Here is a 52,184-nt window from a genome sequence, read left to right on the forward strand (position 1 = left end):
ACCAGCCCCCACTGCCCTCCCAGCGCCGGGGAGAGAACCCAGGAGTCCTGGCTCCCACCCCCTGCTCTAACCACCAGCCCCCACTGCCCTCCCAGCGCCGGGGAGGGAACCCAGGAGTCCTGGCTCCCACCCCCTGCTCTAACCACCAGCCCCCACTGCCCTCCAGCGCCGGGGAGAGAACCCAGGAGTCCTGGCTCCCACCCCTGCTCTAACCACCAGCCCCCACTGCCCTCCCAGCACCGGGGAGAGAACCCAGGAGTCCTGGCTCCCACCCCCTGCTCTAATCACCAGCCCCCACTGCCCTCCCAGCGCCGGGGAGGGAACCCAGGAGTCCTGGCTCCCACCCCCTGCTCTAACCACCAGCCCCCACTGCCCTCCCAGCGCCGGGGAGGGAACCCAGGAGTCCTGGCTCCCACCCCCTGCTCTAATCACCAGCCCCCACTGCCCTCCCAGCGCCGGGGAGGGAACCCAGGAGTCCTGGCTCCCACCCCCCTGCTCTAACCACCAGCCCCCACTGCCCTCCCAGCGCCAGGGAGAGAACCCAGGAGTCCTGGCTCCCAGCCCCTGCTCTAACCACCAGCCCCCACTGCCCTCCCAGTGCCAGGTAACAGTCCCCTCTTCTACTGCAGTCTGACCCCTGTGCCCCCCACCCCTTTGGGGCAGGATTCTCTCACCCATAGCGGGTGGTACCCTTGACTCAGGTCTCCTATGATGTGCGCTCCCCCTGCCCCGTACCAGGCTGGGACTGCAAGGGTTAAGCTGACCCACCCCCACCCCTCCCCGGCCAGCCCCTGAAGACACAGCAGCACCCGTGTGACTACAGGTGGTCCCCGTTCCAGCCTGCCCCGGCGCGCCGAGAAAAATTTATTCCCCACCGGTGTTCCCTGTATGCGGAGCGCTGGGCCGGTTGGCCCCCAGGGGTTCGGCGGGGGCTCCGACCGCCTTCGGGAGGAGACGACCGGGCTGGGCTGGGCTCTTTTCACCGCGTTCTCCGGAGCGTGGCCGCCGCTGGAGAAAGGGAAACTGAGTCACGGTGGCGCAAGGCTGTGGGGTTGGGGAGCCCTGTTTATCCGATCGGTGGGTGGGAGCTGTGCAGCTCACAGCAGCCTCTGCGAGCCTTTTGGTGGGGGGGGGTCTGTCCTGCCGCTCCCCCCAACGTGGGGGAAAGGGGGGGGCTGTTTTCTGGTTTACCCGGCTTGGGGGAGGGGTAACCTGGGGTCTGATCCCCCTCCCCTTGCAAACTACAGCTGGCACCCTGGCCACACCCTGGAGCACCTGGGAGGAGGTAAACTGAGTCACAGAAAGCCTTGTGGGCAAGCCAATGGGGCTGGTTGGCGGGTGGGGCAGAGACCCACCTCTCAGAGCCTTCCCCTGCTGTGGCGAAGGGTTCCCCAGGGAGGACCGGGTCCCCTGCCCCAGCCCAGCCTCTCACCCCAACATCGGGGTGGCGCAGGCTCTTGGGTGGTTTTCCCAGCACCCTTGTAGGCACCCCTGGGGAAACTGAGGCACGGTGCTAAGCCCCAGAGAGGGGGGCCTTGAACTGGGGTATCCATCTCCGCCGCCCCTCGGCCCAGCCCCCCGGAGAGGTCAGAGGGGTTCTAGGACACATGCTCAAGGAGCCTGGCACAAGGAGGACCCCCCGGGAAGTGGGGTGCACTGTCAAAGCCTTGGGACAGGCTGAACCCCTCTAATCCGGCACTCCCCCCACCAGCAGCCCCTGTAATCCGGCGTGATGTCGCCCAACGCTCGCTGCGCCCGGGTGCGGCTGCGTTTCCCCCCAGCCCACGAACTTTGTTCCCAGCCCCCAGGCCTGGCTCCCCGCCTCCTGGGCTGTTTCGCTGCAACTTACCCCGAAACGTCTCCGAGCCCCGGCGGCAGTGGAAGGCTCGGCAATGGGCCGGCCCAGGGCTCGGCAACGTGCAGCTCCGAGCGCGGCCGGTGGCCGAGTCAACCAAACAGCCCTCGATTCAGTTAAAGCAACTGCGTTAAACCGAAGGGGGGCTGGTTTGTGGCTGAAAGAAGGTCTCAAGGAACAGGGAGAAAAATGGTTTTCCTGGGCCTCTGAGGACAGGTCAGAGTAATGGGTTTAAGCTGCAGCGAGGGAGGTTGAGGTTGGACGTGGGGGGGGGTTAAACACTGGAATAAATTGCCTGGGGAGGTGGTGGGATCTCCATCGCTGGAGCTATCGAAGAGCAGGTTGGACGGGCGTCTACCAGGGATGATCTTGGCCCTGCCATGGGGGCCGGGAATTGGACTCGACGTAAGGTCCCTTCCTCTCCTGGGTCCGCAGAGCTCCCAGGGAGAGGCTGCTGCCTTGAGGACCGGCTCTGCTCCTGCTATTGGTTGTGTTTCCCGACCAATGGGAGCCGTGGGGGCGGGCCTTCCCCACACCTAGGGGGCCGCAGGGCTGGCGCAGCCACTGCTGGGCAGCAAGGGTTAAAACCCCCCCCAGGCTGGAGTCCCGCCTGTCCCCCGGCCCCAGCCTGCATCTCTCTGAGCTTCGGCCCCCCCAGAAGAAAATTTATCGTGGACGTAAACGGGTGGGGGGAAAAAAATCCAGGCTGGTCGGCGGCCTGTGAGTTCGGGGGGGCTGAGACCTGGCGCATTCGGCGCTGGTGGTTTCAGGAGGGGGTTTCGTCCCGCCCTCCTGGGGGAGAGAGGTGGGCCCCTAGCCCCGCTGGGCTAGATGGGAAGATGGTGGCACTAGAAGTCCAGGAGGGTTTCTCCGTGAAGGGGTCAAATCTTGCTTGTGGCAGCTGTGGCTTTCGCTGAGCGAGGGGAAGGGCTCAGTGTTTCGGGGGACAGGCAGGGGTTGTGGGGGTGCCCCCGGTGTTGCAAGTGACTCGCCCACAGGTTCCTGAGAAGGTCCAGGTGGCCTCTCTTCATGGAGACCTCAGAAGGTCATCGAACTCAAAGCAGGACCGACCCGACTCCATCGGCCCAGCCAGGGCTTGGGCCAGCTCCACCCCTAGGGCTGGAGATCCCCCCACTGCTCTGGGGAACCCGTCCCAGTGCCTCACCGCCCTCCTGGGGGGAGAGTTTTTCCTCATCTCCGACCCCCACCTCCCCCACCGCCACGTGAGCCCATCGCTCCTCGTCCTGCCCCCCCGGCACCCCCGAGAACAGCCTCCCCCCGGCCTCGTCAGAGCCCCTGCAGGGAGGTGAAGGCGGCCAGCAAACCCCCCTCGCTCTTCTCTTCTGCCAACTCACCACGCCCCAGTCCCTCGGCCTCTCCTCACCGGCCACCTGCTCCAGCCCCCGGCGCATTTTGGTTGCCCTCCGCCGGCCCCTCTCCAACGCCCCCACGTCCCTTCCGCACTGGGGTCATCGTAGGCCTGGAAGGGACCTTGGGAGGTGATTGAGCCTTTCTGCTTTCACTTGGCTGCATTTTTTTTTTCATTTAATGGGGCAATCATAGGAAACTAGAACTGGGCAGGAATCTCTGGAGGTCATCAAATCCAGATGGTTTTCCCTTCATTCCCCCCCCCGCCCCCGAGAGCTCCTCAGTTTCAGCTGTCTTGTAACCCTGACACGCTCGGCCAGAGCTGAGAGGGAGAAGCTGGAGCCCAGCAAGGTGTTGAATGCTGCCTAAAAGTCAGCCCCAAAGGGCTCGGCACTGTTGGTGCCAGAAGTGGGATTCACCGTCTGCCTCCAGCCATTGTTGGTGCATTGTGGGAGCGGGTTAAAAGCACACACAGAGTGGCACCCCCCCCGCTCAACGACGGGGAGAGAAACGCAACACTCATATTTCGAGACACAGCTAGATAGAAAGACCCCACAACACACACACACACACACACACACACACACACGCAGAAATCGGATAGATTCCAACCTCCTAGAAAACGAGCGAATGCCTCAAAAATCCCAGCACGTCCCTTTGGAGGACTTTTGCCTTCAAACATTTAACCGAAAGGTGAAATGTCCATCAGTCGAGCGCGTGCCCAGCCGTATTAATTCCCCCACCTCCCCTGCAATCATGGAGCGACGAGAGAGAATTCAAGATTATCGGTTGCAAAACACAAGAGGTTTTTAATAGCACAATAGAAAAAAACGCCCTTCCTGACATGGAGTGCCCAAAACCTAAGCCTAGAAGAGCCCGTTTCCTGGCCCGCCTTCTAAAATGTGAACCAGCCCTTCAAAGGTTGGGCGGGGGGGTTGATTTTTTTTTGGGGGGTACTTACCTGCGAAAACGAATCGAGATACTTAAAGAAAACTTGCAAGGCGGTAAGGATACCCGGCTAAATGCGGCGTTGCGTGGCCGGTGGGAGCTGGACTTCACGCAAGCTAGACAGCTCGAGCGAGGCTAAGCTGTCGGGCACCAGGGCAATGGTGAGCCGGGGGCGGGTGGGGGTGGGCGTCCAAACCATTTCATTGGGCCGGGCTCCGCGTAGGCCTGGAAGGGACCTCAAGAGGTCATCTTTGAGTCTTTCAGTCGGCTGCCTTTATTTTTAATCCATTCGTGGACTGGGCAACTCAAGATTATTATTACTTTTAATGGAACACGTGTAGGAAACTAGAAGTGGAAGGGAATCTCAAGAGGTCCTCAAGGCCAATCCTCAACAAGTACCATCCAGACTGTGCCTGACAGGTGTCTCATCTAACCTCCTCTGAAATCCCTCCGAACGCACGTTCTTGCTTGGCGGTTTATTCTGGTGTTTTAAGCCCAGCCTCACCCCCAACGCCGACCCTGGGGGAGTTTCTCCTGATGGCCAATCTCAACCGCCTGCCGTGAGTCGCAGCCTGGTGAGGAAATGCCTCCTGAAAAGCTGCTCTGGTTATGGTGGCCTGGGAGCGCCACTCACTGTTGCAAAGTTTGCCTGGGTCGCTAAACTCGTAGATTCGTAGAATCAGTATCGTAGGGCTGGTGGGACCTCAGGAGGTCGTCTAGTCCAGCTTCCTGCTTCAAGCAGGATCAACCCCAGCTCAGTCATCCCAGCCAGGGCCTTGTCCAGCCGGGGCTTTCCATGGAGAAGCAACCGGGGTAAAGGGCTTTGAAAACGTCTGTTCGATTTTCGGGTCTGCTCACCATCCCTTGGTGAAGCTGGACCATGGGGTGGGGGTGTCATGTGGTCTACCAGCCATGGTCCCTTGTCTTTCCAGCGTGTCGTGGTTGCATTGACCTGCCATTGAAGGATAGACCATTTCTCCAGTGTACAGGCCTTCTTGTCTATTTAGGGCAGCTGGACGGGCAGCTGGACTCGATGACCTCCCTTGGTCCCTTCCAGCCTAGAAGGCTATGAGCTTCTGATTCATTTCAAATCTATTTAACACGCGGGGGGGGGGGGGGGGGGGGGCTTATTTCCAGAAAATAATAGCTAAGAAAATTTCCAACCCAAAGAGGTTCTCACTCAAGAACCAAATCGTTTTATTGCTGAGCAAAACACGTTCCTATTTTCAGATTTCTGACCGTATTTTAACACTATTGCAGATTTTTTTTTACCTTATTTTCAGAATTTAGCCATATTTTAGCCCTATTTCAAATTGTTCTTACCTTATTTTAACCTATTTTCAGAATTTGATTTTATTGTAGCCCTATTTTCAGAGTTTTGACCTCATTTTAGCCCTGCTTCCAGAACCGGACCTCATTTAAACCTATTTTCAGATTTTTTTATGTTAGGTCCACCTCTATTTTCACCCCATTTCCAGATTTTTAAAATTAATTTTCACCCTATTTTCAGATTTTTTTATTGTTTAAACCCTATTTTCAGATGTTTAAATTTAATTGTAGCCCTATTTTCAGATTTTTTTATTGTTTTAACCCAATTTTCAGATGTTTAAATTTAATTGTAGCCCTATTTTCAGATTTTTTTATTGTGTTTTAACCCTATTTTCAGATTTTTTATTGTGTTTTTAACCCTATTTTCAGATTTTTTGCTTTACTTTAATCCAATTTTCAGTATTTTTAAATTTTATTTTAACCCTATTTTTAGACTTTTTAATTTAATTGTAACCCTATTTTCAGGGTGTTTTTAAATTGTTTTAACCCTATTTTCAGATTTTTGTTGCTTTATTTTAACCCTATTTTCAGATTTTTATTGTATTTTAACCTATTTTCAGATGTCAGGGAGGCTGTTTTAATATACTCAGAGGAAATGCCCAGTATGAAATTACTCTGCTTCAGGAAATGGATGTGTTATAGTTTTCAAAGTTCAAGCCTATTTAAACACCAGAGGAAGAAATCGTTTTTAATAAAATCAAAAGCTGTTTCAAAAGGCAACAACCCAAAAATCAAAATGTTTTGTTTAAAAAAAAAACAAAACCTCAAAATGAAACACTTCTTAGCATTTTATGCCCCTTTTCAATTTTTGGCGGGGAATGTGTCACATGAGGCTAAATGAAAGTCGCTTTTTTCCCTGAAAAAAACCAAAAGGTTGCATTTTTAAAATATCAGGGAATTGTATTTGTAATTTTTAACTCTTTTTTGCACACGTGGGGGATAATTTGGGGAAAAAAAAACCCCTATGTTTTCCGAAGAAAAAGTCAGTTCTCACGGGAAAAAAAAAAAGAAAGATTTGCAGTTTTTCAGAATCTCAACACTTTCGAAAGAGCAGGAGAGGATGTTTTTTACCACATAACATCAAGGAAATTTTACAAACAAAAAGTAGGGTCTCCCTGAAAGAAAGAAAAAAAATCAAAGCCTCTTGTTTCCAGAGCAGCTTCACCCGCCGCAAACTCATCCCCTCTTGGGGCATCCACCAAATCTGCATTTTTCCACTGGGGGGTGGGAAAAAATGTGGACAGCATTCTCGGTAAGCGGGAGAGAGGTCACATGCTGCCCAGTGGGTGATCGGAGCTTGCGTTTCTATGGGTGGTGCACAGGAAAAAAATTCATTCCACGCACAAATCGTAAAATGAGAGGCAACGCACGTTGTGGATGAAAAAAAGAGGGCCCTAGCTCTATCGAACAGATGTCTTCCAGGCTCAGGCTAGGAAAAAGGGCCTGCGGGAAGGAAAGGGGGCAGACGATTGGTACTGGGGGCTGGCAATATAGATAAACTTTATATTATTTTACACGGCCGGAAGGGAAGATGTCAGGGCTATACACACAGGAATGTACAGTGTCTCCGTTGCTAACTCTACGGCCACGGCCTCCACATGGCCGGCTGCGGGGGCTCCCCTTTCGACGCGGCTGCCCGGTCCGTGTGTCTCTGGGAGGTCTCCGGCGCCTCGGCGTGGTTCAAGGCCGGCTGACGATACCCCGGTGCTGTGGGAGGCCTGGGTGAGACCGGGCAGGCAGGCGGCAGGAGGCCGGGTGGAGCCGGCAGGCAGGCTCGGGTGGGTCGGGCTCCTGGGGGCACTGGCGGCCAGGTAAAGCTGCAGGGTGTCCAGGAGTTGCCCTGCACGCAGGGTTGGGTGTCACGGACAAAGGCGGAGAGGCGGAGCAAGCACTCCCGGAAGCCCAGCAGATAGCAGCGTTGCAGGGGATCGGTGTCCCCCGCTGGGTCGACTCCTGGGGGGGGCAGTGGGGAGACGGGGGTGGGTCAATGCCAGGGGATGGGACATGCATAGACTCCCAGGGCGGGACGGGACCTCAGGAGGTCGTCGGGTCCAGCCCCCTGCCCAGAGCAGGACCAGCCCAACTCCGTCGTCCCAGCCAGGGCTTGGGCCAGCTCCACCTCTAGGGCTGGAGATGCCCCCCACCGCTCTGGGGAACCCGTCCCAGTGCCTCACCGCCCTCCTGGGGGGAGAGTTTTTCCTCCTCTCCGACCCCCACCCCTCCCCCCCCCCGCGACGTGAGCCCATCGCTCCTCGTCCTGCCGCCCGGCACCCCCGAGAACAGCCTCCCCCGCCTCGTCAGGGCCCCTGCAGGGAGGTGAAGGCTGCCAGCAAACCCCCCTCGCTCTTCTCTTCTGCCAACTCACCACACCCCAGTCCCTCGGCCTCTCCTCGCCGGCCACCTGCTCCAGCCCCCGGCGCATTTTGGTGCCCTCCGCCGGCCCCTCTCCAACGCCCCCCACGTCCCGTCTGCACTGGGGGGCCCAGAACCGGACACAACCCTCCAGCTGGGGCCTCCCAGCGCCGAGGAGAGGGACCAATCACTTCTCTAGCGCTGCTGTAAATGCTCCTCTGGACGCAGCCCCATGCGCCCGTCGCCTTCTCGGCTACAAGGCCCACTGGGGGCTCCTCTCCAGCCCCTCACCTGCCGCGACCCCCAGGTCCTTTTCTGCAGGACCGTAGGCTGCACATCACAGACATGATGGGACCATGTGGGTGTGCGGGGATCTGATTTCCCTCCCCAGTTCAGCTGCATGTTTCCAACTGTCCTGCTGAGGCAGCTGCCTCAGTTTCCCTAGCCACAGCATCAGTGCAGGGACGGGACGAAGAAGGGCCTGGTAGGATGGAACTGGAAGTGGGCTGTAGAGTGGGGGGTGGTCTGGTCTGGCTGGGGAGGGAGAAGGGGGACCAGAGCCCAGCTCGGGGACCCCCCCCCCAAGATGGATTGTCCTGACAGCTTATGGCTCCTACCCTGGCCAGTCTGCTGACTGCAGACGGGGGGGGACGGGGCCTGGGGACCCCCCCACACCGTCTGTGGGCACCCCCATGATGTGCCCCCTGACCCCCCCCAGGGCCCTACCCCGCCCGATGGGGGTGGGCCACTCTCGCAGGTAACGCACGGCCACTTCCAGGATCTCCGCTTTCTCCACCTTGCGGCTTCGCAGGCTCTGCAAGAGAAGAGGCCACAGGCGGGGGGCTGAGGTGACCGAGGAGGGGGGGGGGGGGCTCTGGGGGTGGGAGCCTGGGGGGGAGGGGCTGGGTGGAGGGAAGGGGGTGGGGCTGGGGAGGGGGGCTCGAGCCAAGTGGGATGGGGTTTGGGGTTGGGCTGTGTGGGGAGGGTGGAAGCCTGGGCGGGGGCTGTGTGGGGTGGGGCTGTGTGGGGCAGGCGTTTCGGGGGCTTGGCAGAGCCCAGGGGGAGCCAGACATGTCTAGGGGAGGAGGTTTTGGTGATATGAGGCTGCGGGGTGGGGGTGGGGCAGGGGCCAGGGGGCTGCTCTGTTTGGGGGGGGGGGGCTCTGGGTGGGAGGAGGCTGGGCAGACCTTTGGGGGGGGGGCAGTCTGGTGGCTATGGGGAGGTTGGGTGAGACGGGGGTCTCTGCAGGCAGTGGGGGACTCTGGGTGCAGGGGGTCTGATGGGCACATGGGGCAGGGTTTTTTTGGGGGACAGGGCCCTGGGGAGTTCAGGGGGCTGGGGGGGCACCCCAAAGGCAAGGATCGGGGTGGCAGGGTGAGGTTCTGGGGGGTCAGGGACCCACAGCTGTTGTTTGGGGAGGGCATAAAGTTGGGGGGGGGCAGACGGTGTCCCCAGCGTGGGGTTCAGGGGGTGGCAGGATTGGGGGGGATCTGGGGGTCCAGTGTGGGTTTGGGGGTTCAGGGCTGTGTGCAGGGGACAGGACAGGGTTGGATTGGGGGCTGGCAGCGCATGGCCGGGGTTTGGGGCTCATGGATGAGGGTTTGGGGGGTGGAGCAGTGTTTGGGGGGGGGTCCGCAGATGGCTTTTGGAGTTCAGAGTGGGCTTGGGGTGCACAGATGGAGTTTGGGGGTTCAGAGTGAGGTATGGGGTCTACAGCCAGAGCTTGGGGGTTTGGAGTGGGGTTTGGGGTGCACAGATGGGATTTGGGGAGGTTTGGAGCAGGGTTTGGGGCCACAGACTGGGTTCAGAGCAGGGTTTGGGGTGCACAGATGTGGTTCAGAGTGGGGGGTGCACAGATGGGTTGGGGGTTCATAGCAGAGTTTGGGTGTGTACAGATGGTTTCGAGGGTTCACAGTGGGTTTGGGGGTGCACAGATGGGTTTTGGGGCCTCAGAGTAGGTTTTGGGGTGCACCCGATGGGGTTCGGGGGTTCAGAGTGGAGCTGGGGGTGCACAGATGGGCTTCAGGGCTCAGAGTGGGGCTGGGGGTCGGGGGCGCACAGGCGAGTCTGGGGGGGGGCGGGGGATTCCAGGGGGTCAGGGGCGCACAGGCGGGGCTGGGGGATTCGGGGGGTCGGGGGGCGCACAGCAGGGCTGGGGGCGGGGGGGACTCGGGGAGCACATGGGCGTGGCTGGGGCAGGGAGTCAGGGGCGCACAGGGGGGTGGGGACAGGGAGATTCAGGGGGTCGGGGGCGCACGGGCGGGGCTGGGGACTCGGGGGTCCGGGGTCCGGGGGGCGCACAGGGGATCTGGGGCCAGGGGGCGCAAAGGCAGGGCTGGGGCCAGGGGGCGCATGGGCGAGGCTGGGGACTCAGGGGTCCGGGGGTGCACAGGGGGGCTGGGCGGGGGACTCGGGGGTCCGAGGGGCGCAACGGGCGGGGCGGGGGACTCGGGACTCGGGGGTCCCGGGGGCGCACAGGGGGGGCGGGGGGACTCGCGGGTCCGGGGGGCTCACGGGGGGGGCTGGGGACTCGGGGACTCGGGGTCCGGGGGGCGCACAGGGGGACGGGGGGACTCGCGGGTCCGGGGGGGCTCACGGGTGGGGCTGGGGACTCGGGACTCGCGGGTCCGGGGGGCGCACGGGGGGGGGCTGGGGACTCGGGGTCCAGGGGGCGCACAGGGGGGGCGGGGGACTCGCGGGTCCGGGGGGCTCACGGGTGGGGCTGGGGACTCGGGACTCGGGGGGTCCGGGGGGCGCACGGGGGGGCTGGGGACTCGGGACTCGGGGGTCCGGGGGGCGCACAGGGGGGCGGGGGACTCGGGGGTCCGGGGGGCTCATGGGTGGGGCTGGGGACTCGGGGACTCGGGGTCCGGGGGCGCACAGGGGGGCGGGGGACTCGCGGGTCCGGGGGGCTCACGGGTGGGGCTGGGGATTCGGGACTCGGGGGTCCGGGGGGGCGCACGGGGGGGGCTGGGGACTCGGGGGTCCAGGGGGCGCACGGGGGGGGGGCTGGGGACTCGGGACTCGGGGGTCCGGGGGGCGCACAAGGGGGGGCGGGGGGACTCGGGGGTCCGGGGGCGCACGGGGGGGGCTGGGGACTCGGGACTCGGGGGTCCGGGGGCGCCCCCGGGGCGCACTGACCTGCTGGCGGGTCCGGTCCAGGAGCAATCGCCGCAGCTCCTCCAGGCTCCGGTTGATCCGGTCCCGCCTCCGCTTCTCCGCCAGCGGCTTCAGCATCTGGGCAGAGAGCGCGGGGGAGGCGCGGCCCTGAGCTCCCCGCGGCCCTGGGGCGCCGCACCCCGACACCCCCCCGGGCCCGGAGCCCCCCCCGGGTCTCTCCTCCAGCGCCAGGGACCCCCCCCCCGCTTCCCCGCCGGGCCCGCAGCCCCCACTGCCCCCAGGAGCCGGACCTTGTCCCCACCCCAGCATCGCCCCCCACGCCAGCCTGACTCCCCCCAACCCCCTCACCTAAAATCCCCCACCCCCCCACCCCTCCCGGTGCGCCCCCTCCCCTCAGCCCCACCGTGTGCGCCCCCTCCCCGACCCCCTTCACCTAAAATCCCCCCAGCCCCCCCGTGTGCGCCCCTCCCCGACCCCCTTCACCTAAAATCCCCCCACCCCCCCCGTGTGCGCCCCCTCCCCGACCCCCTTCACCTAAATCCCCCCACCCCCCGTGTGCGCCCCCTCCCCGACCCCCTTCACCTAAAATCCCCCAGCCCCCCGTGTGCGCCCCCTCCCCGACCCCCTTCACCTAAAATCCCCCCAGCCCCCCGTGCGCGCCCCCTCCCCGACCCCCTTCACCTAAAATCCCCCCACCCCCCCCGTGTGCGCCCCCTCCCCGACCCCCTTCACCTAAAATCCCCCCAGCCCCCCCGTGTGCGCCCCCTCCCCGACCCCCTTCACCTAAAATCCCCCCACCCCCCCCGTGTGCGCCCCCTCCCCGACCCCCTTCACCTACAATCCCCCCAGCCCAGCCCCCCCGTGTGCGCCCCCTCCCCGACCCCCTTCACCTAAAATCCCCCCACCCCCCCCGTGTGCGCCCCCTCCCCGACCCCCTTCACCTACAATCCCCCCAGCCCCCCCTTGTGCGCCCCCTCCCCGACCCCCTTCACCTAAAATCCCCCCAGCCCCCCCGTGTGCGCCCCCTCCCCGACCCCCTTCACCTAAAATCCCCCAGCCCCCCCGTGTGCGCCCCCTCCCCAACCCCCTTCACCTAAAATCCCCCCAGCCCCCCCGTGTGCGCCCCCTCCCCGACCCCCTTCACCTAAAATCCCCTCAGCCCCCCCGTGTGCGCCCCCTCCCCAACCCCCTTCACCTAAAATCCCCCCAGCCCCCCGTGTGCGCCCCCTCCCCTCAGCCCCCCCGTGTGCGCCCCCTCCCCAACCCCCTTCACCTAAAATCCCCCCAGCCCCCCCGTGTGCGCCCCCTCCCCGACCCCCTTCACCTAAAATCCCCCCACCCCCCCCGTGTGCGCCCCCTCCCCGACCCCCTTCACCTAAAATCCCCCCAGCCCCCCCGTGTGCGCCCCCTCCCCGACCCCCTTCACCTAAAATCCCCCAGCCCCCCCGTGTGCGCCCCCTCCCCGACCCCCTTCACCTAAAATCCCCCCACCCCCCCCGTGTGCGCCCCCTCCCCAACCCCCTTCACCTAAAATCCCCCCAGCCCCCCGTGTGCGCCCCCTCCCCAACCCCTTCACCTAAAATCCCCCCAGCCCCCCGTGTGCGCCCCCTCCCCAACCCCCTTCACCTAAAATCCCCTCAGCCCCCCCGTGTGCGCCCCCTCCCCGACCCCCTTCACCTAAAATCCCCCCAGCCCCCCCGTGTGCGCCCCCTCCCCGACCCCCTTCACCTAAAATCCCCCCAGCCCCCCCGTGTGCGCCCCCTCCCCAACCCCCTTCACCTAAAATCCCCCCAGCCCCCCCGTGTGCGCCCCCTCCCCAACCCCCTTCACCTAAAATCCCCCCAGGCCCCCCGTGTGCGCCCCCTCCCCGACCCCCTTCACCTAAAATCCCCCAGCCCCCCCGTGTGCGCCCCCTCCCCGACCCCCTTCACCTAAAATCCCCTCAGCCCCCCCGTGTGCGCCCCCTCCCCGACCCCCTTCACCTAAAATCCCCCCAGCCCCCCGTGTGCGCCCCCTCCCCGACCCCCTTCACCTAAAATCCCCCCAGCCCCCCCGTGTGCGCCTCATCTCCCCGTGTCCCCGCCCTCTCCCCAACCCCCTTCACCTAAAATCCCCCCAGCCCCCCCGTGTGCGCCCCCTCCCCGACCCCCTTCACCTAAAATCCCCCCAGCCCCCCCGTGTGCGCCTCATCTCCCCGTGTCCCCGCCCTCTCCCCAACCCCCTTCACCTAAAATCCCCCCAGCCCCCCCGTGTGCGCCCCCGCCCCCATCCCCCCGTGTCCCCGCCGCCTCCCCAACCCCCTTCACCTAAGATACCCCAGCCCCCCCGCGTGCGCCTCAGCCCCCCGTACCCCCCGCCCCCTCCCCAACCCCTCTTCACCCAAAATCCCCTCCAGTCCCCCGTGTGCCCCCTACCCCTCAGCCCCCCCGTGCCCCGCCCCCTCCCCAACCCCCTTCACTTAAAATCCCCCCAGCCCCCCGTGTGCGCTCCCCAGTCCCCCTGTGTGCGCCCCCGCCCCCTCCCCAACCCCCCTTCACCTAAAATCCCCTCCAGGTCCCCCGTGTGCGCTCCCCAGTCCCCCTGTGTGCGCCCCCGCCCCCTCCCCAACCCCCCTTCACCTAAAATCCCCTCCAGGTCCCCCGTGTGCGCCCCCTCAGTCCCCCCGTGCGCCCCCGCCCCCTCCCCAGCCCCCCTTCACCTAAAATCCCCTCCAGGTCCCCCGTGTGCGCTCCCCAGTCCCCCTGTGTGCGCCCCCGCCCCCTCCCCAGCCCCCCTTCACCTAAAATCCCCCCAGCTCCCCGTGTGCCCCCCACCCCTCAGCCCCCCCTGTGCCCCCCGCCCCCTCCCCAACCCCCGTTCACCTAAAATCCCCTCCAGGTCCCCCATGTGCGCCCCCTCAGTCCCCCCGTGTGCGCCCGCGCCCCCTCCCCAAACGCCTTCACCTAAAATCCCCCCCAGCCCTCCGTGTGCTCCGCCGCCCCCACACCCTGCCCCCGCGCCCCCCAGCCCCCGGGGCCCCAGCGCACCTTCCTCAGCCCGGCGGGTTCCGAGGCGCCTTTGGTCACCATCCTGGCCCCGCACAAGAAAGGCGCTGCCGCCCCGCAGGACCCGCTTTTATACCCCCCACCCCCGCCTCCCCACTCCAGCGGGGGCCCAGCGAGCCTCCCACCTCCCTGCGCCCGCCCCGACCACCTGCCCCCGCCCCTCCTCTCCTCCGCCGAGGTGCGAAAATCCCCCCCGGGGTGTGAAGAACAAATTGGGCTTGGGTTTGGCACGGGCCGGCAGCCGGGCGCACGGGGCCGAGCGCAGGGCGGGGGCGCACGGGGCCAGGGCACGGGGGGCGCACGGGGCCGGAGGCACGGCTGGGGAACACGGCTGGGGCACAGGGGGCCAAGCGCACAAGCTGGCGGGGGTGGGGCGCGCGGGGCTGTGGGCGCACGGCTGGGACGCACGGAGCCAAGAGGGGGGCGCACGGAGCCAAGCGCAGGGCTGGGGCGCACGGGATCAAGCGCGCAAGGGGGACTGGACTCAGGGTGCCAAGCACGCAGAGGGGCGCACGGGGACAAAAGGGGGGCGCCCGAGGCCATGCGCAGGGCTGGGGCGCACGGGATCAAGCGCACAAGGAGGACGGGGTGCACGGTGCCAAAAGGGGGGCGCACTGGGCCGGACGCAAGGGGCCAGGCGCACAAGGGGGGACTGGACGCAGGGTGCCAAGCACGCAGAGGGGCGCACGGCTGGGGCGCACTGGGCCACAACGGGGGCGCAGCGTGCCAAGCGCACGGCTGGGGCGCACGGTGCCAAGCGCACGGCTCGCAAAGCGCGGCCCGTGGGGGGGGACGCGGGAAGCGGGGAAGAGGGGGAACCCCCTCCAGAAGAGGCCGGCGAGCAGCTGGCATCAGGGGCCCGCTATGGGAGGGGGCGGCCAGGCGCAGGAGGGGAGCGGAGAGGCTGGAGCCGAGGGGCGCAAGGAAATTGAAGGAGCTCATCTGCCCCTCCCCCCATGGAGGGAGCGGGGGAGGGGCTGGGCCGCCCGGGTGGGTTCATCCCCAGCCAGCAGGGGGCGTCCTTGGCGCTCGGGAGCGCTGGGAATCGCAGCGTACCCCCAAAGCCCGGGGTCTGCAGCGGGTTTCCCCCGGGGGCGGACAGAGGGGCGCGGGGCTGGGACCCTGGAAAGGACAGGCTCTGCCCTGGGACGAGTCCCTGGTCCGCCCCCCACCCCGCGGCTGCCTGGTGCGTTAATAAGGGGAGGGCCCCCCCCCCCGGCTCCGCTTTCTGGCCCGGAAGCCCCTGGGGCTGCAGCCGGTGGAACAGAAGTGGGGCGCGGCGGGGGCGGGGGACACTTGGAGGGGCGGATCTGGGTGAGGGGGTGCAGAAGGATGGATTCGGGGGGAAGGTCCCCAGGCACCCCCCCCCGGGTTACCCCATGCACCCCTCCCCCAGACCCCCCTGGCCCCTTCTCCACACACCCCTCCCCCCGCCACTCCGGGCCCCCTCCACGCACCCCTTCTCCCCGGCCCCCCGGGTTCCCCCATGCACCCCTCCCCCAGACACACCTGGCCCCTTCTCCATGTACCCCTCCCCCCAGCCAACCCTGGGCCCCCCCCTCCACACACCCCTCCCCCAGCCACCCTGGGCCCCGCTCCATGCACCCCTCCCCCAGCCCCCCCGGTCCCCCCATACATCCCTCCTCCCAGCCACCCCGGACGCCCCCCGCCCCCCCACCCTCTGTGCCCCAGCTCCATGCGAGAGACGGATCCGGGTGGGGAAGGGAGCTGTGCAGCGATGCTCTTCAGCATTGACTCCAGATGGGGTAACAGCTGGCTGAGTTCTTCACATCTGCATTGGTGGTTCAGTGGTAGAATTCTCGCCTGCCACGCGGGAGGCCCGGGTTCGATTCCCGGCCAATGCAGCCCTGAGCTTTTTGAGCGGGGCTGTGAAGTAAACGCTTCCTAGACCCCCCCATTTCCTGCCTCTCTGGAAAAGCCATACTCCCTTTCAAGCTTATGCGCCCCCCAAAAACCTGCTAGACTCTAAAGTGCCACAGGACTGCTTGTTCTTCCTTTGGTGGCTCGCAGCTGGAGGGGGCAAGGGGGGTGCAAGAACCCCTGGAGATACACCCAGCTCTCCCAGTGGTACCCTAACTCAGCATGGCACCACTTATTTTTCTGAATAGAAATCCGCACTTTCTTTATGTGTAGCTTGTTGATTTATTTATGTTTTTATTTATCCCTTTATTTATCCTCTTTGCACCAGCCTCAGGCCAATGGCGGGAATCGAAAGTAAATTCAGAGCCTGCAGCCGGCCTTTTGAAATTACTCTTCCTTTCCTGTTTCAGGACAAGCGCTCCCAGTCGAAAGCTGCTTTCGAAAGCAAACATGGGGCCTGTTTTCTCCAAAGAGCAGTCCTCGTGGGGCTGGCTTTTTCGATCCCTGGCCTATTTTTTTGCAACTGACCGGAGGCTGGATGGCCGCTCATTTTCGAAAGATCAGCTTGCTCTGTCAAGTCACAGGCTACGAAAGAGGCATGCAAATGAGGGAAGTTGAAAATGCAAATGAGACACTCATTTGCATACCTCGCATTTCATTTGTCTAAGCTCTTTTCCCGTCTTCCTATTTTGTTTTGAAAATGAGGGCTATTTTTAAAGGAACCCCATCAACATGGCTGTTTTCCTCCCTGAAAAACGGCGCTGCTGGCCCACCCGAGAGGCTGCCGTTAGGCAAATGAGGTGCACCCCATGTAAAGCAGCGCCTCATTTGCATTTGCGATGGCCTGCATTTGCATGCCTCTTTCGACAGAGGAGCACAAATGTCGACGTAGCCTGAGCGGATGCACTCTTTCCAAAGACAATCTTCCAGAAGCCCACCTGATGATCGAGAAGTTTAGGTTGGACACACAAGTAGGTGATTTTGGCCAGCCTCAAAGTGACCATTAAGTTGTCTAAATAAATGCGCTGCGATGGCACATAAAAAAAATTAGGTGTGTCTGAAAATTGTAGGTGCTGCCGGGGGAGGGACTGATATTTTTTTCCCGGGGCACTTTATATCAAAAGTTGAGCCCCACTGGCCTACCCTCTAACCAGGAGTCAAATTGAGGGGCGTGATTCCAGCTACATTAATTAAGGAAAACGCTTTCCCTAGGAGGGTGATGAAGCACTCGGATGGGTTCCCCAGAGACCTGGTGGGATCTCCATCCCCGGAGGTTTTTAAGTTCCGGCTTGACCCAGTCCTGGCTGGGCTGGTTGTGTTGGGCTTGGTCCTGGTGTGGGTCTTCTGAGGTCCCTTCCAGCCGTACGGGGTATGTCTTTCCCTACTGCAGGTTCGATGGAACGTGAACGAGCCAACGGCGTTTCGTCTTGCCACGTCAATGAAGACGCAGCAAAATCCATCTGCCTGGGCTTGGCCATCGAGCCTGGTACGCGAAGCTGCCACACAGCATGAAAAATGTCAGCGTGAGCCTGAAGAGCCCTGATCTGCACCAGGGAACAAAAATTGAGCCTGCAACTTTGATTTTCGTGATGCAAATTTATCTGGGATCGACTTTGATCCCCAACATAGACCAGGCCTCGGATTCTAGGATTCTCTGAGCTTAATCTGAGGCCCCATGACGGTGAAAATCGAGACACAACGCCGTTGCTGAAATGGATGTCAAATAAACCGATTTTTCCAACCACAGAGGGAGACGGGTGGGAGAAATTCTCCAATCGACTGCCCTGACGCCTCGCGACAGCGAGAGCAGAGCTGTGTTCACGCAATTCCCTTAACGCGAAATAAGCCAATTTCAGAATGGGCTTCTCGGGATTTGGCGTGGCCGACACACTCTGCGTATTACTGCATTATTTCAAGGCACCCTTGCCTGCAACGTGGGGGGAGAGGGAAGCTGAAGTAGTGAGCCTGGAATTTCAGAAAATAAATAAATAAATAAAAACGGGCACATTTTCTAGACATGGAGGAGTATTTCAGGGCACCAAAATAGCTCCAAAACATACACATAGTTCAGGAGTACCAGACACAGCGCTAGAGCCTTGATGGTTTGATTTAGCTTTCTGTCTTTCCCACTCGCCCCTTTTCTCTCTTTCTTTCTTTCTGTCTTTCCCACTCATCCCTTTTCTTTCTTTCTTTCCCACTCACCCCTTTTTCTTTCTGTCTTTCCCACTCGCCCCTTTTCTCTCTTTCTTTCCCACTCACCCCTTTTCTTTCTTTCCCACTCACCCCTTTTCTTTCTTTCTTTCTTTCCCACTCGCCCCTTTTCTTTTTCTTTCTTTCTGACTCACCCCTTTTCTTTCTTTCTTTCTTTCTTTCATTCACACTCACCACTTTTCTTTTTCTTTTTCTCACTCGCCCCTTTTCTTTCTTTCTTTCTCACTCACCCCTTTTTAATTTCTTTCTCTCTTTCTTTCTCACTCACCCCTTTTCTTTCTTTCTTTCTTTCTTCTTTCCCACTCACACCTTTTCTTTTTCTTTCTTTCTTTCCCACTCACCACTTTTCTTTTTCTTTCTTTCTTTCTCACTCACCCCTTTTCTTTTTCTTTCTTTCTCACTCACCCCTTTTCTCTCTTTCTTTCTCACTCACCCCTTTTCTCTCTTTCTTTGTTTCTTTCTTATTCACCCCTTTTCTTTCTTTCTTTCATTGCCCCATTGGCCTCACCTCAGAAAATCTCCCAGGCTTTATTCAGGTGAATTGGGCCTGGCTTTTGAATATTACAAGAGTCTCAGAAGCTCTCACACCCTACACAAGCTGGAGAGGAGAGAGGGGGCCAAAAGGGATCGGAGAAACCCATGGCAAAGTTTGCCTCTTCCCTCCCACCCTCTGACCCACAGCAAATGCTACTTCTTCCTCACCTCCAGCCCCCCTCCGGATTCAGGTGTCAGGACTTCAGAGCGGCTGGCTCAAAGGAGGGGTGAAACACACACACGCCTGGCAGGCGTTCCCAGGCCCACATTGCCGAGGTGTGGGGGCAGGAGGGGGTGATGAAAGAGTTGCCAGGCTTAGGGCTGCAAAGTTGGTGTCAAGGTGTCAATTCCCCTCCCCCCACCCGTGGGAACAGAGCCTTGGCCCCAAAGCAGAGCCCCCCCCTCCCCAGGTCCCCTCCCACTGGCTGTAAAAGAAACTTCAGCCAGTGCCCACCTCACCCCCCCAGGCCCTGGGATTCTCTCTGCTGGGGAAAATTGGTATCCTCTGGCCATCTGGTGGGGGGGTGATCTTGGAGTGGCCGGATGGCACTGGCTCGTGAGGCTGAGAAAGAAAGAAAGAAAGTAACAGAAAGGATGTGAGAGAAGAAAGAAAGAAAAAGAAAAGGGGAGAGTAAGCAAGAAAAGGGGCGAGTGAGAAAGAAAGAAAGAAAGAAAGAAAAGGGGCGAGTGAGAAAGAAAGAAAAGGGGTGAGAAAGAAAGAAAGAAAAAGAAAAGGGGAGAGTAAGTAAGAAAAGGGTTGAGTGAGAAAGAAAGAAAGAAAGAAAAGGGTGAGTGAGAAAGGAAAGAAAAGGGTGAGTGAGAAAGGAAAGAAAGAAAGAAAAAGAAAGAAAAGGTGAGTGAGAAAGAAAGAAAGAAAAGGGGTGAGTGAGAAAGGAAAGAAAGAAAGAAAAGGGTGAGTGAGAAAGGAAAGAAAGAAAGAAAAAGAAAGAAAAGGTGAGTGAGAAAGAAAGAAAGAAAAGGGGTGAGTGAGAAAGGAAAGAAAGAAAGAAAAAGAAAGAAAAGGGTGAGTGAGAAAGGAAAGAAAAGGGTGAGTGGGAAATAAAGAAAGAAAGAAAGAAAAGGGTGAGTGAGAAAGGAAAGAAAAGGGTGAGTGGGAAATAAAGAAAGAAAGAAAGAAAAGGGTGAGTGAGAAAGAAAGAAAGAAAAGGGTGAGTGAGAAAGGAAAGAAAAGGGTGAGTGGGAAATAAAGAAAGAAAGAAAGAACAGGGGTGAGTGAGAAAGAAAGAAAAGGGGTGAGAGAAGAAAGAAAGAAAAAGAAAAGGGGAGAGTAAGCAAGAAAAGGGGTGAGTGAGAAAGAGAGAAAGAAAGAAAGAAAAGGTGTGAGTGGGAAAGAAAGAAAGAAAAGGGTTAAGTGAGAAAGAGAGAAAGAAAGAAAGAAAGAGAGAGAGAAAGGAAAGGGGTGAGTGGGAAAGAAAGAAAGAAAAGGGTTAAGTGAGAAAGAGAGAAAGAAAGAAAGAAAGAGAGAGAGAAAGGAAAGGGGTGAGTGGGAAAGAAAGAAAGAAAAGGGTTAAGTGAGAAAGAGAGAAAGAAAGAGAGAGAGAAAGGAAAGGGGTAAGTGAGAAAGAAAGAGAGAGAGAGAGAAAGGAGAGGGGTGAGTGAGAAAGAGAGAGAAGGGGTGAGCGAGAGAGAAGGAAGGAACTGCAGGAAGGACAGAGGGAGGGGAAGGGGGAATCTCCCATTCAAACCAGACATCCCCGATAAAAGCCTGGCCCGGCGGACAGCTGCCCTGGACGAGAGGGGAGGGGTTGTAGGGGAAGCCAGAGGCCCGCCGGGGGGTGCTGGGTGTCTTGCCCACCAAGGAAGCGTGGATCGCCCCCCAGCTGTGGGGCGCTGCACGCCCGAGCCAGCCCCCAAAAGGGGCCCCATTGCATTAGCCAGGAATCAGACCCAGGCCTCCCGCATGGCAGGCGAGAACTCTACCACTGAACCACCAATGCTGGTGCCATGGGACCTCTCCAACCCCCCCAGCCCTCCCTGGCCAGCTGTGGCCACAGCTGGGTCCCCTGGAGCTGGCCTGGGGGGCGCCCTTCTCACTGCACCCAGGGGCTTCCCTTCATCCACCCGGCACCCTTGTCCCCGCGTGCCCTAGCAGGGGGTCCCCAGCCTCCGGTGGCTTGGAGAGACCACCTCGCCCGGTCCACGGCACAGCCAGTGGGACACCCCATACCATAGACCAGCCGGGCTGGGGAGCGGGGTCCCCCTGCACTGGAGAGCGTCCCCACAAGGCTGGAGGACACAGGGCGGAGGTCTCTTCCCATCATAGGGTTTGGCCTTGATCATTGCTTGAGTCTTTTCCCATCATAGGGTTGGCCTTGATGACCTCCTGAGGTCTCTCCCCATCATAGGGTTGGCCTTGATCACTGCTTGAGTCTCTTCCCATTCATAGGGCTGGCCTTGATGTGCTCCTGAGTGTCTTCCCATCACAGGGGTGGGACTTGATGACCTCCTGAGGTGTCTTCCACCTGAATCTCTCCTACGTGGCCACCCAAATGCTCAGCTTCCAGGAAATGAAGGTCCTGACCCTCCAGAGCCCTCACTCTGCTTCTACCTCTCAGCCTAGCTGCTCGCACCTCAAGCCCTGCGTCGGGCGCTTACTTGCCGGGCCCAGAAGTTTACCTGGGTTCGGAAAACACCGATAGCAGGCAAGGCCATGGAGACCAGGCCCAGCTGTGGTTCTTACGATCATAGATTACTAGGCTTGTCTTCGATGACCACCTTAGGATCATCAAGGCCAACGTTATGACTGGGAGGGACTCAGGAGATCTTTAAGGCCAGCCCTATAATGGGATAAGACCTCAGCAGGTCATCCAATCCAACCCTATGATGGGGAGAGACCTCCAGAATTCATCAAGGCCAAACCCTATGATGGGAAAAGACCTCAGGAGGTCATCAAGGCCAACCCTATGATGGGAAGAGACCTCCAGAATTCATCAAGGCCAACTCTATGATGGGAAGAGACCTCCGGAATTCATCAAGGCCAAACCCTATGATGGGAAGAGACCTCCAGAATTCATCAAGGCCAAACCCTATGATGGGAAGAGACCTCCGGAGGTCATCAAGGCCAACCCCTATGATGGGAACAGACCTCCGGAATTCATCAAGGCCAAACCCTATGATGGGGAGAGACCTCCGGAATTCATCAAGGCCAACCCTATGATGGGAAGAGACCTCCGGAGGTCATCAAGGCCAAACCCTATGATGGGGAGAGACCTCCAGAATTCATCAAGGCCAAACCCTATGATGGGAAGAGACCTCCGGAGGTCATCAAGGCCAACCCCTATGATGGGAAGAGACCTCCGGAATTCATCAAGGCCAAACCCTATGATGGGGAGAGACCTCCAGAATTCATCAAGGCCAAACCCTATGATGGGAAGAGACCTCCGGAGGTCATCAAGGCCAACCCCTATGATGGGAAGAGACCTCCGGAATTCATCAAGGCCAAACCCTATGATGGGGAGAGACCTCCAGAATTCATCAAGGCCAAACCCTATGATGGGAAGAGACCTCCGGAATTCATCAAGGCCAACCCTATGATGGGGAGGGGCCTCAGGAGGTCATCAAGGCCAACCCTTTGATGGGGATTGACCTCCGGAATTCATCAAGGCCAAACCCTATGATGGGAAGAGACCTCAGGAGGTCATCAAGGCCAACCCTTTGATGGGGATTGACCTCCGGAATTCATCAAGGCCAAACCCTATGATGGGAAGAGACCTCCAGAATTCATCAAGGCCAACCCTATAATGGGGATTGACCTCCGGAATTCATCAAGGCCAAACCCTATGATGGGAAGAGACCTCCGGAATTCATCAAGGCCAAACCCTACGATGGGAAGAGACCTCCGGAATTCATCAAGGCCAAACCCTATGATGGGAAGAGACCTCAGGAGGTCATCAAAGCCAACCCTATGATGGGGAGAGACCGCTGGAGTTCAAAGCCAACCCCTGCCCAAGGCAGGACCCACCCCAAGTCAATCAATCAATTCTTCACCCAGAGGGTCACCCGCCCTCCCCACACTTCCATCTGCCGAAGGCCGGGACCGGCCCCCCGGCGGCTGACGGCTGTGCTGTATCCTCCAGCCTTGTGGGGACGCTCTCCAGTGCAGGGGGACCCCACTGCCCAGCCCGGCTGGTCTCTGCTATTGGGTCTCCCACTGGGTCTGCCGTGGACCAGGCAAGGTGGTCTCTCCAAGCCACCGGAGGCTTGGGACCCCCTGCTAGAGCATGCGGGGACAAGGGTACTGGGCAGATGAAGGGAAGCCCCCGGGTGCAGTGAGAAGGGGGCACCCCCAGGCCAGCTCCAGGGGACCCAGCTGTGGCCACAGCTGGCCAGGGAGGGCTGGAGGGTCGGAGGGGTCCCAGAGCACCAGCATTGGTGGTTCGGAGTAGAATTCTTGGCTGCCATGCAGACGGCCCGGGGGGGTTTGATTCCCACCCAATGCAACAGTGCCTGCTTGGGTGTGTGGAGCCCCACAAAAGTGGGGCTTGGGGGCCCAGGTGACCCCCTCTGGGGCTGCAGCCTCTCCTTTGGACAACACACGCATGCTGCTCTTCTGGCAGACCCCAACTAACCGCAGGCAAGACATAGACACCAACCCCTAGCACAGACAACACACTCACACAAACATAACAGGCATTTCTTCAGGCGCACACCAACACACAGTAACACAACACAACACACACACCAACCTGCCCCCCCACCCACGTTCACCACGCACAACCCCTGGGCACACACACAAATTCACAACACTCACACAAACTCACAACATACACAATCTGCCCCTCTGATACACACCAACCCCCAGCACACACAATTACACACCACAGGTCCTAACACAAACACAACAGGCATTTCCTCAGGCGCACACCAATCCACAGCACTAACACAAGCACAACACACGCACCCTACACCCACCCAGAAAAAGTCACAACACACACGTTGTCCTGCTGCCAGGCACCAAGCCACAGTACAAACACACCAACCTGCATGTGTGTGTCCGTGCGAACACACACACTCCCCCACTAACACACACCAACCCCCCCGCACCCACTGACACATACACCACTCTGCACAAACTCACAACATGCCACCCCCTCGGACAAACACCAACCCCAGCGTGCACACAAACGCACAACATGCCCCTGTGACACACCCCAACAGATACACTAACACACAAACACAACACACCCTGCTCCTCAGATACATACCAGTCCCCAGCTGACGAAGGGCCACAACGAGGGACCCATCTGGGCCACGATCCTACCCAACACCAGAGACAGCCAACAGAGCAGGGAACCATCCATTGATCCATAACCAGTCACCCATTCTCCGCACCTGCCAACTGAGGCTGGGCCACCCTTCCAGGCCATGATGGACCTGTCCTCCTTGAACTTCTCGAGATCTTTTTTGAACCCAATTAAAGTTCTGGCCTTCACAGCATCCTTGCGCGAGGAGTTCCCCAGGTTGACCACGCATTGCTTGGCCACGTCACTCCTTCTCTCTGTTTCAAACCTATTCCTTTCCTTGGGTGACCCCCTAGTTCTTGTGTTACGAGAATGAGTCAATCGTTTTGCCTTCCTCGCTTTCTCCACGGCCACCCTGATTTTGTAACCCTCTCTCCTGTCCCTCCCTGGGGTTTATCACCTCTCCGGCCAAGGCTGCTGAAACCGGCTGCGAAAGACAATACTTCCTCCTGGTCCGTATTGGGGTTTATTTCGGTGGGTGGAAGGACAGGCAGAGTGGGGAGATTTGTTCTGTAGCTGCGACGAACGGAAGTGGATCTGGTTTCCTGCGGAACTGAAAACCCCAGGCCTGCAGCCGGTGTCTTCTTATTGTGTGGCTCTGATATAACATTTTTCATACGCAAATATCTGGCAGGCTTAGGAGTGTCTCCTGCATTGGCCGAATGGCACAGAAGTAGGGTGAAAATCAGGGGAGAAGGAGACAATGCATTTTTTCCCTCCCAAATTTGGGCTTTTCTCCCGGCAAATATTAGTTTCAAGGTTCTTAGTTTCCATTCTAGATTTTTTTTCTGTTTGTTTCAGCAATTGATGAGTGTGCCACTTCTAAGGAAAACGTGTCTGCCCGGCTTTCTCAAGGACCGTTAGCTAGACCCCCAGGGTGAGACGGGGCCTCAGGAGGTCATCGAGTCGAGCCCAAAGCAGGACCAACCTGACTCCATCATCCCAGCCAGGGCTTGGGCCAGCTCCACCTCTAGGGCTGGAGATCCCCCCACCGCTCTGGGGAACCCGTCCCAGTGCCTCACCGCCCTCCTGGGGGGAGAGTTTTTCCTCATCTCCGACCTCCACCGTGACGTGAGCCCATCGCTCCTCGTCCTGCCCCCCGGCACCCCCAAGAACAGCCTCTCCCCAGCCTCATCAGAGCCCCTGCAGGGAGGTGAAGGCTGCCAGCAAACCCCCCTCGCTCTTCTCTTCTGCCAACTCACCACGCCCCAGTCCCTCGGCCTCTCCTCGCCGGCCACCTGCTCCAGCCCCCGGCGCATTTTGGTTGGACCCTCTCTCGTCCGGCACCCCTCAGATCCTGCACGAGAGAATTTGCTGGTCAGTATTGTCTAGCAAGAACAGCAAGTCCTGTGACATCGTATAGCCTAACACAGAAGGTGCCACAGGCCTGCTCGTTTTCGAAGCTAGGGACGACGTCAGCTCCCTCTCTGCGAATTGTCTGGCCCCCTTATCAACATTTCCACCAGGCTCTTTGCAGACGTTGTTGGGTAAACAACAGCCTAGAACGTGGAGAGCTCGGCCCAGCAGCTGCAAACAAACTTATGGGGGCCATGGGAACCTCGGCCGCACCCACGAGAAGCCAGCCACCGGCGAACTAACATCAGGCCGGATTACGGAGGCTGCTGGCTGAGAGGGTGCCGGATTAGGGAGGTTCAACCTGGACTTGGAACGAGTGTTCGGTTAGAATTTGTGAAGTGCTGGATGCGTGCGCGAGTGCGTGGCGCTTGTCCCATCTCCGATTCTCCCACACCGGAGAGAGGCAGGGGGCTGCCCAGCTGATTATTAGGCACCCACGGCTAGTTTTTCATTGCTGTGAGTGGTGCACGACCACACAGACCTTGGTGCACCCCCCAAAAAATTTATTCCGCACGTGGGTGGGACACACTGAGTCACCAAACAAGCCTTATTTTGGCTAGTTCCTTTCACAAAGAGATAATGAAGGCCGAGGGCAGTACGAGGGGCGGGGCCAGGCTTGAGGGGTGGCCCCGCCCACTTTTGGGAGTGCCTGGAGGCTGCACGGACGCAAATGCGCCGGCGAACAGGCCGAGCAGGCAGTAGCTGGTTTCACCTGGATGCGCGGCCTTCGAGAGCCCGGTGCGTGAAAGAGCCTCGCCACCAAGGAATAATGTGCGGAATATTTTTTTTAAATTGTGCACCACCCTTTGAAAGTGATCAGCCGGGCAGCATGAAAGAGTCCCCATAATCCTGCCCCCGCCCCCGGCATCAAGCGACAGAGGTTGCGTTTCATAAATGCCCAGTTGTAAATGGTTATATGGACTGCCAAGACTGTTGTGCGGTGGGGAGGGGGGTCTGGGGTAGAGGCCGGGGTGTGTGTTTGTGGGGAGGGGGGCAGGTTCACACAGCAAAACTGGGGGCGGGAGGCAGGGTTGCTTTCACATTTCCCCATGCAGTGAAGCACATGTCTTGTGTGAGGCACACGCCTCGTGCAACGCACAGGCCTAATGCGACGGACACGTATTGAGCATTGTGTGACACACGCCTTGTGCAATGCACACACATCGCATGACATTTTGGCATCATGCGACGTAAGTGCATTGTGTGAGGCATGTGCCTTGTGCGAGGCACATGCCTTGTGTGAGGCACATGCCTTGTGCGAGGCACATGCATCATGTGATGTACAAGCATTGTGCGACGCACACACCTCGTGCGATGCAGACTCATAATGTGACGCACATGCCTCGTGCAATGCACACACTTCTCTTGACAGCCATGCATTGTGTGACGTACAAGCATTGTATGACGCGCACACCTCGTGCGATGCAGACACATAATGTGATGCACGTGCCTTGTGCAATGCACACACTTCTCGACACCCATGCCTCGTGCGACATACAGGCAATGTGCGATGCACACACCTTGTGCGATGCAGATGCATAAAGTGACACACATGCCTTGTGCAATGCACACACTTCTCTCGACACCCATGCCTCGTGCGACGTACAAGCATTCCGTGGTCCACACACCTCGTGCGAGACACATGCAGCGTGTGACACATAGGCATGGTGCGACTTACACGCACTGTGTGATGCCCACGCCTCAAGCGAGACACGCTCCTTTTTGCACGTTTCTCCTCTCCCCGCCCCCTGGCTTGCACACCACACCCACAAGAAGAGCTGAAACCAAGCAGAGTCTGAGTTAGAAATTTTATTTTTCAGAAATACACGGCTGGGTGGGGTACATATACAAAGGGGGTGGACATAGCCATCCCCTTTCCCTCCCCAGCTCTGGTTCTCAGTCTAGTCTCGTGAGCTCCTTGGCTATTATTTAATGTCTAGGGGGGCTCTGGCTAAGCCAGTGGTCACTAAGGGGGTCATTCAGAAGTGGGACAAAACCAAGAGGACCCCAAATTCCTCACCGCCACCAGCCCTGGGCACTTAAAAATTAAGGGGCAGGGGAGAAGCTAGACTCAACCGGAGTCTTCAAGGAACATATCGTGAAGTTGCAGCAAACACACCAAAACCCCCCACACCACACCCCTGCCCCTGCAAGCCCGCCCTATACAATCCTTATATACAATCTACCCAACCTGCCTCCCCCCTACATATCCCAGCCCCATAAACTGCCTCATATACAATATATAAAGAATCTAATATACATCCTAGGGATTTACAAGGGACTGGCGTGCCCTCTAGATCTTTTTTTTTCCATCGACGTGCGGGATAAATTTTGTCGCACGCGCGCCGATGCGCACCACCCGGCAATCGCCCGAGTGTTCGGTGACCTGCTCACGGCCACGGCCGCCATACGTTGAGCGCCTGGGATTGGCCAGCTGAGTTCTGTGACTTATCCTGTGAATCCTTGTCGCCGTTTTCCTGGCGGGCAGGGGGAGGGTGGAGTCTGTGGCCAGCGGGGAGGGCGGGAGCCGGGTGCAGGACGCAGGCGGCGTGGCTGCAGCCGGCCAACGCCTCGTGGGGGTAATGCCGGGGTGGGGCCGCCGTCCTGCCGTGGGGTGAGTCGGGGAAGGGGCCAACGGGCATCTCCCACTGGGGCTGGGCTGTGATGCAATGGCTGATCCGTTCCATCAAATAGGCCTTTTTGCCCAGGCAGAGGCTGGGACTGGCGCGGAGGAACTGCATGGCTTGTTCGACACACTCCCGGTAGCCGCTGTGGTACCTCTGCAGCAAGGTCTCCGTGGGCCTCGCCGGCTCTGTGGGGCGGTGCGGAAACCGCCAACGACAAAGGGGGGCAAATTAGCAAAGCACCGTCGGGGTGGGGGTGGGGTCAACGGGGCAAGAGCCCCGGAGCAGCCGCTGATCCCCAAACCGCTTAGGATGGGACCCCCCCGCTCCCCTGGCCATGGGGAAAGCAGAAGTGACCCATGGATCTCCTAGGGGAGAGGATTCGGGGGGGTGTCCCTGGAAATAAATGGGCTTTGAGGGTGTGGAGTGACTCCAGATTAATGTTGGGGTGAGCGGGAGGGAAATCTGCCCTCACGATTGATGTGGAGTGACTCTGGATTAATGTCGGAGCGAATGGGCGGGGAAGTTATTGAAGTGGAGTGACTCCAGATTAAAGCTGGGGCACGCGAGAGGGAAATCTGCCCTTGTGATTGAAGTGGATTGACTCTGGATTAGTGTGGGGATGAAGAGAGGGGAAGTGATTGAAGTGGAGTGACTCTGGATTAACACCAGGGTGAGTGAAAGGGAAATCTGCTCTTGTGATTGAAGTGGAGTGACTCTGGATTAACGCGGGGGTGAGTGACAGGGAAATCTGCTCTTGTGATTGAAGTGGAGTGACTCTGGATTAACGCAGGGGTGAGTGAAAGTGAAATCTGCTCTTGTGATTGAAGTGGAGTGACTCTGGATTAACGCCGGGGTGAGTGAAAGTGAAATCTGCTCTTGTGATTGAAGTGGAGTGACTCTGGATTAACGCGGGGGTGAGTGACAGGGAAATCTGCTCTTGTGATTGAAGTGGAGTGACTCTGGATTAACGCAGGGGTGAGTGAAAGTGAAATCTGCTCTTGTGATTGAAGTGGAGTGACTCTGGATTAATGCCGGGGTGAGTGACAGGGAAATCTGCTCTTGTGATTGAAGTGGAGTGACTCTGGATTAATGCCGGGGTGAGTGACAGGGAAATCTGCTCTTGTGATTGAAGTGGAGTGAGTCTGGATTAACGCGGGGGTGAGTGACAGGGAAATCTGCTCTTGTGATTGAAGTGGAGTGAGTCTGGATTAACGCGGGGGTGAGTGACAGGGAAATCTGCCCTTGTGATTGAAGTGGAGTGACTCTGGATTAACGCGGGGGTGAGTGACAGGGAAATCTGCCCTTGTGATTGAAGTGGAGTGAGTCTGGATTAACGCAGGGGTGAGTGAAAGTGAAATCTGCTCTTGTGATTGAAGTGGAGTGACTCTGGATTAACACGGGGGTGAGTGAAAGGGAAATCTGCCCTTGTGATTTAAGTGGAGTGACTCTGGATTAACGCCGGGGTGAGTGACAGGGGAATCTGCCCTTCTGACTAAAGTGGAGTGACTCTGCATTTACCGCAGGGTAAGCAAGAGGGAAATGAAGTGGAGTGACTCCAGATTTACATGGGCATGGGATTCAAACCTGACCCAGGCCCTACCGACCCCCAAACTGCTCGTGCCTTGCCTGGCAGGCAGAGCTCTAAATCCAATTTCCTATCCCAGGGTTGCCTGGCTCTGCTGCAGGTAAACTGAGGCCGGGGCTGTCTACACTCCCAAGACGCCACCTCTGGGGATGGGCTGCCCTGTCTGTGAGTCCCAGCTCCCCGCAACGCAGCGGCTAGGTCTGGGGAGGAGGTCCACCCCGCTGTTTACACGCAGCCCTGGGGCCATTGTGTGTGATGCAGGTGCAGCCCAGGGTTAGGGGTGGACATGGGAGGGCTGCTGGAGGTTATTGGAATGGGTTGTGTACACACACACACAACATGGCCCATCCTACCTGAGGGTAGCAGGGACACACACACACACACACACCAGGGCACACATAAACACACACAACAGGGCCCATCTCCTCCAGCAGAAGGCAGCAGGGACACACACATGTACACACAAACAAACACACCAGGGTCTATCCTCTCCATTAGGGGGCAGTAGGGAAACACACACACACACACACACCAGGGCGCACACAAACACACACAACAGGGCCCATCTCCTCTAGCAGAAGGCAGCAGGGACACACACGTACACACAAACACACACACACACAAAAGCACACCAGGGTCCATCCTCTCCATTAGGGGGCAGTAGAAACACACACACACACACACACACACACACACACACACACACCAGGGCCCATCCTCTAATAGGGGGAAGTACATAAAAATTCTCACACACCAGGGCTCAACCTCTCCACTAGGGGACAGTAGGGAAACACACACACACACACACACACACACAAAGGCACACATAAACACACACAACAGGGCCCATCTCCTCCAGCAGAAGGCAGCAGGGACACACACATGTACACACAAACAAACACACCAGGGTCTATCCTCTCCATTAGGGTGCAGTAGAAACACACACACACACACACACACACACACACACACACACCAGGGCCCATACTCTCCAGTAGGGGGCAGTACACTCACACCATCATCCGGGAGATTTACTGGCCAGATTTGCACCCTCCTATCCAAGTCCATTGACGACCCTTGGCCCAGCCCTCCCACCCCTTCCCTTCCCTTTCCCTCCCCACACGAGCTTGTCCTCTGCCTCGAGGGAGCTGGTCCCATCCCAGTAGAAGCTCCTCCACAGCGTCTACACCCAGGGTGCTCCTCATTTACACCGGCATGAGAGGAGCAACCCCGACCGGTGCTAATCCAGATTAAAGGCCGGGTGGCGTGACCCCCACAGACACCCCTGGAGCTGTCTTGTCTTGCTCCGGCGTGAATCTGGAGTAACCTCATGAGCATCCAAGGCTCTGGCTCCCCATTCTCTCACACTGGTGTAAACCAAGTGCACTAAGGCCAACAGCTTTACTCCGGGTCTACACCAAAGCTGAGAGAGAGGGCACTCAACCCTGTTGACGTCAATGGAGTGACTCGGGATTACACCGCGAGGGGAACCACACCTGTCAAGGTCAATGGAGTTACTCCGGATTTACACCAAGATGTAGGGGGCACCATGCTTGTGGACATAAATGGAGCTACTCCTGAGCTACTTTGAGCTGAGAAAAGAACTAACCCCACGGATGCCAGAGGAGTTACTCATGGTCAAAACGACGCTCAAAGGGGAACCTTCAACCAACCCAGCTGGGGCCAACGAAGTTACTCTTGTTCTACACCATGTTGAGTGGGAATCTTAAACCCACCCAGCTGAGGCCAATGGGGTTACCCTGGATTTACACCATGCTCAAAGGGGAACCTTCAACCAACAGAGTTACTCCTGGTCTACACCAGGGTGAAAGGGGGACCTACAACCAACCCTGTTGAGGCCAACAGAGTTACTCTGGTCCTACACCAGGTTCAGAGGGTCATCTTCAACCAACTCTGTTAAGAGTGGAAGAGTTACTCCTCATTTACACCAGGCTGAGAGGGGAAACTTCAACCAACCCTGTTGAGGCCAATGGAGTTACTCCAGATTTACACCATGCTCAGAGGGGAACCTTCAACCTATCCAGCTGAGACCACTGGAGTCACTCCTGGTCTACACCATGCTGAGAGGGGAAGCTCCAACCAACCCAGCTGAGGATGGAAGAGTTACTCCTGATTTACTCCAGGCTGAGCAGGGAAATTTCATCCAACCCAGTTGAGACCAATGGAGTTAATCCTGGCCTACACCATGCTGAGTGGGGAACCTTTCACCAACACAGCTGAGGCTGGAAGAGTTACTCCTGATTTACACTAGGTTGAGTAGGGAACCTTCAGTCAACTCAGTTGACGCCAATGGAGTTACTTCTGATTTACACCAGGCTGAGTGGGGAATCTTCAACCAACGCAGTTGAGGCCCATGGAGTTACTCCAGATTTACACCATACTCAGAGGGGAACCTTCAACCCACCCAGTTGAGGCCCATGGAGTTACTCCAGATTTACACCATACTCAGAGGGGAACCTTCAACCCACCCAGTTGAGGCCCATGGAGTTACTCCAGATTTACACCATACTCAGAGGGGAACCTTCAACCCACCCAGTTGAGGCCCATGAAGTTACTCCTGGTCCACACCATGCTGAAGGGGGAGCCTTCAACCAGCTCAGCTGAGGATGGAAGAGTTACTCCTGATTTACACCAGGCTGAGAGGGGAACCTTCTCCCAGTCCTGTCAAGGATGGAAGAGTTACTCCTGGTTCACACCAGGCTGAGTGGGGAACCTTCCACCAACCCAGCTGAAGCCAACAGAGCTACTCCTGGTCTCCACCAGGTTGAGTGGGAGCCTTTAACCCGCCCCCCCCGCCCCCCAGCTGAGGCAAACGCTCTTACTCCCCTCCTACACCTGCCGGGGTCTACAACTGGAGGGCGCACGCAGGCTACCGAGCCCCACGGGTCTACCCCAACCACCCCGAAGGCCGAGGGGGAGTCGGGCGACCCTACCTCCCGCCCCAAGGGGCTCCATCACCTCTCCCCACCCCGCCCCCAAGAACGACCCCCCCCCCCGCCCCCGCCTTTCGTTTCAGACTTGCTACGGGGTCTCCGTTGTCCAACGGCTGGTCCGGGCCCAGCTGGGCTTGGCCAACGGGGGAAGCCAAGGGGGCAGGAGGAGACGGGGGGACGCGGCGGGTGGTACCTGCTGGGGGGTGACTCCGCAGAAAGTGAACTGTTGTTTGTAATATTTCTGCCTTTTCAACTTTGGGGTTCTTAAGCCTCTGGAAGAGAAAAACGACAACAAGAGCCAAGGAGAGGGACGCCCAGGAGGTGCCGGGAAGGAGGTTGGCCCGTCGGCGCTGGGGCCACCGGAGGAGGGACCCCCGCCCCGGCTTACCTCGTCCCGGGTGACTTCCAGGAGCAGAATCCTGAGTCGCTCCAGACTCCGGTTCATCCGGTCCCGGCGCCGCTTCTCCATGAGGGGCTTGAGGACCTGGAGGGGGGAAGCGGAGGGAAGGGAGCGGCCGTTGAAAGCGACCGGGGAGCGGAGCGGGGGAGGGACCCGGCCGGATTCGGAGTGACTCCGAATCAGGGGGAATCCGGAGTTACCTTCTTCTCGGCTTTGCTGGCCCACTGGGCGTTGCTGCTCATGCTGGCGGCCGGCCGGGAGGGGGGCGCGGAGGGCTCCCGGCGGCCCCTTTATGGGCCGGGGCCCGCCCCATAGCGCCAGGCCCGGCCCCCCGGCGCCGCCCCCCAAGCCCCGGCTTTGATGCGCCGCCGGAGCGTGGCCGGCTCCGGCCCCCCCGCGGCGCGGGGCACGGGTGGGTCCGCCCTGTTGGGGGAGAGGCGCCCCCCCCCGGTACTGACCCCCAGCTCCAGTACCCCCCACGCCCCACAACCCCGCCCCCCAGCTGCCGTACCCCCCGCCCCCGGCTTCTGCCCCCCAGCCCCACAACCCCGCCCCCCAGCTGCCGTACCCCCCGCCCCCGGCCTCTGCCCCCCAGCCCCACAACCCCGCCCCCCACCTGCTGTATCCCCCGCCCCCCGGCATCTGCCCCCAGCCCCACAACCCCGCCCCCCAGCTGCCGTACCCCCCGCCCCCCGGCCTCTGCCCCCCAGCCCCACAACCCCACCCCCCAGCTGCCGTACCCCCCGCCCCCGGCTTCTGCCCCCCAGCCCCACAACCCCGCCCCCCAGCTGCCGTCCCCCCTGCCCCCCGGCCTCTGCCCCCCCAGCCCCACAACCCCGCCCCCCACCTGCTGTATCCCCCACCCCCCGGCATCTGCCCCCAGCCCCACAACCCTGCCCCTCAGCTGCCGTACCCCTTGCCCCCCGGCATCTGCCCCCCAGCCCCACAACCCTGCCCCCCACCTGCTGTACCCCCCGCTCCCCGACTTCTGACCCCCAGCCCCACAACCCCACCCCCCAGCTCCCGTACTGCTTGCCCCCGGCCTCTGCCCCCCAGGTGCAGTACCCCCCACCCGCCGGGTTCTGCCACCCAGCTCTCTTACCGCCCACGACCCCCGGTCTCTGGTCCCCAGGTACAGTACCCCCTGGGCTCTGCCCCCCAGCTCCTTTCTCCCCCCCCCAAAACCCTGCTCCTCAGCTCCTGTATCCCCCCGCCCCCCAGCCTCTGCCCCCCAGCTCCCTTATCTCCTGCTGTACCCCAAAACCCTACCCCCCAGCTCCCATATACCCCTGCCCTCTAGCCTCGGGCCCCCAGTTCCCTTACCCCCCCGCCCCACAACCCTGTCCCCCCAGCTCCTGTATCTCCCCTGCCCCCAGCCTTTGCCCCCCAGATCCAGTATCCTCCCACCCCACAACCCCACCCCCCATCCCCTGTACCCCCCCACCCCCGGCCTCTGTTCCCCAGCTCCCGTATCCCCCTGCCCCACAACCCTGACCCTCAGCTCACATATCCCGGACCTCTGCCCCACCCCAACTTCTGTTCTCCTCCTTGGTTCCTGCCCCCTCCCCATAACCCAGATCTCATCCTATCCACAACCTGCCCCCCAAATTCCAAACCCAGCCCCCTTCCCTGACCCGACCCAGCTCCTCCCAGACCCCCACACATCTTCCTCGCTCCCTTACCTGCCCCTCCATACACCCAGCAGACCTCAGCCCCACGGCATTGTCCCCTCGGCCCAGTCCCCCCAGCCTGGCCCATTGGCACCAACCAGGATCTGGCCCCATCCCCACTGGGGCGGTGTGCCCTGCTGGGGGGGTCCACTTGCCCCTGAAATCAAGGGGGGGACTCTCACAAGCAGGCCCCCCAAAACAGAAGGAGCGGGGGAGATGCGTTTGCATTTACACTCATTTTTCAAAGTGAAGTCACACCAGATTCAAACCAGGGTGAGTGAGAAGTGAATTGGCCCCATGACCAAACTGGAGTGACACCTGTTTTACCCCAGGGTGAGGGGAGGGAAGTGAGCCCTATTGACTGAACCAGAGTGACTCCTGATTTACACCAGGGTGAGGGAAGGGAAGTGAGCCCCCTCAACTAAACCAGAGTGACTCCTGGTTTACACCGGGGTGAGGGGAGGGAAGTGAGCCCCCTCAACTAAACCAGAGTGACTCCTGCTTAGGCTGATTCGCACCAGGTGAATTTCCTTGCCCCCACGCTCCCGACTCCAGCGGAGGGACTCCTGATGTACCGGGGTCTTCAGAGGCAGGACTCCAGAATCACACTGGAGATGCCAGAGAGTAGACCCAGCCATATCCAAACTCTGCCACCCTTCCAACCCCTGTAACTTCCCCCTGGGGTCCTCTGCCCCCCAACCAAACCCCTCTCCCCAAGGCAGGGGAAATTCCCTGTCTGGCACAGGTGACTCCACCCCATAAGATTTTGCCCTGGCCCAGCTCCTCCGCTGAGGTCCACAGTAGCAAGGCCAAGGGCTGGGTGAGCTGGATGCACCTACCAAGGGAGCTGGCCCCCCAGCTGTGGGCGTTAGCTGAGGAGCGAGGGGCCTCTCATGCATGACAGAAGGAGGAGGCATTGAATATGCAGGAGTGTGGGGCTGGGAGCGGCAGCTCATTGTCAAACTAATGGGGCAGGAAATCTCCACAGGGAGGCTTTGAGCTGGGATTCACCTTGGAATGGCTGGGGCCAGTCGGGGCGGGGGGAAAGGAGGCCACAGTGGAGCTATGACTGACACCAGCTGGACCTGGGCCCCATAGACTGTAATAGTGAAATGCCCATTGACCCAGCTGGGATCTGGGCCCATTGACTCAATGGAGAGACTCCCATTGACCCCAGCTGGGATCTGGCCCCATTGACTCAATGGAGAGACACCCATTGACCCCAGCTGGGATCTGGCCCCATTGACTCAGTGGAGAGACGCCCATTGACCCAGCTGGCATCTGGCCCCATTGATTCAATGGAGAGACGCCCATTGACCCCAGCTGGGATCTGGCCCCATTGACTCAATGGAGAGACGCCCATTGACCCCAGCTGGGATCTGGCCCCATTGAGTCAATGGAGAGACGCCCATTGACCCCAGCTGGGATCTGCCCCATTGACTCAATGGAGAGACACCCATTGACCCAGCTGGGATCTGTCCCATTGACTCAGTGGAGAGACGCCCATTGACCCCAGCTGGGATCTGGGCCCATTGACTCAATGGAGAGACGCCCATTGACCCAGCTGGGATCTGGCCCCATTGACTCAGTGGAGAGACGCTCATTGACCCCAGCTGGGATCTGGCCCCATTGACTCAATGGAGAGATGCCCATTCACCCAGCTGGGATCTGGGCCCATTGACTCAATGGAGAGACGCCCATTGACCCCAGCTGGGATCTGGCCCCATTGCCTCAATGGAGAGACGCCCATTGACCCAGCTGGGATCTGTCCCATTGACTCAATGGAGAGACGCCCAGTGACCCCAGCTGGGATCTGGCCCCATTGACTCAATGGAGAGACGCCCATTGACCCCAGCTGGGATCTGGGCCCATTGACTCAATGGAGAGACGCCCATTGACCCAGCTGGGATCTGTCCCATTGACTCAATGGAGAGACACCCATTGACCCAGCTGGGATCTGGCCCCATCGACTCACACAGCTTTACCCAGCCCGAGGGGCCCAGTTCTGGGTGGGAGCCGGGGGGAATGCCTTTCCCTTGAGGGCCAAGCACCCTCCCCTTCCCCCAGGTGTAAAGCAGGAGTATCTCCCCCACAGACGACTGGAGCTCTGGGGCTTGGGGGTGGGGGGGAGGCGGAAGGTTTATGGGCCGTTTGAGCAGCCCCGGCCCAGCTGGCGCGGCGTGGGAACCAGCAGCCGGCCGGCATTCCCAGGGTCGTAAAACGGAGGTGTGAGGCCCCGGGGAGGGGCGGGGGGACACCCGAAAACTCCTGAAGGGCGAGATGAGAATTTTCTCACCGGGCTGATGGAGAGAGGCCCCCAGGCCACGCAGAGGGGAGGTGTGGGTCTGGGAAGCGGGGTGCCCCGGCTCTGAAAGTGGGAATGCCCAGGGCCCCCCCCCAGGCTGGCTCCTTCCTCCTCGGCCAGAGCTGTGATTTCCCCTCCCTCGGCGGGCTGCTGTGTGGGCCTTCTGCTGCTGGGGAGCCGGGGGGGGGCCCAGAGACAAAAGGCCGCCCTTGCCGGGGCGTCAGACCAGCTCCAGGCCGACAGGGCCAGATCCTGCTCTGGGGCTAAGGCCCCATGCAGCCTCTGGACCTAGCCAGCTCTGCCAGGGGGTCTTGGGTCTGCCCCAGCCATGTGCTGTGGGTCGGTTTCCCCTGGGGTGAGGCACTGATTGGCCCTGGGCGTCTGACTGCTACATGTACAAAGAATATAGCTCTCTGCCTTCAGGCAGGTGAACGGAGGGGCCCTGCTGCTTGCTGGTGCTGGAAGGGATCACCCTAGAGTGTGGGGCTGTAACCATCAGCCCCCACTGCCCTCCCAGCACTGGGGAGAGAACCCAGGAGTCCTGGCTCCCACCCCCTGCTCTAACCACCAGCCCCCACTGTCCTCCCAGCACCAGGGAGAGAACCCAGGAGTCCTGGCTCCCACCCCCTGCTCTAGCCACCAGCCCCCACTGCCCTCCCAGTGCCAGGGAGAGAACCCAGGAGTCCTGGCTCCCACCCCCTGCTCTAGCCACCAGCCCCCACTGTCCTCCCAGTGCCAGGGAGAGAACCCAGGAGTCCTGGCTCCCGGCCCCTGCTCTAACCACCAGCCCCCGCTGCCCTCCCAGCACAGGGGAGAGAACCCAGGAGTCCTGGCTCCCACCCCCTGCTCTAACCACCAGCCCCCACTGCCCTCCCAGCGCTGGGGAGAGAACCCAGGAGTCCTGGCTCCCGCCCCCTGCCCTAACCACCAGCCCCCGCTGCCCTCCCAGCGCCGGGGAGAGAACCCAGGAGTCCTGGCTCCCACCCCCTGCTCTAACCACCAGCCCCCACTGCCCTCCCAGCGCTGGGGAGAGAACCCAGGAGTCCTGGCTCCCGCCCCCTGCCCTAACCACCAGCCCCCGCTGCCCTCCCAGCGCCGGGGAGAGAACCCAGGAGTCCTGGCTCCCACCCCCTGCTCTAACCACCAGCCCCCACTGCCCTCCCAGCGCTGGGGAGAGAACCCAGGAGTCCTGGCTCCTGCCCCCTGCTCTAACCACCAGCCCCCGCTGCCCTCCCAGCGCTGGGGAGAGAACCCAGGAGTCCTGGCTCCCGCCCCCTGCCCTAACCACCAGCCCCCACTGCCCTCCCAGCGCTGGGGAGAGAACCCAGGAGTCCTGGCTCCCGCCCCCTGCTCTAACCACCAGCCCCCACTGCCCTCCCAGCGCCGGGGAGAGAACCCAGGAGTCCTGGCAAGCCGGGTGGGGGAGGAGTTAGCTGCTCAGTCAAACAGCCCAGCCCCCCTCCCGCCCTCAGTGGGAGGGCAGTGGGGGCTGGTGGTTAGAGCAGGGGGCCGGGAGCCAGGGCTCCTGGGTTCTCTCCCTGGCACTGGGAGGGCAGTGGGGGCTGGTGGTTAGAGCAGGGGGCGGGAGCCAGGACTCCTGGGTTCTCTCCCCAGTGCTGGGAGGGCAGTGGGGGCTGGTGGTTAGAGCAGGGGGCCGGGACTCCTGGGTTCTTGCTGTGGCTGTGGGAGGGCAGTGGGGGCTGGTGGTCATGGCGGGGAGCCAGGACTCCTGGGTTCTCTCCCCGGCCGTGGGGGTGCATGGCTCAGAGCAGGGCTGGGGGAAGGGCCCCCCCCAGTAACGCAGCACTGGGGAGAAACCCCCTCAAAGCCAGCTATGTGGGGAGGGGGTACCCCGGGGAATGACCCAGCTAGGGGAGAGATCCCCCCCCAGGCCGGAGGGAGACACCCCCTGCCCCACAGCCGGAGGGGCGGGACCCTCCATGACCCAGTCCTGGGGGGCAGGGGCGCCCCCCACGCAGAGAAGGGGGCTCCCGGGCTGCTCCCAGGTCCCGGGGGCAGACTTTTCCCAGGGAGGGGCGGGGCCTAGCCTGGGGGGCGGGGCTTGGTCCCCTCCCCCCCACAGCCGAGCCCCAGTGGCGGGCCGGCCCGTGCGGGGCACGAGCTGAGCCCCCCCCCCCCCACGCCCCCCGAGGTGTGAAGGGGGCGCGGCGGGGGGCGGAGATCGCAGGGGCGGGCGGCCAGCACGGGCCCAGCACGGGGGGCCTCCCGCGGGGCGGCAGCTGGGAACGGAGGGGCGGGGCCCCCCAGCCCCGCCCCGCCCCGCCCCACACGGCAGGGGGCGGCCGCCATCAAAGGGGCAGCGGCCGGGGCAGGCAGCCGGGCGGGGGAGGGGATGCGGGGGCGGAGGGATAGATAGAGGGGGCGGGGGGATAGATAGAGGGGTGGGAGGGGATGGATGGATAGATAGAGGGGGTGGGGGGATAGATAGAGGGGGGTGGGAGGGGATGGATGGATAGATAGAGGGGGCGGGGGGATAGATAGGGGTGGGAGGGGATGGATGGATAGATAGAGGGGGTGGGGGGATAGATAGAGGGGGGTGGGAGGGGATGGATGGATAGATAGAGGGGGCGGGGGGATAGATAGGGGTGGGAGGGGATGGATGGATAGATAGAGGGGGTGGGGGGATAGATAGAGGGGTGGGGGGGATGGATGGATAGATAGAGGGGGTGGGGGGATAGATAGAGGGGGGTGGGAGGGGATGGATGGATAGATAGAGGGGGTGGGGGGATAGATAGAGGGGGTGGGAGGGGATGGATGGATAGATGGGGGGGTGGGGGGATAGATAGAGGGGTGGGAGGGGATGGATGGATAGATAGAGGGGGCGGGGGGATAGATAGAGGGGTGGGAGGGGATGGATGGATAGATAGACGGGGTGGGGGGATAGATAGAGGGGTGGGAGGGGATGGATGGATAGATAGAGGGGGTGGGGGGATAGATAGGGGTGGGAGGGGATGGATGGATAGATAGAGGGGGTGGGGGGATAGATAGGGGTGGGAGGGGATGGATGGATAGATAGAGGGGGTTGGGGGATAGATAGAGGGGTGGGAGGGGATGGATGGATAGATAGACGGGGTGGGGGGATAGATAGAGGGGTGGGAGGGGATGGATGGATAGATAGAGGGGGTGGGGGGATAGATAGGGGTGGGAGGGGATGGATGGATAGATAGAGGGGGTGGGGGGATAGATAGGGGTGGGAGGGGATGGATGGATAGATAGAGGGGGTGGGGGGATAGATAGAGGGGTGGGAGGGGATGGATGGATAGATAGAGGGGGCGGGGGGATAGATGGGGTGGGAGGGGATGGATGGATAGATAGAGGGGGCGGAGGGATAGATAGAGGGGGTGGGGGGGATGGATGGATAGATGGGGGGGTGGCGGGATAGATAGATGGGGTGGGAGGGGATGGATGGATAGATAGAGGGGGTGGGGGGATAGATAGGGGTGGGAGGGGATGGATGGATAGATAGAGGGGGCGGGGGGATAGATAGGGGTGGGAGGGGATGGATGGATAGATGTGGGGGTGGGGGGATAGATAGGGGGTGGGGGGGATGGATGGATAGATAGAGGGGGTGGGGGGATAGATAGGGGTGGGAGGGGATGGATGGATAGATAGAGGGGGCGGGGGGATAGATAGGGGTGGGGGGGATGGATGGATAGATAGAGGGGGCGGGGGGATAGATAGGGGTGGGAGGGGATGGATGGATAGATAGAGGGGGCGGGGGGATAGATAGGGGTGGGAGGGGATGGATGGATAGATAGAGGGGTGGGGGGATAGATAGGGGTGGGAGGGGATGGATGGATAGATAGAGGGGGCGGGGGGATAGATAGGGGTGGGAGGGGATGGATGGATAGATAGAGGGGGTGGGGGGATAGATAGAGAGATAGAGGGGGCGGGGAGATGGAGGGGATGGATAGATAGTTAGATAGATAGACGGGGTGGGGGGTGGATAGATAGATAGAGGGGGTGGGGGGATAGATAGAGGGGGTGGGGGGTGGATAGATAGATAGAGGGGGTGGGGGGATAGATAGAGGGGTGGGAGGGGATGGATGGATAGATAGAGGGGGTGGGGGGATAGATAGAGGGGGTGGGGGGATAGATAGAGAGATAGATAGATAGAGGGGGCGGGGGGATGGATAAATCAATAGGGGGTGGGAAGGGATAGATAGATAGATAGACAGAGGGGGTGGGGAGATAGAGGGGGTGGGAGGGGATGGATAGATAGACAGAGGGGGTGGGAGGGGATAGATAGATAGATGGGGGGCAGGGGTGTAGACAGAGGGGCGGAGGGGATAGATAGAGGGGGTGGGGGGTGGATAGATAGATAGAGGGGGTGGGGGGATAGATAGAGGGGGTGGGAGGGGATGGATAGATAGTTAGATAGATAGAGAGGGTGGGGGGTGGATAGATAGACAGAGGGGGTGGGAGGGGATAGATAGATAGATGGGGGGCAGGGGTGTAGACAGAGGGGCGGAGGGGATAGATAGATAGATAGAGGGGGTGGGGGGAATAGACAGAAAGACAGGGGGTGGGGGGATAGACGGGGTGGGGGAGATAGATCGAGGGGGTGGGAGGGGATAGGTAGGTAGGTAGATAGAGGGCTGGGAAGGGATGGATATACAGAGGGGTGGGAGGAGATAGAAAGATCCATGGGGCGGGGGGGATAGATAGGTAGATAAGGGGTGGGGGGATAGATAGAGGGGTGGGAGGGGATGGATAGATCGAGGGGGCGGGTGGGGGAGATAGATCGAGGGGGTGGGAGGGATGGATAGATAGACGGGGGGCAGGGCGATAAATAGATAGATGGGTGGGAGAGGATAGATAGACGGGGGGTGGGGGAGATAGATAGGGGGTGGGAGAGGATAGGTAGGTAGATAGATTGATGGTGATGGGAGGGGGTAGATAGGGAGGGAGGGTGGTGGGGATGGACAGACGGATGGACAGAGAGAGGAAACAGAGGCCCTGATCTAGGTGGGGTTCTGTGCAGCCCCCCTAAGTCAGGGCCCCCCAGGTTGCCCCCCCCAGGCCCAGCCCCAGCCCCCCGTGGGGGTGGTGGGGCTCCCATGGGACCCCCGCAGGCCAGCCCCCCAGCCGCGCCATCCGGCAGCTGTCCCTGGGCTCTGCACCCCCCTCCCTGTGCCCCCGGGTCCCCCCTTCCATGGCCCTGCTCAGAGAGGTGTTAATGGGCAGCACGTTCCCCCCCCCACCAGGAGTTGCCGAGGCCCCTTTGATCTGCCGGGCGCCCCGTCCCCGTTCCATCCCCATTGGCACCTCTGGGGCAGGGCGAGGGGGTGTGTGAAGTTTCCCATGTGAGGCGGCCAGAGCCCCAGCCTCTACAGTGTTACATGGGTGCCCCATGGATCCCTGTCTGCCCCCCCCAACCTGTCCGTCTGTCCCCCCCACACCTGTCCGTCTGTCACACCGGGCGGGTGTCATGCAGAGGGTCTGATGAGTGGCTGTTTTGGACTCACAGGTTGCCCCCCCCCCTTCACTTCCCCAGCCCCTTCCTTGGGGGCCACTCATTCTCAGGGGCTCAGCCCCTGTGACCCCGGGAGTTCTCAGGGCCCCCAGGCCGCCTGGCTCTGCCTTGGGGCCCTCAGGGTCTCCCCCTGCTCTTCCCCCTAGACCCCACTCCCAGCTGGAATAGAGCAGCCCTGTTCCCTGGCCTGGAGCAACTCTGAGCTGGTGTCAGGCCTGAGGTTATTGAGCGAGGAACCCAACACAGGCCTGATCTCTGCTCTGCCGCATCCAGCCACCCCCAAACCCCAATACCCCTCCATCTCCTCCCTGTCCTGTGTGCTCTGCCAGAGAACCAGGGCGGCTGGAACACCTGTCTTCTCTCATCTGTCGAATAAATCATACGGGCGTTCCCACTGGGGGCAGAGGGAGTGCGGGTTACTTCGTTATTCCAGAATAACAGCTGCTGTTTCGAAGTAACAATGCTAGCATCTACACAGTGCAAGTCCCAGAAAGAAAGAAAGAGAAAACCAAAGAAAGAAAGAAAGAAAGAAAGGGGGCAAGTGAGAAGGAAAGAAAGAAAGGGAGAAAGAACGGGCAAGCGAGAAAGAAAGAAAAGGGGCGAGTAAGAAAGAAGGAAAGAAAGAAATAAAGAAAAGGGGCGAGTGATAAAGAAAGAAAGAAAGAAAAGGGGTGAGTGAGAAAGAAAGAAAGAGAAAAAGGGGTGAGTGAGAAAGAAAGAAAGGAAGAAAGAAAAGGGGTGAGTGAGAAAGAAAGAAAGGGGGCGAGTGAGAAAGAAAGAAAGGGGGCAAGTGAGAAGGAAAGAAAGAAAGGGAGAAAGAACGGGCAAGCGAGAAAGAAAGAAAAGGGGCGAGTAAGAAAGAAGGAAAGAAACAAAGAAATAAAGAAAAGGGGCGAGTGATAAAGAAAGAAAGAAAGAAAAGGGGTGAGTGGGAAAGAAAGAAAGGAAGAAAGAAAAGGGGTGAGTGAGAAAGAAAGAAAGAGAAAAAGGGGTGAGTGAGAAAGAAAGAAAGGAAGAAAGAAAAGGGGTGAGTGAGAAAGAAAGAAAGAAAAAGGGGTGAGTGAGAAAGAAAGAAAGGAAGAAAGAAAAGGGGTGAGTGAGAAAGAAAGAAAGAGAAAAAGGGGCGAGTGATAAAGAAAGGAAGAAAGAAAAGGGGTGAGTGAGAAAGAAAGAAAGAAAAAGGGGTGAGTGAGAAAGAAAGAAAGGAAGAAAGAAAAGGGGTGAGTGAGAAAGAAAGAAAGAGAAAAAGGGGTGAGTGAGAAAGAAAGAAAGGAAGGAAGAAAGAAAAGGGGTGAGTGAGAAAGAAAGAAAGAAAAAGGGGTGAGTGAGAAAGAAAGAAAGAAAGAAAGAAAGAAAAGGGGTGAGTGGGAAAGAAAGAAAGAGAAAAAGGGGTGAGTGAGAAAGAAAGAAAGAAAGGAAGAAAGAAAAGGGGTGAGTGAGAAAGAAAGAAAGTTCTTTTACTTCCACAAACTTATTTCTTCACACGCGTCAACATTTTATTTTTTTTTTTGTTTTTCCCCCATGTGAACATTGCCGAAATTTCCGTCGGGTTCAACGACATGAGACAGGTCAGGGCCTAGCTTACGGCAGGGCCGAAACGGGCAGGGTCGCCGACCGTCAGTCAATTTACGGTACAAGAATTTGCCAAAATCGGACGTGTCTGTTAACAAAATTTCGGCGTCTGTAAATTTCGCAAAAATGCAATAAAACTTCCAAAAGCTGCAGTTATTCGACAGCAATGAACTTTCGCCTGTTCTGCTCCAGCCATTTCACTCCGGCGCCGCAGAAAGGGTCCGTTTCAATGGTTTATTTAGCTCAATGACATAACATGACCCCTGTGATGCTCTGCCACTCATTATCCCGCCCAGTGAGTGTCGGCACCATGGCTAACGAAACCAAACCCTTAAGTCCAACCGCATCTGCTCTCATCCTACTGACGGAGACCGAAAATGACAGGACCTCTACCAAGCGTTTGGAAAACTTAACTACCCACTGGGAGAAGTCAGAAAACCAAATTGACGGGGCCAGACCACTACCCACAAACCAGCTACCAGAAGATCAAAAACGCAACACGCCTTGTAGCCCCCCCAGCTCAAATCCCTGCAATGCAGCATTAAAAACCTACAAGTTGTTATGGATCAGGCTGCTACACTCCAGAAGGCCGTAGGTGAGAGGCCCGGACTTTCCCATAGACAACCTCCTAACCTAAGAAAGATTCTCACCAGCTACACCACAGGAAGATGAATCCTGGAACGTTTCCTCGCAACAAACCCCGCAGCCAACTTTCTCCACACGTTTATTCTGGGGACACCATCCCTGGACCGAACCATGTCAGTTACAAGATCAAAGGCGCATTCTCCTGAACTTCCGGCAACATTACATACGCTAATATGTGCCCGCGATGCCCTGCCGCCACGTACTTCGGACAGACTGGGCGAAACCTTCGCCAAAGAATAGGGCAGAGATCACGAAACTCAATACACATAAGCCGGGCAGCGACCACTTCAATGGAGTGGGCCATTCTGTTAAAGACCGGAGAGTTTGTGCCCTAGAGCAAAGAGGATTTAACACCAGATTACAGCGGGAAACTTGTGAGTTGGAATTCACGTTCGGATTTGGCCGGGTAACACCTGGTATGAACACAGACACTACCTGCCTCCTGCATTGAGGACTGCTTCTCTTCCTTTGCTGTTCCTAATTATCTCAGGCAGGGCAATTAACGTCCCCTCATCCCTTCCTTCTATCCTATTTCATTTGTCAGTTAGTAATGATTTTTTTTTTTCCTTTTTGGTCCTCTGTGCTTATAAATTGTTGGGCTCGAAGATACAGCTAACACGGCTACCTCTCTGATACTTGTGCTTATAAACGTCAGTCTGGATTGAAAATGAGCTCGAGCTGAAGAAGTGGGTCGGCCCCTGGAAAGCTCCTCACTGAAGAAATCAGTTCGTTAGTCTTTCACGCGCTCCATTCCTGTTGGGGTTCATAGAATCATAGAGCTGGAAGAGACCTAAGAAAGCCATCGAGTCCAGCCCCCTGCTCTAAGCAGGACCAAACCCATCAGATCAGCCCCACCAGGGCTTTGTTGAGGCGAAACTAAAACACCTCCAGGGACGGAGGCTCCACTATTTCCCTGGGTCGACCATTCCAGTGCTTCACCACCCTCCTCGTGAACAAGTTTTTCCTATTGTTCAACCTGGACCTTCCCAGCCGCAACTTGAGACCATCGTTCCGTGTTCTGCCATCCGGGACCGCTGTGAACAGCCTCTCTCCAGCCTCTTTGCAACCTCCCTTCAGTAAGCTGAAGGCTGTTATCAAGTCCCCCCTCAGTCTTCTCTTCTGCTGACTAAACAGATCCAATTCCCTCAACCTTTCTTCATAGGTCATATGCTCCAGGCCCCTGATTATTTTGGTCGCCTTTCGCTGGACGCTCTCCACCATATCCCCATCCTTCCTATAATCGGGGGCCCAGAACTGGACACAGTACCGCAGATGCGGCCTCCCCAAAGCCGTATAAAGAGGAACAATCACTTCTCTGGATCTACTGGCAACGCTCCTCTTGATGCCACCTAATACGCCATTAGCTTTCTTGGCTACAACGGCACACGGTTGACTCATGTCCAGCTTCTCGTCCACTACAGCTCCCAGGTCCTTTCCTGCAGAACTACTGCCGAGCCAGTCGGACCCCAGCCTGTAACAACGCTTGGGATTCTTCCGGCCCACGTGCCGGACTCTGCCCTTGTCTTTATTGAACCTCATCGGATTTCTGCTCTTCCAATTTGTCTAAGTCAATCTGGGCCCTGTCCCTGCCCTCCAGCGTATCTACCTCTCCCCCCAGCTTAGGGTTTTAGGGTTTGGTTTTAAGCAGAAGGAAGTTAAGTAGCATCTTGTTCGTGGGCTGTAGGAACGACGCCGAGTCCCGTTCACTTTGGCCATTTCTGTCGTCTTCATCGAGTCGAAAAATTGCGCCCGTAAAAAAAAACGTGTCTGTCCGTAAGTTCTGGCGGTCGATGAAATGTCTGGGGGGCGGCAGTCCTGGCAAGGGGGATCCAGAGAACCTGGCTTGGGGAGCAAACAGGCCCTTGGCTGGGGGGCTGTGGACACAGAGAACCTCAGAGGTCCCAGCAAGACTTGGGGAGGGCTCTCAGACCAGCTGGTTCCATGGTGTAATGGTTAGCACTCTGGACTCTGAATCCAGCGATCCGAGTTCAAATCTCGGTGGAACCTGGGGGGGGGGTCCCCCGGCTTTTACTTCCCCTGTTGAAGCCGGCTGCCCTCTGCTTGCGGGGGGGCGTGTGTTTTCTCGGCCTCGCTGAGGCTCCCCTGGGAGGAGGAGCGTTTTGTCTCAGGTACCTACAAAGGGGGCGGGGGACTTCCCACAGATCCAGAAAGAAAGAAAGAAAGAAAGAAAAGGGGCGAGTGGGAAAGAAAGAAAGAAAGAAAAAGGGTGAGTGAGAAAGACAGAAAGAAAGAAAGAAAGAAAGAAAGAAAAGGAGTGAGTGGGAAAGAAAGAAAGAAAGAAAGAAAGAAAAAGGGTGAGTGAGAAAGACAGAAAGAAAGAAAGAAAAGGGGTGAGTGAGAAAGACAGAAAGAAAGAAAGAAAAGGGGCGAGTGGGAAAGAAAGAAAGAAAAGGAGTGAGTGGGAAAGAAAGAAATTAAGAAGAGGGGCAAGTGGGAAAGAAAGAAAAAGAAAGAAAAAGGGTGAGTGAGAAAAACAGAAAGAAAGAAAAGGGGTGAGTGGGAAAGAAAGAAAGAAAAGGAGTGAGTGGGAAAGAAAGAAAGAAAGAAAAGGGGCGAGTGGGAAAGAAAGAAAGAAAGAAAGAAAAGGAGTGAGTGGGAAAGAAAGAAAGAAAGAAAGAAAAGGGGCGAGTGGGAAAGAAAGAAAGAAAGAAAGAAAAAGGGTGAGTGAGAAAGACAGAAAGAAAGAAAGAAAAGGGGCGAGTGGGAAAGAAAGAAAGAAAAGGGGTGAGTGGGAAAGAAAGAAAGAAAGAAAAAAAGGGTGAGTGAAAAAGACAGAAAGAAAGAAAGAAAGAAAAGGGGCGAGTGGGAAAGAAAGAAAGAAAGAAAAAAAGGGTGAGTGAAAAAGACAGAAAGAAAGAAAGAAAGAAAAGGGGCGAGTGGGAAAGAAAGAAAAAGAAAAGGGGCGAGTGGGAAAGAAAGAAAGAAAGAAAGAAAAGGGGTGAGTGGGAAAGAAAGAAAGAAAGAAAGAAAAGGGGCGAGTGGGAAAGAAAGAAAGAAAAGGGGTGAGTGGGAAAGAAAGAAAAGGGGCAAGTGGGAAAGAAAGAAAGAAAAGGGGCGAGTGGGAAAGAAAGAAAAGGGGCAAGTGGGAAAGAAGAAAAAGGGGCGAGTGGGAAAGAAAGAAAGAAAAGGGGCGAGTGGGAAAGAAGGAAAAGGGGTGAGTGGGAAAGAAAGAAAAGGGGCGAGTGAGAAAGAAGGAAAAGGGGTGAGTGGGAAAGAAGGAAAGAAAAGGGGTGAGTGGGAAAGAAGGAAAAGGGGTGAGTGGGAAAGAAAGAAAGAAAAGGGGCGAGTGGGAAAGAAAGAAAAGGGGCGAGTGGGAAAGAAAGAAAGAAAAGGGGCGAGTGGGAAAGAAAGAAAAGGGGTGAGTGGGAAAGAAAGAAAGAAAAGGGGTGAGTGGGAAAGAAGGAAAAGGGGTGAGTGGGAAAGAAAGAAAGAAAAGGGGCAAGTGGGAAAGGAAGAAGGAAAAGGGGCGAGTGGGAAAGAAGGAAAGAAAGAAAAGGGGCGAGTGGGAAAGAAAGAAAAGGGGCGAGTGGGAAAGAAAGAAGGAAAAGGGGTGAGTGGGAAAGAAAGAAAGAAAAGGGGCGAGTGGGAAAGAAGGAAAAGGGGTGAGTGGGAAAGAAAGAAAGAAAAGGGGCGAGTGGGAAAGAAGGAAAAGGGGTGAGTGGGAAAGAAAGAAAGAAAAGGGGCGAGTGGGAAAGAAAGAAAAGGGGCGAGTGGGAAAGAAGGAAAGAAAAGGGGTGAGTGGGAAAGAAGGAAAAGGGGCGAGTGGGAAAGAAGGAAAGAAAAGGGGTGAGTGGGAAAGAAAGAAAGAAAAGGGGTGAGTGGGAAAGAAGGAAAAGGGGCGAGTGGGAAAGAAGGAAAGAAAAGGGGTGAGTGGGAAAGAAAGAAAAGGGGCGAGTGGGAAAGAAGGAAAGAAAAGGGGTGAGTGGGAAAGAAAGAAAGAAAAGGGGTGAGTGGGAAAGAAGGAAAAGGGGCGAGTGGGAAAGAAGGAAAGCCCAAGAGCAAAAGAAATCCCAGCCCAGAGAGAAACCCACCAAAGTGCTAGGGTACAAGTCACTAGGGAGCCCTGACCATGTTTTTAGCTCTGTCGAGCGATACCCCCAGAACGAGGCTGACGCTTGCGCCGTCGAAGGGAGCGGGGAAGGCGACCTGGTTCGTGGCCCTCATTCGAAAGGGCTGGAGATCTCCGACCGGCACTGGGGCCACGCCACCGGCGAGCGCGAGAAAAACCACGCGGGCGGCTAGATTCCCGTGGCACAGGCTCACCGGGGCCTGGCCGGTGAGAGAGCCGTAGGCCGGCAAGGAGGGAAACGGATGCTTAGCCGCAGAGAGGCTGGAGAACTGGGCCACCGAGATTCAGGCCAGTTAGGAGGTCAGCCCAGTGCCGGCTTCTTCGAAACTTCAGAAACTTTCCCAGGCGTTGCTCCGGGCCTGGCCTCTGAATTGTTCTGTGTGGGCCCCCTGGAAAAAGCCCCTTTGTGAGCCTGGATAGGTCAGAGGGTAGACCATCAGCGAGCCCAGGGTACAAGGGAGATTGAGCATCTTGGGGTGCGAGAAGAGGGAGGTGGGGTTGGTTTTATTGGCTCAACTTTCTGCTGGTGAGAGACACACAGCAGGGAGCTCATTTTCCCACCCTCCATGCGTGGAGCTTCCAGGGAACGCTGGTGTAGAATAAATTTTGTTGCCTGCACAGACGTCCACCCCCTCCCCACACACACACACACTGCTGGGTGCCAGCTCACCACCTCGTTAAAAAAAAAAACCACCTTGGCATGCTGGCCGATACAGCCCAAGGGGCGGCAGGGCCCAACCTTTTCCAGCCGGGGCCCCATTGTGAGAATTCAGGAGGCCTGGGTGACCCACGGCAATTCCAAAACAGCGGGGGGGAGTGGGGAAAGCTGCCCCATAAGTACCTAATTTTACATCTGAGGCAAGCCTATAAAATTGTGCCCCCCCTTCCTGTTTATAGCTTCAGAGCAGTTATTTCATAGGAAAGGGGAAAAAATCTATGAATAAAACAATAACACTACCTCTACCAACGGCTGAACCCGCTTTTATATTCAAATTGGACCCATTAACACGTGGCTTGAACCGGGATGACGATTTTCTGTCTCGTTATAGGGGCCCTTTTACATACTTGGCTTTATCTAATGCTTGACTACCCCCCCCCACCACTTCTGCCCCTCTGCTCTCTGAGTTGCCCCCCTCGATGATTTTGCTGATTTGCCAGCCTTGATTACTACTTTGGGGTCTCTGTGCTTTAAATATTGAGTCTGTTCTGAAGAAGTGGGGCTGTCCCACCTAATCAATTAGCTTGTTAGGCTTTCAAGCGCTCCTGGACGGCTTTTTGGTTTTTAGAGTTAGCCAGAGCTGGTGTGGGGGGGGTGTGTGTGGAAAGAGGTTTAGCCCCAAACTGCTCCCTTTCAGGTTAAACCCCACAATCAGGACCCAGGGAAGTCACACTCAGGGGCTTGGAGGGAGCTAGGAAAGGCACAGGGACCCCCATGGCTGGAAGCCGGATGGGGGCAGAATCTGGGCTGGCAGTGCCAGCTGTGGGACCCTTGCTAGGGTCTGGGGGGGGGGACCCCATCTCCTGCAGAGGCTGGAAGCCAGGGAGTTGATCAGTGCCATTCTGCGTCCCAATCTCAGCCTCAGGCCCCCCACCTTACCTGATCTGGGGGCTGCCCCTCGGGCGAGGCCCTTCCCCGATCTGCGGCTGAAACAGGTCTGGCTATAATTGCTTGGCTTCGCTGCCAGGCGGCTGTTAATCCGACGAAGGAGTTGAGAACCACGTCAGGAGCGCGAATGGCTTCTTGAGAGCCACCGGGGGAACTGCCCAGCCCCGCCGGCGACCCTACCGAAAAGTAACGGCCACCCACGTTTGGGTCCCGACCCCTAGGCTGGGAAACCCTGGTCTAAAAGGACAAGCATCATGGGAAAGAGATCATCGCATCCGGGGGGGGGGTCCCCAAACTTTGTATCGTCGGAACCCAGGTTTCTTCAGTGCTCAAAACTAGAAACACATTAACCCCCGCCCCCCAATGACTGAAAATGGAATAAATTTCCTCTGTTTAGTCACACTAATAATATAAATCCTGGTAGAAAACACCTGCCTCCAACTTCTGGTTAGTCCTCGAAGGACACGGGAAAATGCGTGAAGGGGATCGGGCGCGATCATTTGTGGCGTTATGTTTTTGCCAAGGACCAGTACTGGGCCGCAGGTCACCCCTGGGGAAAAGCTGATGGAGGGGGACCCCAAGGGCCGGGGGGATATTAAATCACACCAGTTGTGACGGTCAGTTTCCCTGCGCGTATCTGGGGCGGTGGGACGGGTAGGCGTGAGCTGGTTTTTCCTGGCAGATAATAACGAGGGGCTGAGCGAGCTGCCCCCCCACGGCCCAGCCCAGCTACGCCAAGCTTTGCTGGCTGTCAGAAATCACTTGATGCCCTGCTTTTTTTCCCTTCCTTGTGGGGTGCCCCCCGGTGCATGTAAAAAATTTATTCCACACATGGTGGGGAAAAAAAAAGAGGGAACCTCAGTCGGCGGGGGGGCAGGGGAACCACTGCCCACTGGACCCCCCCCCTCCAAACCTGCCCTGCCCCCAAAGCTGGGACCACCTTGTTCTGCTTGCCCTACCGCTGCCGGCGGGTGCCAGAGCGTGGGGACGCCCCCACTGGCTGGCCCCTCGCATCACCCCGATCGGGCTCACTGTGGGTGTTCTCCTGATGCAGAAGTGCTGGGGCTTTTATTCCTGGGCTGTCTGTCGGGAAGGGGAATCAGCCAGGAGGGATTTGGGGTGTGCGTGTAGCAGGGTGGGGTGGGGTGGGGTGGGGTGGATCATTTAAACTCCCTTGAAAAGGAAGTTTGAAGAGCTGATTTTAGGGGATTTTTCTTTTTCTTTCTTTCCTGCTCACCCCTTTTCTTTCTTTCTCTCTTTCCCACTCACCCCTTTTCTTTCTTTTTCTTTCGTTCTTTCCCACTCACCCCTTTTCTTTCTCTCTTTCCCACTCACCCCTTTTCTTTCTTTTTCTTTCGTTCTTTCCCACCCACCCCTTTTCTTTCCTTCTTTTTCTTTCTTTCCCACTCACCCCTTTTCTTTCCTTCTTTTTTTCTTTCTTTCCCACTCACCCCTTTTCTTTCTTTCTTTCTTAATCGCTCCTTTTCTTTTTCTTTCTTTAGGTAAGCCCCCTAATTTTTCCCCCTCCATGTGTAGGATAATTTTATTACACGCACCAAGCTAGAAGCAGATGTGAACAACACACATCCTGCCAGCTCTGCTAACCATCTAGGCGGCCCCTGGCTGCCTCCTGGGTGTCCACCCGAGGGCACAGCTGACTGGAAACGCTCCCTGCGATGCTACAGTCCTGCGCCCTTGTCAGAAACAGCCAGCAAGAGAAATCCTGGTTCTTAACAAACCGTTTTTCATTGCAAATTCTAGCTTTGGGACGGGTTTTTTTTAAAGGTCTAAAGGATGGGTTCCCAAGCTGGGGGTGTGTGAAGAAATTCCAAGGGGGGCACAAGGTGACCCAGTCCACGCCCCATCACAACCGCACCTGAAAAAAATCCGGCCTCTGCTTCAGGCTCTCAGCTCCTGTCGTTTTACAAGGGCGACCTATAAATGGCAAATGGGCTGCGGAGGAGGTTCAGGTTA

At 58.3% G+C, this 52,184-nt stretch overlaps 1 protein-coding gene, 2 non-coding genes and 1 pseudogene across 3 annotated transcripts; 2 read left to right on the forward strand and 2 right to left on the reverse strand.

Annotated features, from left to right (window-relative positions):
* Positions 1-7,079: 7,079 nt before the first annotated feature.
* LOC142005954 (transcription factor HES-7-like) lies at positions 7,080-14,040 on the reverse strand (annotated as a pseudogene).
* Positions 14,041-15,810: 1,770 nt separating this feature from the next.
* Positions 15,811-15,881, forward strand: TRNAG-GCC (transfer RNA glycine (anticodon GCC)). Its single transcript has one exon. It is a non-coding gene; the product is annotated as a tRNA-Gly (tRNA).
* An 11,671-nt stretch (positions 15,882-27,552) lies between these two features.
* On the reverse strand, positions 27,553-33,089 carry LOC142005937 (uncharacterized). Its single transcript, XM_074983115.1, has 6 exons — positions 33,026-33,089; positions 32,814-32,909; positions 32,619-32,697; positions 32,025-32,092; positions 28,038-28,071; positions 27,553-27,863 (listed from the first exon to the last, which is right to left on the reverse strand). Exons 1-6 carry the CDS (start codon positions 33,065-33,067, stop codon positions 27,553-27,555), a joined length of 630 nt encoding a protein of 209 aa, XP_074839216.1. The 5' UTR covers positions 33,068-33,089.
* Positions 33,090-46,449: 13,360 nt separating this feature from the next.
* On the forward strand, positions 46,450-46,521 carry TRNAQ-CUG (transfer RNA glutamine (anticodon CUG)). Its single transcript has one exon. It is a non-coding gene; the product is annotated as a tRNA-Gln (tRNA).
* The last annotated feature ends 5,663 nt before the right edge of the window (positions 46,522-52,184 follow it).

This window comes from Carettochelys insculpta, unplaced genomic scaffold, assembly GCF_033958435.1.
Source record: "Carettochelys insculpta isolate YL-2023 unplaced genomic scaffold, ASM3395843v1 scaffold_0036, whole genome shotgun sequence".
NCBI lineage: Eukaryota > Metazoa > Chordata > Testudines > Carettochelyidae > Carettochelys > Carettochelys insculpta.

Excerpts from the sequence above, each read along its gene's own strand:
- LOC142005937 (XM_074983115.1), bottom strand. The coding sequence starts at position 33,067 with ATGAGCAGCAACGCCCAGTGGGCCAGCAAAGCCGAGAAGAAG. Across the intron at positions 32,698-32,813 it reads TGGAAGTCACCCGGGACGAG|AGGCTTAAGAACCCCAAAGT; the intron begins GTAAGCCGGGGC and ends TTTCTCTTCCAG. Across the intron at positions 28,072-32,024 it reads ACTTCATGGGCCTCAACTGG|AGCCGGCGAGGCCCACGGAG; the intron begins GTGGGTTGAAGG and ends ACCGCCCCACAG.